Genomic DNA, 56093 nt, shown 5'->3' with positions numbered 1-56093 from the left:
TTTGTTCTTAAAGAACTTTTGCCTGCTAAAATGGGGCTAAAATCAAAAAGAAATTTTATATGGTTCTATTAGATACTTGAGGTAAAATATAAATTTTGCCTCGCGCTTAGTCAAAAAAACAAACAAAATGTCATAAGTTTTTTTTATTTATTATGCAATTTTTAATAAATAATTTGATAAAAACCTTTAAGTTGTGTTGAATGTTTTGAACTCTTTTCGTATTTAATTTTTTGACCGTCACTTGTGTACAAACGCATTTTTTACACTCGTATCCGCACCCCACGGCCCTGAGTTTGCAGTTCTTGAGAAAAGCCACCACATAAAAGAGGTATTTTCCACATGTCAAAACAAAGTTTATCATCATTACGAAAAAAGTCCGAACAGGGTTGTAGCACAAACTTGTTTTTCCCTGCTAATACTCCGTTAAATCACACTGCTAGCACAAATAGCAGGCCGTTATGACGTATACGCAAACTCAAGTATTTGACTTCAAGCTCAACAAACAATTAGAAAACAAACCATTAGAAAACAAACAATTAGATCAAAGCCATTAGATCAAGAGAACAATTATCACATTAACCTACATACACGCGCTGATGTAAAACAAAAAAAAACGATGTAAAACAAAATAAAACAAAAAAATCAAAATGTTGACGTTATTTGTGAATGTCGCCTATAGTGGTAGTGCCAGATAAACCATATGCGGTAGTGGTGTAGTAATAGAGCGCTCGCTTCATAAACGAGAGGTTTCGAGTTCGATTTCCGCTACGTCCCTGGTAGTACCGCGCTCAACTTGTTTCTCCGCGCAGCGGCCTTGTTCGTCAAGGTTTGTGTTTCGGAGATAGAGAGTTGAGAGAGGATTATAACCATAAGTAGCCTCCTCATCTGTAGAGGTCTTCTTGGCCTTGGGGAGGTGAATTATAAAAATAAAAAAAATATGTATATATATTACTTCTTCATTAGTCTCCGATGCAAGTACTCGCATTAAATTATTTTTTACATAATTTTTTATTTTGAATTTGTTAATTTCTCAATTGGTTGTTACCTTGTTGATAACTAGGTTGTATAAATACAATTAAATAAGAATTTGTAATCAAAATAATAAAATTATTTCATGTACAAAATGAGATAATAACAATTAAAAATTATTTGGTAATTTATAAATAATTATGTAGTATTTTAATTGTTTTGAGAAAGTTAAACAAAAAGACTTTTCAGTGGATCAACAAAAGAGTTCGTTATTTCTTGTAAAAGTTAAAGGCTTTTTTCTCTAGAAACCTAGAATCTAAAAGTCTAAATACTAGGGACAGGTAGGAAAAAGCAATATGCGATCGCGGCTCCAATATAAAAATGATTGTTTATGTATGATTGACCAAAGATACGGAATAAAAAATTCTTCAGCAGACTCTTCTTCCAAATAACGAAACATCAATGCAGGAAACTTCTATAAAAAAAAAAAAAGAAAAAGAAAATTTAATATGCCATGCAAATGTAATCTTATGTGAATAAAAAAACATTAAACGAACGATGTCAGGAAGCAGGAAAAGAAGGTTGATAGTCATAAAATTACATAAGTACTTTAAAAAATTATTTAATGTCATCCCCACAAGTCACAAGCCAGTGTAGGATCATAACAATAGTAAGTAATTTGTTTTTTTAAACTATTATCGGATTTTCGCTGAAAACCTAAACTTGGTTCACTGTAAAACAAAGAAAACCCAGAAAAAAAAAACTTGGCTTTTACATAAAACCTTTGACACTCACGTGCAGTTTTTATGCAGCTCAGATTTTAATGTTAGTTGAGTATTGTTGGGATTCGCGCATGTCCATGGGAGATATTAGGATTAATGTGTTTTTTGAACAAAAACGTTATTTTTGCAACATAATTCCTATTTACTTTACAAAGAAAATAGTCGTATGAAAAAAAAATTATTGTAAAAATTTTAGTCACGAGTAATTTAGTATTTTAAGTCGTTTTGTCGTTTTTCCGGATCTATAGACTGTTTATTGAAAAAAAGGCTTATGGGGTTAATTGGCAAAATTTTCACGGGGCTAGTTGGCTTATAGCATTTAATATGAAAAAAAAAAAAGTACAAAATTAATTTTTTTTTTTTTTAACTTTTAACAAAATTGAAAAAATTCGTTTTTTACAAAAAAGTATTATTTAACAGAGATAAAATGGCTACTGTTTTAGCTTGTTATAGGAACTAATATTTGGTACCAGCTAAATGGAATGTTAAACTTTTGGCCAAAAATTGTTTCCAAAATTATTAGTAAAAAAACTTTATAGACTTTGCACCTAATAGTACATTAATAATCATTTTTATGGTTTGAGCCAACTTACCCTGGGGTTGGGTAAGTTAACAAACTTTTTTTTGTTTGTTTAAAGCCCCCTAAGTGCCCTCAGAAATTTATTTTATCAATGAATGGAAGTTAAAAATATTATCTAAATTCTCTTAAACTAAACACTCTTTAAGACTGCGCTTTAATATTTACAAAAAATTTTACAGTTAGGGCGACAGAGCTCAAAGAGTAAAGCAGAGGTCCCCGGTCTCCCCTTTACAACCGTTTCAATAAAACTAGTTTTTATTTTTAATTCTAATAATCATACCACCATTTTTTGTATGGGAAAAGTTGATGAAGATTGTTTTATTGCTGATAAAATACTATCGGGACTATCACCATATATTTTGCTCGCTCATTCACATTTTTTGTGAATGAGCGAGCAGAATATATCTAATAACAAAAAAATATCTAATAACAAAAATAATAGTTATAAATTAAAAAAACAAACAATAAATTAAAATTCAAATAGCTTATTTTTGTAAAACAGCTTCATAAAAATAAATAACTTAAAAAAAATTTGAACTTTATAAACATCTTAAGTTTATTTAAGTCGAAGTATATTTAACCAAAAAAAACTCTTTCTAGATAACTTTTCTATTTTATTTTTTTTGGGGCAGGGGGAGGGGGTTCTATGTAACTAACCTGTACTTCTATGTACTAAACATGACGGTTTAGCAATTTAACATTGAAACAAAATCTAATTTTGTCACAAAATATAATTTAAAAATATAAAGTTTAAATTTTATAAAAATTAATTTTACTTTAATTTGATTATAACTGGGGGTAGCAACTTATTTTATTTCATCACAACTGGAGGTAGTAACTTATATTAGTCAAGTTAGAGAACAAAAAAAAAATTAAAAAAATACAAAATTACTAAGTCTTGGAAAAGTAAACATTTATGATTGTTTATAATAATTTTATTCAAAAAAAAAATTGTAAAACTTGATAAAAGTTCTAAAATTTAAGATTTGATTAAAAGTACTTCAGTGAATAAAACAGAATTTCCACAAATGAACTAGTAAGCATAAGTAAAACATTAAAAAGAAAAAGTTGGATTGGATAAATAATTAGATAAATAAAAAAAAAACTAAAGGTAGAGTACTCAAAATAAGCGTTTCCATTTTTCAATATGAGAAAATATGAAAACAACAAAACTTATTATATTAACAATTATAGAATAAATTTCCTTTAAACAAAAAGTTTTACAAAAAAACCCAAAGCTGCTCAAAAAGGAAAGATCAATTTCAAAACCAGCTGCCTGCTTTGAACAATTTAAATTTTTTTATTTTTATAAAGACTGAAATACATGATTGCATTGTCACCCAATATATCCACTATAAAAGTATTATTGTCAAAAAGAATAGTTTAGATGAGAAATAACCAAAGACCAGGTGACCTAAGAAGGCAACATTTTTATTATACTGTTAACAAAAATATTATTATAATATGGAAACAATATTGTGGCAGGAGAAACTGGGGCACCATAAAACATGGGGCCCCATAAAACAATGTAATTTTAGAGGCATATTAGGAGTTATGACAACCACTTTCAAATAGTGAGGTTACTATTAGAGCTAATGTTTTGAAAAAAAATTAATATCATTTGACATCATTAGTCCTGCGAGGGGTCGAAATTTGCGTTTTTTTGATGACAAAGTAATTTATTAGTTTTTAAAGTTCATAAGTTTTAAGGTACCTTATTCAATGTGTCAATCGGTAAGTAATATTATTTTGTGAGATGCAAATCCATAAGCTTATTACGTCATTAAACAAAATAATTGAAAAAACAAGTTAATACCAAAAATAAAACTGTTTTCTTTTAGCAAGTATAGGGAAACTTGATACAGCATTTATGAGGGCCCTAAAACTTTAGAATAGTACTCCATTGTGTGATAAACAATTCTAAAAATCATTTCTTTTAATATTTATAGTCAATTTAAAAAAAGATATACGTAATCCTATTTTGATACTATTTTGATATTATTTATTGATGCCTCAGAATGACACTTAAAACAATATATTATCTGGTCATATGAAATGTGATTTAAACCGCTGGATGTATTATTTGGGTTTAAAATATTAATTTATTTATGCTTATAGTGTGTATCAAGGTACCCCAGGGGTGGGATACCTTGAAACAAGTTCCTAATTTTACTTTAAATAGTCTCACAGGTTTAACCTGTTATAATTTGGTAATTTATAGATTTTATTTTGTAGATAGATATTTATTCTACAAATTAAACCAATTGCCTAAAAAAAAGAGAATTAAAAAAATTTTTACGAAGCAAAAACCAAAAATGTGTCATGGTGCCCCACACTCCCCAACCAAAGAGGAAATAAAGAAGAGTGTAGTATGGAATTTAATCTTCAAGAGAAACTTCAATATTGCAAAAAAAAAAAAAAAAAAACTATGTTAGTGCAACAACAAGGTTTGTTTTTTCTATATTTCATCTATATTTAAGCGTTTAAAAAAATCAGTTTAAATTTAAAATTAACCTTTTAATTATCCTTGTGAAGCAGCAGCACAATCGCAATCACTGTGTTAAAAGCTTTTGATATGTCAAGAGGATTAGACTTTTTCTCACAACATCCAATTCAAGCCCAATAAAATCTTTATGTTATCATGCTTATCAAATCAGCAGTAAAAACAGAAGATTGAAATCTATATCAATTGTCAAAAAGTTTTGAAAAAGTTAATAAAGTTAAAGTATTTAAAAGGTCTGAGTACTAAGTACTGAGCAGCAATAATGACATAGAGTCCTTGCTTCATAATCATGAGATCCAAGGTGCATTGCAAGACATATTTGCCCTAGACATATTTTTTACATTGGTAAAAAAAGAAGTCCTTATGGTCTTATCACAGAGCACAGAGGAAAGCGTTAAATGCTTTCCTCTGTGCTCTGTGATAGACCATAAGGATTTCTTAAAGTACTTTAATAACCATAAAAAACAAAATAAAAAAACTTAATAATAGTAGGATGATTAATTGAACAAAACATTGTTAAACATTGTTTCAAGAATTTTTAAAAAATGAAACAATGAATCAAATGAAACCATCTTGCTACTACACCAGATATTTCTGTATCTTACGATAGCCGTTGATAGAATCAACACCTATGAGAGTGATAACTCTCATAGGTGTTTAAAAATACCAGCAGATAACTTTACTCAAAAAAGTCAAAAAACAAAAAAAATTTTTTTTTTTTTCTTTTTTTTTATAATTCATCTCCCCAAGGCCGAAAAGGCCACTACAGATGAGGAGGCTACTTGTGGTTATAAACCTCTCTCAACTCTTTAACTCCGAAACACGAACCTTGACGAACAAGGCCGCTACGCGGAGAAACAAGTTGAGCGCGGTACTACCAGGGACATGGCAGGAATCGAACTCGGAACCTCTTGCTTATGAAGCGAGCGCTCTACCACTACACCACTACCACATTATAGACATAAAGAAAAGACAAAATACCGCAAATAGAGATAAAAAAAGACAAAAACTTCAAGACAAAAACCTTGCCTTGACATTCACGACAAAAACCTTGCCTTGAACTCCTTCAAGACAAAAATCTTGCCTTGAAGGCAATCTTTTCGCTCTTTAAAAGACAATAGCGAGATTTAGTTTACATTTGCTTAAAATCCATACTTTAATATTATACAATCTGGCACATATTGGTCTTCATATTTATATATTTATAATTCATATTTATAGTCCATATTTAGAAGTTGTAATAGTTGCTGATTAAAGATTTGAATTGATGATTTTTATCTGCTAATTTTAATTTTATCTTATACTCTAATTTTCTGGTTTTTCTTCTATTTAAAACAACCGATTGAAATTTATTTATGCTTGTTAGTTTTTTTAAATACACTAAAATTATGTAACCTGCTTAGACTTTTAAAAAAGTGTAAAAAAATGTTTGTGTAAAAAAATAAAAATAAACTTACAACAGCAATATTGGTGACAATATTTTTAAACTTTGGTTTTGTAGCTAACCCATCAAAAAGTTCTTTGTTACGAAGTAAAGAAAGTATGAGATTTGAACTTTCTTCTATATTTGCAAACAACGAAAAAATGTTACAACATAACTAAAAATTTTGTCAATACAAAAATGTAAGTATTTTACATAATAGTTTTATACCGTGGCGTAACTATGCAATCTTTAATTATAACTCCCATCTCCAATAAAAATTATCATGTTGTATTTTTAATTTTAATAAATCACTTAAGAAGTTATCCAACAGTATTACTATTTTTGTGCATTTTTTTAAAATAATTTTTTTCCCAACTTTTATAATGAAATAAAAATTTAAACCTCAAAAAAATAATAAATATAAATATTACCAATTATTAAAAAATTAACAAAAACTTGTTTCTTTAAACAGAACTAATTTGTATCATTTTTGTTTTAGCTAAGTCAATATGTCAATCTGACGTTAGCAATATGTCAATCTGACGTTAGCAATATGTCAATCTGACGTTAGCATTATGTCAATCTGGCGCTAGCATTATGTCAATCTGACGTTAGCATTATATCAATCTGACGTTAGCATTATGTCAATCTGACGTTAGCATTATGTCAATCTGACGTTAGCAATATATCAATCTGACGTTAGCATTATGTCAATCTGACGTTAGCATTATGTCAATCTGACGTTAGCAATATATCAATCTGACGTTAGCATTATGTCAATCTGACGTTAGCATTATGTCAATGTATGTAAGCATTCTATACTAGTGCTATTTTAGAAAAGTCACAATAAAAAGAAAAATTGACGCGCAATTAAAACAGCAGTTGGAGGATGAAAAGAGTTCTGATGAGATGTTCTGAGAAAAGTTGTTGAAAGAATTTTTTGTGCAATTGAGGTTGAGCCTTTAGAGGTGACTCAATAGAAATAGGTAACTTCAGTAATGGAAACTTTCTCTGAGCCTTTTGAGTTCCAAGAAACGAATCAAGTTAAAGTTTGACCCATTTCTTGCTAATCACTTAAAAAAATTGAGGAAATCAGGGCAGGGAAAATGTTTCATACATTTCTTTGACGATATATAAGGATTTTTCTTCTTAGCTTAAAAAAGTTCTGCAATTCTTTTATAGGAAAGTTTCCAGCGCTAAATACTTTTTACTGATTGTTGACACATCACCTGACACTGTGTGCTGTGACCAATTTGCAATAATCATTTGATATGTGAGCTAGGAAGCTAATGTAAAAGGAAGATTTACTGGATTTGAGTCTTCTTGTAAACGTAACGAAAAGGCTATGGCAGATGCAGCAAAAAATAAATAAATGAGCTAGGCTTGAATATTAACAATGCTCATGGTTAGTCAAATGACAACATCTGGAAATAGCCTGCAAACACATCTGAAAAATGAGAACCCAAACATTGAATTTATTCCTTGTGCATCACATTTATTAAATTTAATAGACAAATATTAATTGCAGCTGCAAGACTGTGGTGAGCAAGAGCCAATTTTAATAAAATTTTATATGCAAACTTTGAATGAATTGTTCTGGATAAAGATGAAAAACATGAAAAAACAAAATACAACCATTACATTTTGAAAGAAAATGAAAACTTTGGATGTTGCTTCATTTATGGAGCTATTGCACAGAGTAATGTTACAATTAGATGCTACTAGTATCAAACTTCAGGATAAAAGTGATTTAGCTCTTGGTGTGCGATTGTCATACAGTGGTAATCTTTCATACATAAGATAATCTTTCATACATAAAATGATAATCATTCATAAATATGATAATCTTTCATACATACAATGATAATCTTTCATAAATAAGATAATCTTTCATACATTCAATAACAATCTTTTATACATACAGTGATGAATCTTTCATGCATACAATTATGATCTTTCATACATAAAATAATAAACGGATACAAGTCTAACATTCAATTTTCATACTTAAGTCTGTTTTCATTACCTCTCTAAAGGATAAAGAAACAAAAAATGCTTAAAACATTTCTAATAAATCCACTTTTAAATCTAATAATCTTCCTGCCAAGATGGTATAGTACCAACCAAAGCCATTAACAATTGACTTGAATATGATTAAAATCAATGTTTGTTTTAGAATAAAAATTAACAAAAACTCGAAAAAAATTCAAAGACAATACAAACATATATATTTATTGCTCATTGCTAACATAAATTATACTGTAATATGACTTAGGGTGGATGAGGAAGGGGGGAACGGGTTAGCGAAGCATTGCAAAAACTTAACACAACTTACACAGTTAGCTTCTGTGTGACAACAGGATGCAGGTTTGTAAAGTTACTTGCCATATTTGCCAATGATGCTAAACAATTTGTATATAAATACTTATCCTAAATAGAATATAAAACTAAGAAATATATATATTTAATAATATACAAGTATATAATATGTAGGTTTCATTAAACTTTTTACAAAAAAAAACTTCAAAAATACTTTAGAAATTTAATAATTGAAATACAACATGTTCTCGTTTAAAATTCATTGTGAAAAATTTTTTTGTCCCTCAGTAAAATATATTATTCTTTGACACATACCTTTTATACCCCCTTCTTTAAACATTTTTAAATTTTAAAATTTATAATACCTCATACTTCAAATGTTTTGATACCCAATGCTTGATTTAAGTATTTTAATGTTTCAAATGTTAAAAAACTAGTTATAAAATAATAATAAAACAAAATCCAACTTATTTATTTATTACAAACTTATTATTTTGCCATATGAAATTGTATTAAAGCCCCTTTTTCAAATGCTCAAAATGCTTCAAAACAAAAAAATAAAAATTAAATAACAAAGAGCTTACTCTCATTTTTGCCATGTTAAACTGGATAGTACGTAGCAAAATAAGAACTAAAAAGCTGCCAAGACTAATACCGATTAATTTTTTTTCTTTATACCACGATATATCCAATCCTGTCTGAAAAAATACAAAGAATTAAAAAAAAAAACTAAAAAGAAAAGAAAGAAAACAAAATTTTGAAAAGTTTCTTTAAGCTTACCTTATGATGAATAATGTTATTAAAAGTGGAATCTTGAGTAAAAATTAAAATGCATATTAGAACCATGTAAATACTGTGCGGATTGCTTTTTTCAAGATCGTATAAAACTTTCAATAGTGGTAATAACTAAATAAATAATCTAATATAAAGTATAGCATAAAATATAATATATCTAATGATAAAATTAAACTAAATAAACTTAAAACCCGATAAAATATCTAATGATAAACTTTAACTTCAAAAATAAATTTAACAAAAAAAAATAAAAACATACAACATTCTCTAAATCTTTCTGACGTAGCAGATAATTTACAAAAGACTTGTTTTTATGCAACATGATGCACAGCAGCAAAATGGTTGTTCAATGTGAAGGTCACTGAAAAAAAATTAAAAACTATATTTATTAATAGCATAACATTGTTAAATAAATAAATAATCATATATATATATATATATATATATATATATATATATATATATATATATATATATATATATATATATATATATATATATATATATATATATATATATATATATATATCCATACAACCCTCGGAATTAGGAAAAATGAGGTCGGCAATAATTTGCTGACCTCAATCTTTCTGAGGTCGGTATTAGAGAGGGTATTAAGATACAATTTCCTGATCATAGATTTCTAGTTGTTTGATTGGTTGTTTTCTTATTGTTGTTATGTTAAGTCCTGTTTGATTAAAATGGTCAAAAATTGAAATATTCCAAATAATGTAGATCCATTGGTTTTTTATGTTTTATAATAATATAATCCGATGTTTATGATATTAATAATCAAAATTAAAACGCTGTTATTTAAAAGTTTATTTAAATTAAAATTTCTTTATTAATTGAATTTTTGAATTGTAAATAGTCCGATTGGATTATTTATAGTTAAAATAATCCAAGCTAATATTATAGTATTAGCATGGATTATTATTATTAGCTTGTTTACATCAACTTAAGATATTTGTTTATATCTATTTATATTAGCTTCATACTGTCTATCATATTAGTTTTACTTAAATCAGCCAATACAAACTAGGATTGTTTACACTATATATATATATATATATATATATATATATATATATATATATATATATATATATATATATATATATATATATATATATATATAATGAACACATTTATACACACACACACACACACATACACACACACACACATTTAAATATATATGTATATAACTAATGGTTCTCTTATTACAGATGATTGTAAAAAATTGCAACTTTTGAAATATTTATATATATATATATATATATATATATATATATATATATATATATATATATATATATATATATATATATATATATATATACATATATATATACATATATATATATATATATATATATATACATATATATATTTATATATATATATATACATATATATATACATATATATATATATATATATATATATATATATATATATATATATATATATATATATATATATATATATATATATATATATATATATATATATATATATTATATATATATATATCGTATATATATATATATATATATATATATATATATATATATATATATATATATATATATATATATATATATATATATATATATATATATATATATATATATATATATATAAATGAACACATTTATACACACACACACACACACACACACATACACACACACACACATTTAAATATATATGTATATAACTAATGGTTCTCTTATTATAGATGATTGTAAAAAATTGCAACTTTTGAAATATTTTTTTTTGGCTCTGTGTTTGTTACTGACAATGGTATTACACTAGTCTTAGAATTACCTCAACACAAAAATTCTGTTGTTTCTTATCTACAAAGGCTTTTATCCAAATCTTCCTAATCCCCTGATGGATATCCTGCCATATTTTTAAAGTCAATTACAAATGTTATTGTTATTCCTTTTTCTATTATGTTTGAAATGTCAATGCCCAAAAATATTATACCTAGGATCTGGAAAATTGCAATAATATGTCTGATATTTAAAAAAGGAAACTTGTCATTACCCACAAATTATAGACCTATCTCCATGACATATATTGTTTGTAAAATTATAGAATCAATTATTGCTGAAAGCGTTACAAGTAATTTACACCTGATTAATTTCATTTCTGTGCATTAGTGGGGTTTCTTAAAGCGTAGATCCATATGTACACAAATGTTGATAACATTAATTGAGTGGACCACTGCTGTTAATAATAAAAAGATAGTTGATATCATCTATATAGACTTTGAGAAAGAAAATTAGGTAACAAAAATCTTTAAAAATCGTTCTCAACATGTTATTAATGTGTATTAATGATTCATACTCAAACAACATTCATGTAAAAAGTGGAATACCTCATGGAACTATTTTGGGACCCATTTTATTTTTAATTTTCATAAATAGTATAACCTCATGTATTGAGGGGGATTGTGGAATCAAGCTTTTTGCAGACGATAGCAAGTTGTACCAAGCAAGAAAAGACGGAAATAGTATCAACCTTGTCAATACTTTAATGAGAATTTCACAATGGTCAAATAATTGTCAACTAAATATATATACCAAAAAATGCTTTCAACTACGGTACGGTAAGAATCTATTACCAGTACATTCATACTTTTTATATATTGATCCACCTATTGAATCAATTGATTCAATCCAAGACATTGAGATATTTATTTCTTCTAAAATGAAATTTTCCAATCACTGTTCTCATGTTGCTAGCAAAGCAAGTTCTTGTGCTTACTTACTCTTAAAGTCTTTCATCAGTAATGATTCTTAACTTTTGATAAGAGCTTATAAAATTTATATTCGATCAATTTTAGAGTCATGTACCCCTGTGTGGAATCTGTAACTCTTAAAAGAAAAACGTCGTATAGAAAAGAACCAGAAACATTATACAAGAATTGTTTGCAAACGGTGTTGTATTTTATATAAAGATTATGCTTCAAGACTTGGTATCTTCAATCTTGACTCTCTTGAATGCTGGAGAATAAAATTTGATCTTTTAATGACTTTTAAAATTTAACACAACTTGGTAAATTTGCCTTCTTCTGAGTTTTTAACTCTTGATCCCACTCGTTATTCAACTAGATGTCATTCCCAAAAATTAACATCACGTAACAAATACATCAATGTTATATTGACTTTTTTTTTCTGTGAAAGAGTTATTAAGATATGGAATTCTTTACCGGATTATATGGTGTATTCTACTTCATTGTCTCAATTCAAATCAAATTTAAAAACATACAATATTCGGAAACACTGTTTACTGTGAAATTTGGTGTTACATAAGAGTAATTTTCAAATTACCTGTATTACCTTTTTGTATTTTTATTTAAATGCAAATAAATTGAAATAATATTTATATATATATATATATATATATATATATATATATATAAATATATATATATAGTATATATATTATATATAATATACATACTTATATATATATATATATATATATATATATATATATATATATATATATATATATATATATATATATATATATATATATATATATATATATATATATATATATATATATATATATATATATATATATATATATATATGTATATATATAGTATATATATTATATATAATATACATACTTATATATATATATATATATATATATATATATATATATATATATATATATATATATATATATATATATATATATATATATATATATATATATATATATATATAGTATATATATTATATATAATATACATACTTATATATATATATATATATATATATATATATATATATATATATATATATATATATATATATATATATATATATATATATATATATATATATATATATATATATAGTATATATATTATATATAATATACATACTTATATATATATATATATATATATATATATATATATATATATATATATAATATATATATATATATATTAGGGTGACAAATAAATTTATTGAATTTTTATGCTCTCAACCTTTTATTTGGTTCCATTTAATGAAAAAATGATACTGGGAAATTTTGGACACAATTTGTTAAGGTTTAGGGGTTGCTCAATCTAATATTTTATTTTTACAAAGCTGCTCGAACCCACATTTTTCATATTTTATCATTTATCTTTTCTATTTTACTAATTAAGTTGACAATGCTATCAATATTTTATTATTTGTTAATCTAATGAGTCATGCATAATACACATTGTTTTTTTAGAAAATTAAAAAGTAAAAATAAAATAAGTTGGCTGGCATTTAAAACACCCATTGTAATATTTCATCATCCAGTTAAGTTACTGCATCAGTATTGCACTACTGCTAAAACTATTGCATTATCCTGTAAATACAAAATACATTTTTAAAACACATTATTAGAGAGATATTTTCAAAATTGATTTATTGTAAATGTAGACAAGAAGTCAAAATGAACTATGGTGTATTGGTCAAGCTACATCTGTGATCACAGGGCACAAGTTGCCATCTAGAAGACAAGTTTTAAAATCTTATTTTTTCTTCAAAAATAACAACAATGCAAAAGAAAGTGCAGGCCTTGTGACAGATCAGGTTCTAGACTTTTGGCAAAGAGCTAGAATTCCAACAAAACAACGTTATCATGTTATAACACATGTTGAAAAACTTGTTGAGAAATACAGAAGCTGAAAAAGAATAAAGGCAGAAAAACAGAAACTCAGCAAAGAAATGTGGAAATTTTTTCTCAAGAAATTGAAGAACTATTTGATATTGCTCATGAAGATGCTTTAAAATTAATGACAATAGAAGAAGACAAGACCTTTCTTACACTACAAAGAGACGGAAGAAAAGGCTATATGAGTTCAGTTGATTGTGAATTATTCAAACAAGAACAGCGTATTTTAAACAGAAAAAAAGCAAATGAAGAAAGAGAAACAAAAGAGTTAAAAAGAAAAAAAGAAGGAATGTGTTCAACAGTCACAGACCTAGTTTTGACAGAATCAGACTCCTCTCAGGGTACAGATAATGAAGTAGATGACTTTATTCCATCATCAGCAAAGAAACTGAAAAAGAGTGAAAAAACAGAAAAAAAGAAAGTGATTACTCCAGCATTTTGTTCAGCTCTTGATCGTTTGAAAATTCCCAATCGTTCTGGTTCCTTGGTTTTGTCTACAGTTTGTCAAGGGTTAGGTGCCAATATTGAACATTTATCTACATCATATGAATCTCTTCGATGTGCACGTATTGAAAATCGTAAAGAAGTTGCAAAAAGAATTATTTTAGAGTTCAAACCGCAGATTCCATTAACTGTACATTGGGATGGAAAATTGTTATCAGATTTGACAAGCAGAAATGAAGTGGATCGACTGCCCATATTAGTGACAGGATATGATGTAGATAAACTGTTGTCAGTCCCAAAACTGGATAGAGGCACTGGTGAACAAATGAGTTATGCAACAGAACAAGCTTTAAAAGATTGGAACATTTCATATGACAGGATTGTGGCGCTCTGTTTTGATACTACTTCAAGCAACACAGGTATACATTCAGGTGCTTGTACCTTGCTGGAAAAATTAATTGGAAAGTCTTTATTATACACAGCCTGTCGACACCATATTCATGAAGTGATTTTATCCCATGTTTACAAAACTTGTTTTGGAACATTTTCTGGTCCAGAGGTTAAGTTGTTTCAACGATTTCGTGATCAGTGGAGTAAACTTAATTCTAAATCATGGCTCTTAACTGATGCAGATCTCAAAGTATATGGTTCACTTGTACCATCAGCTATAGAATTTGCTGTAATTATGATGCAAGGATCAAAACAACCTTGCAACGATTACAATGAATTTTTGCAACTAGCAATAATTTTTTTAGGAAAAACTCCTCCAGGCCAAAAGGGAATAACTTTTCGTTCTCCTGGTGCTATGCACCAAGCACGATGGATGGCAAAAGCACTGTACTCTATTAAAATCTACTTGTTTCAACATCAATTTTATTTAACAAAAAATGAAGAGAAAAATCTTCTACGATTTTCGATTTTTTCAATATTGATTTACATGGAACATTGGTTTTGGGCTCCCATTTCTTCATCTGCTCCTCACAATGACCTGACACTGATTAGGAAATTGAATAAATTCAAAATATTTCACAAAGAAGTAGCTGAATCTGCCATAAAAGCCATTGCAGGACATTTATGGTATTTAACTGAAGACCTTGTGAGTCTCTCTTTTTTCAGTAATGATGTTGATAACCAAACTAAAGAAAAAATGTTGATTGCGCTTGAAAAGCCAGCCAATAAAACCAAGATAAAAAGGGTTGAAGGTAAAGGATTAATGGATAAAATTGAAAGCATGAACTTAGATGACTTTGTAACAAATAGATCAAAATGTCTATTTGAATTGCTTGGAATAAATTGGGCATTTATGAAGGAACATTGCCCAGACAAGTGGAGTACAATAACGGAATACCAGGATGCACATAAAATTGTTAATTCTATGAAAGTTGTGAATGACACAGCTGAACGAGCAGTGAAACTGGTTTCAGATTACACAAAAATCTTGACAAAAGATGAAACTCAATTGCAATATATTTTACAAATTGTGGAAGAACATCGACGTCAAATTCCAGATATGCGAAAGTCTACAATTGTTAACGCATTAATAAAAACAAGTAAACAACCTGAATCAAACATTGATTAAAATCATAAAAATAACACTAAACTTGAATAAAATAATTAAAATTTTGTAGTAATGAAAAAAATAAAAAAGTATATTCATTTTTACTTTACGTTGACCCTTAAATCTGATAATATCAAGCTCATTGAGCAACCTCAAGATATGGAAATATCCTAATAATATTTTGCACAGTATATTTTTTAGTTAAAAGGAACACAAGAAAGGGTTGAGAGTTCAATTTCGAGCACTTTGATTATTTTTTGTCGCCCTAATATATATATATATAAACATTATTTATACACTATTTATAATAAATAGTGTATAAATAATATATATATCTATATGTAAATATATATATATTATATATATATATAATATATATATATATATTTATATATATATATATATATATATATATATAATATATATATATTTATACATATATATATATATATATACATATATATATATATATATGTATAATATATATATATATATATATATATATATATATATATATATGTATGTATATATATATATATATATATATATATATATATATATATATATATATATATATATATATATATATATATATATATATATATATAAATATATATATATATATACACACACACACACAATATAAAGCACATATATATATATATATATATATATATATATGAATATATGAATATATATATGAATATATATATATTATATATATATATATATATATATATATATATATATATATATATGAATATATATATTTAAATATATATATATATGTATATATTTATATATATATATAGTCATATATATATATATATATATATATATATATATATTTATATATATATATATATATATATATATATATAACCCTTAGATTTTCTCAGAAAGTTTTTTCGATATTGTGTTGACAAAAAGTAAAAATTAAAATGCAAGACCGGAATTTTTTTTTTTTAATAATGATAGACTGCCTGCCCCAACCAAACCCTCAGTCGATGTAGCAGCACTCCCTTGCGGGTCAGGCTATTTGTCAGTCGATGTAGCAGCACTCCCTTGCGAGTCAGGCTATTTGTCAGTCGATGTAGCAGCACTCCCTTGCGAGTCAGGCTATTTGTCAGTCGATGTAGCAGCACTCCCTTGCGAGTCAGGCTATAAGATAGTCGATGTAGCAACACTCCGCGCATGATTTACAGTAAAAAAAATAAAAATAAAAACATTTTATTAAAAAAAATAAAAATAAAAACATTTTATTAAAAAAAATAAAAATAAAAACATTGTTTATATTGTTAAAAACATTCAAAATGTTATAAAAACATTCAGAATGTTTTTAAAAACATTCTGGTCAATTAAATTTGCGTTTTTGTGGTTTTTTTAAAAAAACGATTAATTTGTAATTAAATTAATGGTTTTTACTTTCGTCCAACACGGAAATGTTGGACGAAAGTCAAAAGTAATTAAAAGTGACGTATGTGTTGGCGTAAGAATCACTTTTTTCCTTCCGCTCTTCCTAAAGCCAACAAACTATAGAACTATATATATATAATTATATATGTATATATATATATATATATATATATATATATAATATATATATATATATATATATATATATATATATATATATATATATATATATATATATATATATATATATATATATATATATATATATATGTTTATGTATATATGTATGTTTATATATATATATATATATATATATATATATATGAATATATGAATATATATATATATATAAATATATATATATATATATATATATATATATATATATATATATATATATATATATATATATATATATATATATATATATATATATATATATGTATATATATATATATATGAATATATATATATATATATATATAATGTTATATATATGTTATATATAATACATATATATAACATTAGGTGTTTCGTTAATATTGTTAATTTACTATTTGTAAATAACCTTGAATCTATATTTTAAAGTATATTATTTATTGATTGATTATTTTAAAAAAATATTTTAATTACATTATTTTACAGTATACAATATATTTGATAAGATCTTTATTATAATATTTATGTTCTACATTGATAATGTAGTATAATATTTATTTAATAGCCTATTTAATGTAACCAGCCTCACTAAGGCCCTAAATGTTTTTAAAGGTAGATTTTTAAAGGTGTTTTAGCGGTAGTGGTGTAGTGGTAAAGTGCTCGCTTCATAAGCGAGAGGTTCCGAGTTCGATGCCCACCACGTCCCTGGTAGTACCGCGCTTAACTTGTTTCTCCGCGCAGCGGCCTTGTTCGTCAAGGTTCGTGTTTCGGAGTTATAGAGTTGAGAGAGGGTTATAACCACTATTAAGAAGCCTCCTCATCTGTAGTGGCCTTCTAAGCCTTAAGGAGGTGAATAACAAAAAAAAAAAAAAAAAAAGGTGAAAATAATATATACATTGATCTTGTGATTATCAGGTTGATCTTGTGATCTTAGCCCAGAGTTCAATCACCTAATGCCTACTCTACGATGGTTAGCCCAGCGAAAACTAATTAAAAACAGTTTGTATTGCAACCATTGTAACAGACCTTTTGGATTAAATGCTTGTCAAAACACACAGGATGGCTACCGCTGGTACTGTAAAGAATGCAAGCAGCGCCAAAGTGTACGCAACTGCTCATTCTTTACCAGAAGTAAGTTATCTTTGAAGCAGATTGTAATCTTTATTTACTGCTGGAGTAGAGATATGTCACTAAAAGACATTCAGCATGAAGCCTTTATGAGTAGTTTAAACCACACCCTTGTAGATTGGGGTAATTTCTGTCGAGATATATGTGAAGAAGAGATCGAAACTAACCCTAATGTTGTTGGCGGTATAAATCATGATGGTACTCCAGTTATTGTCGAAATAGATGAATCAAAGTTTTTTCATTGCAAGTATCACCGTGGTCAGTGGTGTTCTGGTCATTGGGTGTTCGGTGGAGTTGAAAGAAATTCAGGTAAATGCTTTTTGGTTGAAGTTCCAGACCGCTCTGCGGAAACACTTCAAGAAATGATTTTACGCTATATTTTACCAGGAACTCATATCGTTTCCGACGGTTGGGCATCATATGGTGGAATTGAAAACATCCAAGATGGAATCTACTCCCACGCAGTTATAGTACATGAGCGTCATTTTGTTGATCCCTTGGATGAGGAAGTTCATACCCAAAATGTAGAAAATCTTTGGATGCGTGTCAGGCGTAAATTGCAACGGCAGTTTGGTACATCAGAAGATCTTTTTACATCTTATCTTTATGAGTTTATTTGGCGTCAACGTTTTAAAAACTTTTCTTTATTTTCAGCATTTATTTCCTGCCTTTCACGTCAGTATCCTGTTTAAAGTAAAACATAAACGGCTATTTTCATAGCCACATACGTTTTAAAAACATATTAGCATGAACCTTAGTTTCGATAATATTCGATAATTATAATGATTATATACCATCAAAATTTTGTATATAAATATATTTATATAATAAAAATCATAAAGTATAACATATTAAGTAACAAAAATAATAAAAAAAATTGAACGTACAAAAATATTTAATAATTTAAAAATAAAATATTAATTTTTTTAATATCTACTTAGATTTTTATCTACTTTGCTATTTATAAAGATTTTTCAATTTTAATCTCTACGGACGAGAGTGCATAAAGCAAAAAGATAGTTTTATTTTACGCTACTATTCTGCAACATTACCTATATATATATATATATATATATATATATATATATATATATATATATATATATATATATATATATATATATATATATATATATATATATATATATATATATATATATATATATATATATATATATATATATATATATATATATATATATATATATATATATATATATATATATATATATATATATATATATATATATATTTATACTATATACACACTATAATATTCTATACGCTTTTACCACGTATTGAATATTATTATTTTGTAAATCTTAAACTATAGGTGATCTGCATTTACATAAATTTCAAAAGAAAAATTTAAAGAAATATATTTTTTGGAAGTTTGCTCTGATTGGCAATATTATGTATTTTTGATCGACTTTAAAAATAAATAAAATGTCATTAGAAAAACTTCATAACTTTAAAAGAACAAACTAAAAACACATTATATATGCATAACCTATATATATACCCACTTTATTCAAGCAAAAATAATATATTGTATTGACAATACACGATCCCTACCTAGATATACATATACCGCTATTTAAAAAACCGAATAGTTTTGACTTTTTAAAACATTCCGCGTTTTCAAAACATTACGTATTTTTAAAACCATCCAATCATAGAAATATATTTATGATCATGAAAGTGTATATTAACTGTATGTAGGTCAGCAAAAATTATTTGATACAATGGTCTAACCATAAAACACAGAAATGAGGTCGGCAATTTTTTGCCGATCTCAAATACTTTCAGGTCGGCAGTTAGGTCGGCATTGCCAAATGCCGACCCTAATTCCGAGGGTTGTATATATATGTATATATATATATATATATATATATTTATATATATATATATATATATATATATATATATATATGTATATATATATATATATAAATTATAAATATAAATATATATATATATATATATATAAATATGTATAATATATATATATATATATATATTTATACATATTTATATATATATATATATATATATATATATTTATATATACATATATATATATATATATTAATATATATATATATATATATATATATATATATACACATATATATATATATATATATATATTATATATATATATATATATATATATATATATATATATATATATATATATATGTATATATATATATATATATATATATATATATATATATATATATATATATATATATATATATATATATATATATATATATATATATATATATATATTATAGGGAATTTTAGGGTGTTTAATGTGTATTAATTCTTTAAACCCTATTCATTCTGTTTTTTGACTAGTAGCTGTATTTTTTTTTTTCTTTTGCTTTATTAATTAATTTGAATTTAGAATTTTTATCATTATTACTAATAATAATATATGTAGGAGCTTTAGTAGATTTATTTTTATTTGTAATAATGATGTTAGATATTATTCAAATAAAAAAAAATTCTAATATTAATAATATAATTCCTATAGTTTTAATTGTTTTAGCTTCATTAATCATAAAAGTTATTAACAAAAATGTGTTTTTACCTTATTATTTAGATAATAATTTTCTAAACTTTAATCTAATAAATTATCATAATTTTCATAATTTAGTTTTATTCTTTTATTCTAAATATTATATAAATTTTATGTTGATAAGCATTATTCTGTCAATAGGGATGATAGGGGTAATTGTTTTAACTATTACTCATAATTTTAACTTAAAGAAGCAAAAAATATTTATACAACACTTAAGAAACAATTAATGAAATTAAATTTATTTATTTATTTATTTATTAGTTTTTTACTTAGTTCTGTTATTTTGTTTTTTTCAATTTTTCTCTCTTTTAAATCACCAGATAAGGAAAAAGTTTCTATTTATGAATGTGGGTTTAATCCTTTTCATTCAACTGGTCAACCATTTTCTATAAGATTTTTTCTAATTGCTATTTTGTTTTTAGTATTTGACTTAGAAATATTTTATTTATTTCCATGATCTGCAAATTCAAATTTAGTAGATTATTATTCACAATTTATTATTTATCTATTTATAATTGTATTTGTTATAGGACTAATTTATGAGTGATTAAGGGGGGGGGGGGGGTTAGAATGAGAATAATGCTATTTGATTTCAATTTATTAGTAATAATTTTGTTTTGTATTAGTATTATAGGAATAATTATTAATAGAAGCAATATAATATTAATTCTAGTTAGTATAGAAATTTTATTATTATCTATTTCAATGAATTTTATATTAAGTTCATTAACTAATTTTTCACTAGAAGGACAAATAATAGCAATATACATAATAACTATTGCTGCTATTGAATCAGCTATTGGATTATCGATAATAGTGGCTGTTTATAAAATAAAAGGATCTATTTCTTTAAAATTGTTAAATTTACTAAAAGGATAATGAAAGATATATATTTAATTATACTAGAAATTATAAAGTTTTTGATAATTATTGTTCCAGTTTTAATTTCTGTAGCTTATTTGACTTTAGCAGAAAGAAAAATTTTAGGTTATAGTCAAAAAAGAAAAGGTCCTAATGTGGTAGGAATATATGGGTTATTACAACCCTTAGCTGATGGTGTAAAATTATTTTCAAAGGAGTTAATTATTCCTAATCATGTTAACATATTTCTTTATCTATTTTCTCCTATTTTAGCTTTAACTCTATCTTTACTTATTTGGATAATAATTCCATTAGGGATAAATAACTTAATCTTTGATTTTAATTTGGGGGTGATGTTTATTTTTGCCATTTCTTCAATAAACATATAATCTATACTTTTATCTGGGTGATCAAGTAACTCTAAATACGCCTTTTTGGGTTCATTGAGGGCTGCTGCTCAAATGATAAGTTATGAAGTATGTATTAGCTTAGTTGTTTTCTCTTGTATTCTATGTGCTGGAACTTTAAATATCTATTCTTTGATAAACTCACAAAGTCAAAGCATTTCTTATATTTTTCCCTTATGACCTATAGCTATAATGTTTTTTATATGTTCACTAGCAGAAACTAATAGAGCTCCTTTTGATTTAACTGAGGGTGAATCAGAATTAGTTTCTGGTTATAATGTAGAATATTCTTCGATGTCTTTTGCTTTGTTCTTTTTGGCAGAATATTCTCATATAATATTTACTAGTGCTTTTTTTGTAATTTTATTTTTAGGAAGTTGAAATAATTATTTCCTTAATAATAATTTTTTTTTTTTTTTAAAAATGATTGTATTTGTTTTTTTGTTTATTTGAGAACTTCTTTTCCTCAATTAAGATATGATCAGTTAATGGGTTTATTATGAAAATCTTATCTACCTTTAAGTCTATCATTTATTATTATTACTAATTCTTTATTATGAGCTTTTTGAGGTTATCTAATAAGTGATGTATTTAATCTTTTTTTTATTAATTCCGTTTTTAAGCATAATAAACATTTTATTAGTTCAAAGAAATAATAAAAATATTTATAATATTTCTTTGTTTTGATCTTTAATATTGTTATTTTATTTTATACTATTTTTTATTTTAAATCATAAAATTTTAAATTTTCAATTTAATTTAAACTTCAGTTGATTACTAATAAATTCAATATTTATTAATTGAAATAATTTTATCTTTTCTGTTGATGGTTTGTCTATATTTTTTATAGGCTTAAGTATTTTATTAATTCCTATATGTATACTAATAAGCTTAAAATCTATAAAATATTTTAAAAAAGAATTTAATATATTGCTATTTGTGTCAGTTATTCTATTAATTACAGTATTTTCTATTTTAGATATCTTATGGTTTTATATTTTGTTTGAAAGTATATTAATACCTGTATTTATTATGATTGGTATATGAGGTTATAGAGAAGAAAAAATTAAAGCTGCTTTTTATTTCTTTTTTTACACCTTAATAGGGTCTTTATTAACGTTAATAAGTATATTTAAAATATATTCATTAACTGGAACTACTAACTATGAAAATTTATTAATCATAAAAATTCCATATAATATTCAATTTTGATTATTTATAGGGTTTTTTATAGGCTTAGCTGTAAAAATACCAATGGTACCGTTCCATATCTGACTTCCTCAAGCTCATGTAGAAGCACCAATAGCAGGTTCAATTCTATTAGCAGGAATACTTTTAAAATTGGGGGGTTATGGTTTGATTAGGTTTTGTTATCCAATTTTTCCATTGGCTTCTCAATTTTATTATCCATTGATTATTATAATGAGTATTATAGCCATAGTTTATGGTGCTTTAACTACATGTCGTCAAATAGATATAAAACGTTTAATTGCTTATTCTTCAGTTTCTCATATGGGTCTAGTGACTATAGGTATTTTTTCACATTCTATTGAAGGATTAGTCGGGTCAATGTTAATGATGATTGCTCATGGTTTATCTAGCTCAGGTTTGTTCATTATCACTTCAATTGTGTATTTTAGATTTCATTCTAGAATTATAAAATATTTTAGAGGTTTAACTATCACTATGCCGATTTTAAGTATAATTACATTTACTCTAATTTTAGCTAATGTTTCATTTCCTTTAACATTAAATTTTATAGCTGAATTATTCTTAATAATTTCAGCTTTTAAGTTTTCTTTGTTTATAATTTTATTAATCTTACTAGGGGTTTTTATAAATTTAATTTATTCTTTATGGGTTTACAATAGAATGTTTTTTGGTTCTAGTTCGCCTTATCTAAAATTTTCAAGAGATATAATAAGTTTTGAATTTCAAAGTTTATTACCATTAATAGTGTTTATTATTGTATTAGGGGTTTATCCTAATATACTTATTGATTCCATAATATTTAGCTCTTATACTAACATTTCTATTTAATGAGGATTAGAAAAAACAATCATCTTATAAAACATATTAATTCTACTTTAATTGATCTTCCTTCTCCATCAAATATAAATTATTTATGAAATTTCGGATCTTTGTTAGGATTGTGTTTTGCAATTCAATTAATTACTGGAATTTTTTTAGCTATGCATTATTGTGGAGATATAATTCTAGCTTTTAAATCAATAATTCATATATGCAGAGATGTAAATTATGGATTTTTATTAAAATCAATCCACGCTAATGGAGCTTCTTTATTTTTTATTTGTGTTTATATTCATATAGGCATAAGTTTATACTATGGGGGTTATCAAAAAAAACCTATTTGATTTTCAGGTATAACTATATTTATAGTAATGATGATTACTGCAATTATAGGTTATGTATTACCTTGAGGACAAATGTCCTTTTGGGGGGCTACTATAATTACAAATTTTTTATCTGCAATTCCTTATATAGGAGATGACATAGTTCAATGAATTTGAGGTGGATTTAGTGTAAATAATGCCACTTTAGGTAGATTTTTCAGTTTACATTATCTGTTCCCATTTGTATTAGCATCTTTAATTTTAATTCACATAGTACTAATCCATAGCGTTGGGTCTAGTAACCCATTAGGAATTAATAATAACTTTGATAAGGTTCCATTTCATTGATATTTTGCAATAAAAGATATTTATGGGTTTTTTATATTAATATTTATTCTATTATTTATAGTATTTTTTTATACTAATACTTTAGGTGATCCAGAAAATTTTATTAACGCTAATTCATTAGTAACTCCTGTTCATATAATGCCAGAATGATATTTTTTATTTGCTTATGCTATATTAAGATCAATTCCTAATAAATTAGGAGGAGTTTTAGCTTTAATTTTAAGTATAATAATTTTATTTGCTATTCCATTTTTACATACTAATAAATTTTTTTCATTGACTTTTAGACCTATAGGAAGATTACTATATTGAGTGTTTATAGCAAATTTCATTTTATTAACTTGATTAGGTTCTAAATCTATAGAAAACCCTTATATAATAATCAGTATAATTTCTAGTTTATTTTATTTTTTCTATTTTTTATTAATAATTCCAATAGTAGGAAAATTAGAAAATTATTTGTTTTTTCAAAAGATAAAGGTATAATTGAATCACACGTTGAATGTTTTCAACTAATCATAAAGATATAGGAACTTTATATATAATTTTTGGGGCATTTTCTGGAATGATAGGAACTGCTTTAAGTATGTTAATTAGAATAGAACTTTCAGCACCACGAAGAGTAATAGGAGATGATCATTTATATAATGTAATAGTAACAGCTCATGCTTTTGTAATGATATTCTTTTTAGTTATGCCAGTCTTAATAGGAGGTTATGGAAATTGATTTGTGCCTATATATATAGGAGCACCAGACATGGCTTTTCCTAGGCTAAATAATTTAAGTTTTTGATTACTCCCTCCTGCATTAATTCTACTTTTAACTTCATCTTTAGTAGAACAAGGAGCAGGGACAGGTTGAACAGTTTATCCCCCTTTATCTGGGCCTTTAGCTCATTCAGGAGGGTCTGTAGATCTAGCAATTTTTAGTTTACATTGTGCCGGATTTTCTTCAATTGCTGGAGCAATTAATTTTATTACAACCATCTTCAATATGAGAACACCAGGTTTAACATTTGATAAACTTCCTTTATTCGTATGATCTGTTTTAATAACAGCATTCTTATTACTTCTTTCTCTTCCTGTTTTAGCAGGAGCAATAACTATGTTATTGACTGATAGAAATTTTAATACTACTTTTTTTGATCCAGCTGGAGGAGGAGATCCCGTTTTATATCAGCTTTTATTTTGATTTTTTGGTCATCCAGAAGTATATATTTTAATAATTCCAGGATTTGGAATTATTTCACAAATTATTCCTATTTTCAGTTCAAAAAACCAAGTTTTTGGGTATTTAGGTATGATATATGCTCAATTAGCTATAGCCTTTTTAGGTTTTATTGTTTGAGCTCATCATATGTTTACTGTAGGTATGGATGTTGATACTAGAGCTTATTTTACAGCAGCTACTATGATTATTGCTGTTCCTACAGGAATTAAAACTTTCAGTTGATTAGCAACAATGTATGGAGGAAAAATTAATTTATCTACACCTATGTTATGAGCTACCGGCTTTATATTTTTATTTACCTTAGGTGGTTTAACTGGTGTAATTTTAGCTAATGGATCACTAGATATCTTATTACATGACACATATTATGTAGTAGCTCATTTCCATTATGTTTTATCACTAGGTGCAGTATTTGCTATGTTTGGGGGATTTTACTTTTGATTTGGAAAAATTTCTGGATTTGCCATTAATGAAACTTTTGGTAAAATTCATTTTTGAATTACTTTTATAGGAGTAAATTTAACTTTCTTTCCACAACATTTCTTAGGACTAGCAGGAATGCCTAGAAGATACGCAGACTTTCCAGATAGCCTACTCACTTGAAACACCATTAGTTCTTTAGGCTCGATTATTTCTATTATAGGAGTGGTTTGATTTATTTATGTAATTTTTGATGCTCTTTATTCAGAAGAAAAATTCATTTCTTGAAATAATTGAGACATACAAAAAACTAATACTTTAGAATGATCACTAAATTGTCCTCCTAACCATCATACTTTTAACGAACTACCTTTTATAAATCACTCAACCCATTAAAAACAGGGAATAAAAAAAATTCTTCGGTTTTCTTCTCTCCTAAAAAAGGATCACCCCTACCCCCCCTCCCCCCCCAGCCCTAGCTTCGCACTGGCGCACCCCCTGCTTGAATTCAACCCCTGCAAAATTCAACGGGGCCCCCTGCGTTAGCCACAGCAGGGGGTGCGCCAGTGCGGCGCTAGGGCTGGGGGGTAGGGGTGATCCTCTTTTAGGAGAGAAGAAAACCGAAGAATTTTTTTTATTCCCTGTTTTTAATGGGTTGAGTGATTTATAAAAGGTAGTTCGTTAAAAGTATGATGGTTAGGAAAATTTTTAAAAATTTTAATTATTTGATCCTCTAAAAGAAGAAGAGTAAACTAATGGAAAGTTATTTGGCTCATGACCAGAATATAAGGGTTCGATTCCTTTCTCTTTATTTTTAAATTAAATACTTAAATTATAAAAATAGAATAATCAATAAGAATAATATTAATAATATTATTATAATCTTTTCATAAATGATTAAATTTAAAATGAACTGAAACATCTTAGTTATTATAAAATAACATTATGAAAGTAAAGGCGATTGAAATCATAATTTTTTCTTTGAATTTACAAAATAAAACAATTGATTATATCTATAGAACTAGTACTGTGAAGGAAATTAATAAATAGTTTATATTAAAAAATGAAAATCATTTACCTTTTGTATAATGGGCTTATAAAAATATAATTAGCAAGCTATAAGGCTAAATAATTTATAAAGTTAATTATTCCCGAAACTTAACGATCTAATTGTGAATAATTTATAGAATGAACCAATAAATGATAAAAATTTTTGGATAATTTGCAATTGGCAGTGAAAAACTAATCGAGTTAAGAAATAGCTGGTTTTTCATGAAATTTATATAAGTAATTTTTTTTTAAAAAAAGCAGTTATTTAATGCAAAGATTATTTAACGAGTAAAAAACAATTTATATCCAACATCAATGAACCTTATAAACATTTAGAAATAAATTTATGATTTAGACAAAAAGCAAATAAGCTTAGAATCAGCTATATTTTAAAAATTACGTAAAACTTTACTTTAGAAAAATTATAATTTTATAATACAGTCAATTATTATCATTTTTGTGGAAAATAGTAATGAAATTTCTTTTAATACATTATGAAAATTTTAAAAGAGTAATAATATAAGCATTAGTAAAATTAAATTTATCCTATTTTTTTCTTAATTTAATAAATTGATTAAGGTAATTCAATTTCTCAATTTATAAGGAATATATTAATATATTTTTCAAGAAAATTTTAGTTCACATTTTGTAAAAATCTAAATCAAGTTGGGATAAATAATAAATTAATTTTTTCTTAAGGAACTCGGCAAAATAAAATATCGACTGTTTACCAAAAACATAGCCCTCTAAAATATTGAAGGTGAAACCTGCCCAATGATATAAAAATAATTATAATCTAATTTAAATAATATTAAATGGATGCAGTAACTCTGACTGTAATAAAGTAGCATAATTAGCTGTCATTTAATTGATGGAGAGAATGAATGGTTACACGAATTTTTCACTGTCTTAAGAAAAAATTTTTAAAATTGAAATAATAGTTAAGATGCTATTTAAAATTGTAAGACGAAGAGACCCTATAGAGCTTTACTATAAACTTTTTTTTTAAATAGTAATAAAAAATTATTAAAATTAGAAAGTTTGGTAGTTTAGTTGGGGCGACTGTTTTTTAAAAATAACAAAAATAAGCAATATAATAAATTTATTTATTGTATAATTAAACAATTTAACAATTACTATAGTAGGCTATAATGACCCGTTATTATAACAAACAATAAATTACGATTAATTAATAAAAGCTACCTTAGGGATAACAGGATAATTTTGTTTTAGAGTCCTTATCAAAAACAAAGTTTGTCACCTCTATGTTGAATTAAGATATCCTAATAATGCAGTAGTTATTAAAGGTGGGTCTGTTCGACCTTTAAAATCTTACATGATTTGAGTTCATTCCGTCGCAAGACAGGAAGGTTTCTATCTACAATTATAAAATTACTTTAGACTTTTAGTACGAAAGGAATAAAGCTTCATCTAGTTAATTAAAAAAACTAATAAAAAAATTTTGAAAGAATCTAAAAATTTAAAGTAATTATTTAATAAAGAGGGTTGATTAAGTAGATCAAATAGTCTTCAAAATTATTAGTATTGGTTCAAATCCAATACCCTCTGTTTATGAAAAATTTAACATTTTTAATAAGTTTTTTCACTTGTTTATTGTTTAATAATTTTATTTATAAAGACATTCCTGAAATAAATCAACTTTCTTTTCAGGAAAGTGCCTCATCTTGTAGTAATAATTTAATATTTTTTCATGATGATACTATGTTTTACATGGTAATTATTCTTGTATTGGTAGGATGATTATTATTTTCTGTAATTATTAACAAAAATTATAATAAACTTTTATTAGAAAATAATTTTATTGAAATTGTGTGAACATTAATACCTGCTATCATATTGATTATTATAGCTATACCCTCTTTATTTTTATTGTATTCTATTGATGAAAATGTTGAACCTTCTTTGACTGTAAAAATAGTTGGTCATCAATGATATTGATCATACGAATATTCTAATTTTTCACCAAACATAGAATTTGATTCTTATATGATTCCTACTGCAGATTTAAGTCAAGGTGATTTTAGATTACTTGAAACTGATAATGATCTTGTTTTACCAGTCAATACAAAAATTAAATTGATTGTTTCAAGTGCTGATGTTATTCATTGTTGAACTGTTCCTTCTTTAGGTGTAAAAGTAGATGCTATTCCAGGTCGTTTGAATCAATTAAATTTTATTATTAATAGACCTGGTAAATTTTTTGGTCAATGTTCAGAATTATGTGGTCTTAATCATTCTTTTATGCCTATTTCTATTTACTCTGTTTCTCAAGAAAAATTTATAAATTGATCAATTAACAAAACTTAAAATGTCTCAATTAGATTTATCTTTATATTTCAATCACTATCTTGTTTTACTATTATTATTATTTTTATTAATAATTTTATTAAGTTTAAGATTTTATAATTTTTTTTTGATTTTTAATATAAGAAATAATTTTATTTCAAATAATTTAGAGTCAAATAAAAATAATTTCAAACAATTTTCTATATTATGTAATATATTAAAACTATAATGTCTTCTTATTTTGATCACTTTTTAATTATTAAAATTTTTGGGTTTTTATTTGACTCTCATCTAGTATTAGTATTATCTGTATTTATAATTTTTATAGCTTTAAATTTTAGTTTTATAATTCCTTCAAGGATTCAATTGTTTTTTGAAATGATTATTAATCATTTTTTTCAAATTGTAAAAGAAAATTTAGGAAATAATTCTCAAATATTTGTATTATTTTTATCAACTTTATTTTTTTATCTTTTATCAATTAATCTGCTAGGATTTTTTATTTTTACTTTACCCTCTACTACTCATATTTCATTAACTTTTGGATTGTCGTTTTTCATATGATTATCAATAATAATATTTGGATTTTTTAATTTTAAAAGCTCTTATCTAAGTATGTTTATGCCAACAGGAGCTCCTTTAGGTCTTTCTCCTTTATTAGTATTTATAGAATTAGCTAGTCATGTTTCTAGACCTATAGCTTTAGGAATGCGTTTAGCAGCTAATTTAACAGCTGGTCATATCTTATTAGCTATTCTTTCTGATTTCATATTTAAAATGATATGTTTTTCTTCTTCTTTTTTAAATCTATTTCCATTAATGATTATAATATTTATGATTATATTAGAAATAGGTGTTTTAATTATTCAAGCTTATGTTTTTACTCTCTTGTGTTTAATTTATTTAAAAGATAGTTTAATCTTACATTAATGGAAAAACATTATCATCCTTTTCATTTAGTAAATCCTAATCCTTGGCCATTTTGTATATCAATGGGTGTATTATACTTAACCTTAAACACTGTTGCCTTTTTTTCATAAAGGATTTTATTATCCTTTATTATTAAGTTTTATTCTAATAATTTTATTTATGGTTTTATGATTTACAGACATATTTATAGAATCTAGTTTAGAAGGGGCTCATACTAAGTTAGTTTTAACAGGTTTAAAATTAGGTTTTATATTATTTATAATTTCAGAAATATTATTTTTCTTTTCCTTTTTTTGAGCATTTTTTCATTCTAGTCTTTCTCCCTCTATAGAAATAGGAATAAATTGACCTCCTTTAGGGATAATAACCTTAAATCCGTTTTCTATTCCATTATTAAATACTATTATTCTTTTATCATCAGGAATAAGTGTTACTTGATGTCATCATAGTCTAATTCAAAAAAACAGAAATCAAACTTTAATTAGTTTAATAATTACAATTACTTTAGGCTTATTATTTACATTTTTACAAGCTTTAGAATATTTAGAATCTAATTTTTGTATATCTGATTCAGTTTATGGTTCCATTTTTTTCGTAGCCACAGGGTTTCACGGAATTCATGTCATTATTGGTACAATATTTCTATCAGTCTGTTTGCTTAAAATTTATTATTCTCATTTTACTAACTCTCGTCATTTTACTTTTGAAGCTGCATCATGATATTGACATTTTGTTGATGTTGTATGATTGTTTTTATACATATTTATTTATTGATGGGGTTCCTAAATCTTTCAGATTGGTATAATTAAAGTTCGATTCTTTAACTGTAATAATTTTCATGATCTTTGATTATAATAATTTATTAATATTTTCACTTGTAGTTTTTGTTATATTAAATTTATATTTAAATAAATATAGTTTTTTTTGTTTAATACCATTAATAATTTCGTTTATTATAATCACACAATTTGTTAAAACAAATTCTTTTTTGTGAATTAGTATAATAATATTTATCATTATTTTAAATAACTTGCATTTAAAATTAGAAAATCTAATCTAATACGGTTTTATTTTGTTGTCAGTAATAATAATAATACTGTCTAATAATTTAATAATACTATATTTATCTGTAGAGATTCAAACTTTTTCTTTATTAATTCTTATTAGTTTAAATAGAAATAATATAAAAAGTCTTGAAGCAAGTTTAAAATATTTTATTTTAAGCAGCATTTCATCTGGATTTTTTCTCTTGGGTCTTGCTTATTTATTTAAAATTTCAATCTTATTGGATTTAAATTTATTTAATTTCGTATTTAATAACACATCTTCTTTTCATTCTTTTGGCAACTCTATATTAATTCTTTCTCTTCTATTCAAATTAGGTTTAGCCCCTTTTTATTACTGAATTGCTGACATTTATGAAGGATCAGATCTTGTATTAATATTATTATTATCCTCTTTATGTAAATTATCTATATTCATTATTTTATTAAAATTTAATAATAATTTTGAAATGCTTATGCTTTTAGGGACATTATCAATAATCATAGGAACTATTGCTGGATTTAATCAAACTAAAATAAAAAGGTTAATAGCTTATAGTGGTGTTTCTAATTTTGGGTTTATCATTATAGCATTAAGCTTAAATAATATAATAGGCATCGAAATTTGTTTATTATGTCTTTTTATTTATTTATTTACAAACTTATTTATAATTATGATATTAGTATTATATAAAAATAATATAGAATTTATTATAGAATTAAGCGGATACCTAATGAATAATAAAATTTTAACAATTGCTTTAGTTATAATAATTTTTTCTATAGCAGGAATCCCTCCTTTTTTAGGGTTCCTAAATAAATTCATTCTTATTTCTACTTTAATAAATTATAACTATATTATAGCAGGATGTTTATGTTTATTAATTACCTGTATTGGAATAGGTTTTTATTTCAGAATAGTAAAAATACTTTTATTTCAAAATAATAACTTTTATGTCTTTTGAAATAATATTATTTCTTTAGATAAAAATAGTTTATATCTGAATTTTATTTATTTAGGTTTTATTTTATATTATACATTGTTTTATTTATTAAACCCTAAATTTTTTATTTCTTTCTTAATTTATATATTAAATTTATAACATGATTTTAATTATAATTCTTTTACCTTTATTTAGTAGCATATTATGTGGATTATTTGGTAGATTTTTTGGTAATAAAGGAGCTAAATTGATTTCTTTTGTTATTATCATTATAACACTTATAAACTCTTGAGTTGTTTTTTATGAAATTAATTTTAATAACAACTTTTTATACTATGATTTATTAAATTGATTTAACTTAGGGTTATTAAGTAATTCAATTAATCTAAAATTCGATTTAATAACCATTAATATGCTAGTTTTAGTTATCACTGTTTCATTTTTTGTTCATCTATTTTCTTATTCTTATATGGAAAACGACCCTCATTTATTAAGATTTATTTCTTATTTATCGTTATTTACTTTTTTTATGATTATATTAATATCAAGCTCAAACTTAATTCAACTTTTTATAGGATGAGAGGGGGTTGGGTTATGCTCATATTTATTAATTAATTTTTGATATACTAGAATACAAGCTAATAAATCAGCAATTAAAGCAATGATTATAAATAAATTAGGAGATATTGGATTGCTAATTGGAATAATATATCTATGAATCTTTACAGGATCATTTGAATTCAATGATATTTTTATAATTTCTACTACTAATAATATTTCTATACTTTATATTCCACTATTCTTCATTTTAATAGGAGTCATAGGAAAGTCTGCCCAATTAGGGTTTCATATGTGATTACCTGATGCAATGGAGGGGCCTACACCAGTTTCGGCTTTAATTCATGCAGCTACAATGGTTACAGCCGGAGTATTTTTAATTATCAGAATGTCACCTGTATTTGAACTTTCATCTACTGTGTTAATCTTAATCATTATCATAGGAAGTTTACCTTTTTTTTTCTCGGCAACTATAGGAATGGTTCAAAATGATTTGAAAAAAGTGATAGCATATTCTACTTGCAGTCAACTAGGTTACATGATAATGATTTGTGGTTTTTCTTTTTATGATCTAAGTTTATTTCACTTAATAAATCATGGGTTTTTTAAAGCATTATTATTCCTTAGTGCAGGATCCATTATACATGCTATAAATGATGAACAAGACATGAGAAAGTACGGTGCTTTAAAAAATTTTCTACCTTTAGTGTTCGTTTTTATAATCATAGGATCTATAGCATTACTAGGGTTACCGTTTTTATCAGGATTTTATTCTAAAGATTTAATTGTTGAAGTAGCATTGTTTTCAAATTTTTTATCTTTTTCTGTTTGAATTAGCATCAGTGCTGTGTTTATTACAGCCTTTTATTCTTTAAGATTAATTTATTATACATTTATTAACAACCCACAGCAAAGTAAAAATAATTTTTCTAATATTCATGAAAGTGATTATAAAATTATTATTTCATTAACCTTATTAACATTATTTTCTATTTTTTCTGGTTACATGTTTTAATTTATAATTATAAAAGATAATTTTCCTAATATGATTTATAATATTAGTAAGTTACTACCTCTTTTTTTTAGTATATTAGGAATTATCATAGCTACAATAATATTTACTAATTTAAATAAGACTTGAAACGTTATTTTTATCAATTATTTTAAAAGTATTTACTTACTTTTTATAAATAATTGATATTTCGATATTTTAATAAATTACATTTTTTCTAAAAAATTAAGTCCTTTAGGGTATAAAGTTACTTATAAACTCATAGATAATCAAATTTTAGAAAGTTTAGGACCGTCTTATTTTAATAAAATTATAGGTATAATTTCAAACAAATCAAGTAAAATTTATTTAAATTCTATTTATTCTTATATTTTAATTACATGTTTTTTTTTTATATTCTGCATTTTAATTAATATCAAAAGTTAAAGTCTATTTCTTAGGACTAGCAGGAATGCCTAGAAGATACGCAGACTTTCCAGATAGCCTACTCACTTGAAACACCATTAGTTCTTTAGGCTCGATTATTTCTATTATAGGAGTGGTTTGATTTATTTATGTAATTTTTGATGCTCTTTATTCAGAAGAAAAATTCATTTCTTGAAATAATTTAGACATTGAAAAAACTAATACTTTAGAATGATCACTAAATTGTCCTCCTAACCATCATACTTTTAACGAACTACCTTTTATAAATCACTCAACCCATTAAAAACAGGGAATAAAAAAAATTCTTCGGTTTTCTTCTCTCCTAAAAGAGGATCACCCCTCCCCCCCCAGCCCTAGCGCCGCACTGGCGCACCCCCTGCTGTGGCTAACGCAGGGGGCCCCGCGCCGCACCAACCTTGAATGTTTCCCCCCCCCCCCGTTGAAGGGGGGAAAAAAACAGGGGGGTTGGTGCGACGCGGGGCCCCCTGCGTTAGCCACAGCAGGGGGTACGCCAGTGCGGCGCTAGGGCTGGGGGGGTAGGGGTGATCCCTATATATATATATATATATATATATATATATATATATATATATATATATATATAAATAAATATATTCCCATATATTTATTTATATATATATATATATATATATATATATATATATATATATATATATATATATATATATTTATATATACGCCGTGTCTGCATGCCCGGCAGCCGGGTAGTAAAAACGTAAAGCCTACATGCCCGGCAGTTCAAGTACGCATGCGCTTCATTTTATAATTGAAAAAGCCGGGCAGATTTAAATATCTGCTCTGCATTAGAATATTCTATCTGCCCGATAGTAGAATAAACTAATATATGTTCTTATGTTAAAAGTGCCGGGTGGATTATATATGCAGAAACTGCATGCCCGGCATTTATGTTAACTTTATATTTTTTCTTTTTTAAAAAATGCCTTGTATATAAAATATGAAAAACTAAAAACCGGTGGATTATATAAGTGGTGGATTATAAGTAGAAGCTGCATGGTTAGTCTTTATTATTTATCCAAAGTATGCGGTGTTTATAATTTATAAAAAAGCAAAACTTTATCTTTGATATTACTTATGCAAAAAGGGCCGGGTGGATTTTATAAGTAGAAGCTGCATTCCCGGCATTTATATGAACTTAATATTAAATATAAAAAAACTAAAAACCGGGCAGTAATTTTAGTCTTTAGTTTTTCTTATAAATACAGTGTCGGATTGATGAAATTTGAAAAAACTACACACCATGCAGTAGCCTTAGTCTTTATTATTTATCCAAAAAATGCGGGGTTTATAATTTATAAAAAAGCAAAACTTTATCTTTGATATTACTTATGCAAAAAGGGCCGGGTGGATTTTATAAGTAGAAGCTGCATTCCCGGCATTTATATGAACTTAATATTAAATATAAAAAAACTAAAAACCGGGCAGTAATTTTAGTCTTTAGTTTTTCTTATAAATACAGTGTCGGATTGATGAAATTTGAAAAAACTACACACCATGCAGTAGCCTTAGTCTTTATTATTTATCCAAAAAATGCGGGGTTTATAATTTATAAAAAAGCAAAACTTTATCTTTGATATTTCTAAAAATGTAAAAAGTGCCGGGTGGATTTTATAAGTAGACGCTACATGCCCGGCATTTATATGAACTTAATATTAAATATGAAAAAACTAAAAACCGGGCAGTAATTTTAGTTTTAAGTCCATAGTCACAAGAATAAATAGTCTGGAAACAAACAATAGCTCTTTGTTTAATTTTATTGTTCAAAAAACTACTCGTTCTAATTCTTCTGAAGGTGCACAGTAACTTAATTAAATAAACAAATCTCGTAGCGAAAGTATTTATCTTGTATTTTTTTTAAGTAAAATACATTTTGTTAATATTTATTCATTTAAGCTTTCGACTATTTTTGCTAACCAGTTTATATATATATATATATATATATATATATATATATATATATATATATATATATATATATATATATATAAAGTAATATATTAATTTATAATAATTTCTCTGATTATATTTACAATTTATTGAAAAAATAAGGTTCTGTGTTTAATGTGATTGTTTTCTCCTTAATTCTCCTTACTTTTTCTTTCAAAAAGTTGTCGTTTGCGACCAAATCTCCTTAAATATTAGGAAAATATCTCCTTATAATCCTGTCTTTTAGCCTCAGTTTTAATAGTAGGAACCCTGTAATACCACAAATGATAATTACCATTTATAAAAAATATCTTATAAGTTCTTTGCCATATTATGATATAATTGTTCAAACTAATAACTATAATTGTCCCTTGATTGTTCAAATACTGTAACAAATAAAAAAAATTTTTTCAAAGTTATTTAAGTATTTTAGTTAATAAAATATGTTTTTAAGTTGTGGTGTTATTACCTCTTTTCTATTTTAATTATTCTGGAGATATATAGTAATGTGTGCTTATAAATATCTTATGCAATGCGCTATTTTTACTGTTTTGATAGAACTAGGCTGTTATAGCTATTTTTTTGTTCTTTATATTTTCTGTAATATTATCCTAATTCTACTAACAATAAAATGCAAATAATACTTATCTAATAAAAATTTTTACCTTGCTTAAAATATAAATTTCCAGCATTTCTTAATTAAGTTCCGGCTTCTTTCTAACTGTTGACCAATGATTAATAGAGTAAACTTAACATCATATTAAATTTACAAAATTAAAACCATGTTTCAACAGTAAGCAAAATCAAGTGATGACAAAGGCAACTAAAAAAGAAAAAAAGAACGTAATTATGTTTGAAATTGTAAAAAAATTTAAAATCATTTGTTATTAATTGTTTGTTTATAAATTGTTGTTATAAACTGTTATTAATCTAAATATTATTATATTAATAATAATATTTAGATTAATAATATTATATTAACATATACTATAAATCACTCAATATATTACTATAATTATATAAATAGAAAAATTCATAATTTACTTTGTTTTCAAGTGCTTAAAGTAAAATCGAATTAACAGACATTAACACTGCTTGACACTGAATTCTTGCAAGTAAGTTATCTGCTCGCTGAGCAGCATTTCTCACATTTCAACAACGATTAATTTTATCTTACCTAGACCTATCTCTTTTATTTAACAACAACTATTTTTAAGTCGCCTATTATCATTTACGCTATAATAACTTTGAGACTAATATTATCAATTTCAATTTCACTATTATCATTAAACATATTACCAATAATATTAATATTGTTTCAACTGAATAATAAATAAACGCAAAAGAATCATACTAATTGTGATCTTTTCTAATCGAAGACTATATTTCAACTTTAAAACTTATTGTAAAACACATTTTCTAACCAATGTTGCATGTTCAGGATTGCGTACCAATTATGCCATCTTTTGGAAAAAAAAAAGTGAATAAACCATAAGATTTAAGTTAGCTGACATTCTCAATAAAATTCCTAAATTACATTTTGGGTAAATAACTTCCCTGGAAGCAGGTGCAGCACTCCAACAAATACAACAGCAACTTCACTAACTTTAGTTTGCAAATGAAATAGTAAACTATTTAAGCAAAGTTGATTGTGATGTTATTGCTTTCTAAAATTTACTGCTGTTAGTGAGTCAGAGATATACATTTGATAATGTTGGGGGAATATCTTGATCTGGCCTAAGATTACCCACATAATGAAAAACTTGACCACATAATTTAAAACATGGCGGCCTATGATTCATAGGTTAAACCACATTATCAGTAAATAAAGCAAAATAAAGACAGGCCTACTAAATTCTAATGTATTTTAAAAACTACCTTTCTATAATGGCAACATAAAAAATGTGTTTCATCAAGAAATGTTTTAGCACAGCAATGCTGATAAATCTGGCTCATTTCTCCTAAATAATTATAATCTAGAATAGTATCACTTCTTGCTATACAATATATTCTGATTGTCTAGCAGTATTTTGCACATTTTGAGAATGATTAATCTCATCTCTTATGGTAAGACCTTTGTATCAAATAATTTTTGCCGACCTGATGCCGACCTCAAAAAGATCGAGGTTGACAAATTATTACCAACCTCATTTTTCCTAATTCAGTGGGTTTATATATATATATATATATATATATATATATATATATATATATATATATATATATATATATATATATATATATATATATATATATATATATATATATATATATATATATATATAAATATATATATATATATATATATATTTATATTATATATATATATATATATATATATATATATATATATATATATATATATATATATATATATATATATGTATATATTTATATATATATATATATATATATATATATATATATATATATATATATATATATATATATATATATATATAAATATATATATATATATATATAAATATATATATATATATATATATATATATATATATATATATATATATATATATGTATATATATATATATATATATATATATATATATATATATGTATGAGCCCATGAGATAGAGAGTGGTATAAGTTACTTTTTTCTATATTTTGAGTTATTGCCACCAATGGTTAGCATTTTGTTTATTCTAGTACATGGCAGAGTGGTATAAGTCTAATGATATCGATAATGATGCTGGAACTGTTTTTTCTTAAGCTCCTTACTAAACAGCTGTTTTTGTTCACAGCCATAGTGATATTAGTCAGACTTATTTCAAACTAGATATGAGGGACTTATACCACTATGCATCTCAGGGGCTCATATATATATATACATATATATATGTAGAGTTCTATGGTCAGCTATGCAACGAGCGCAACATGTTTTTAAAAATTTAACTGACTCATTATATTATAATTTTTAATTTTTTTTTACGTTTACACTCAAATTATCCTTTTTTATTATTATTCACAAAAAAAAAAGGATAAGAAGACAATTTGAGTAAAGTAGAAATAAAAGACAGCAGTCAGCTACGCAACGCGCAAAAAAGCTTGTTTTTTTAATTTAAAGTTTGAATTATTTTTTCTCCGAATCTATAATTTATTTTTTTATAAAAAAGTTTTTTTCTTCAAAAACAATTATTTCATTGAAAATATATTTATAAAAAATTTTTAATATAATATTAATTACACGTCAAATAAAAAGTTTTCAAAAAACTATGCGGTCAGCTACGCAACAATCAGCCACGCAACATGCGATTTTTTATTATAATTCAAATTAAAACCCAAAACAAATCTAAAACTATATTTATAGCTTGTATTTAGAAACAATAAAATTTATTTATAAAGTTTATAAAGATAATTTTACATTAAAAGAAACCTGGACCCCAGGGTGGAAAAGGGGGAGGGGGCTTTAGAAGCTTCAGTACTCTCACTTTTTTAAATAATGGGGCTAGGGGGTAGGTAATACAATTTCCTTTTAAATGTACTCTTGATTCTTTTATCTGTTCACAACCTTATTATATAAACGTTTTTAACTCAAAGATGCATATAAATACATTCATTTTACTTGCATTTACTTTGGAACTTTGATTTTCAGAGCTTTAAAAGCATCAAGTATTTGGACAATAATTGAACAACTAAAATAATTTAAAAAGCAACAACTAGAAGTTCTTTAAACGTGTAAGCTGTTATTGTTGATCGAAATGTATTAGGCAGAGTTGTTACGACATAATATGTCTGGCAGATCTGTCGACATATTTTCAGACATATTTTCTGCCGACATAAAATATGTCCCACATATTTTCGATTGACATATTTTGACATAGTTTTATGTCTGAATTATTTTCTGCTGACATAAAATATGTCAGACATATTTTCCATTGACATATTTTGACATAATTTTATGTCTGAATTATTTTCTGCTGACATAAAATATGTCAGACATATTTTCTATCGACATATTTTGTCATAATTTTATGTCTGAATTATTTTCTGCTGACATAAAATATGTCAGACATATTTTCTGTCGACATATTTTGAAATAATTTTATGCCTGAATTATTTTCTGCTGACATAAAATATGTCAGACATATTTTCTATTGACATATTTTGACATAATTTTATGTCTGAATTGTTTTCTGCTGACATAAAATATGTCAGACATATTTCCTGTCGACATATTTTGACATAATTTTATGTCTGAATTATTTTCTGCTGACATAAAATATGTCAGACATATTTTTTGTCGACATATTTTGACATCAAATACTATCAAATACTATTAAAATTAGGGGTATTTGGGGTAAAGTCCCTAATATTGTCGAAAAAAAAGTTGTTCAAAAGTATGTCAACTTGGGTCTCAAAAAAAGCGTATTTTAGAAGATAGTATAGAGATTTTAGAAAATATAAAAATTTTTCCTTAAAATTTTTTGGCAAATAAATTATTTGAAAAAATGCTAAAGACTCTTAAAAAAATGTCAACAAAATGTTTTTCAGCAATAATACAAAAAATACTTATTTTTATTACAAACGAATAACATCTTTAAAATCTCTAGGAAAATACGCTTCTTTTGAGACTCAGGTTGACATACTTTTGAACAACTTTTTTTTCGACAATATTAGGGACTTTACCCCAAATACCCCTAATTTTAATAGTATTTGATAGTATTTGATAGTATTAATTAGTATGGATTAGTATTGGCGATTTCCCTTATTAGAATGTAAAAACCATCTCAAGCTGAGTTTTTATTACTGAAAATGGTTTTTATTAATATGACTAAACTTAAAATTATTCTCTTGATTAAAATAATATTTAAAAAAAAACATTTTTAGTTATTTTTAACTAATAGTTGATTCATTCAATAAATTATTCGCCATTTTTGACTTTAAATCCTAAGGAAAACGAAAAAAAATAATTATTCCAATATATATTTCACTCAAAACATTATATGCAAGTTTATGGCAGTTAATTATGCTGTTATAATGCAATTGTCAATTATTTTTTTGTTAAATAAATCATAACTACTATAACTAAAAGTATATTATTCGTAATTAGTTATAAATTATTACCGGTTAGTCTTCTTAATATGAATTTAATGAGCTGAATATAACTTATGTGAAACATTTCAAATTCTTCAGCTTAAATGAATTTAATTTGGCACGAATTTTTTGAAATTCTGTGAACCATTTTTTTGAAATCTTTTGAATTCAGTTTTTCATAATGAAATCTATTACAGGATCAACTAATAATTAAAAATAACTGTAAAAGTTTTTTTTTTATTATTATTTTAATCAAAAAAATATTTTAAGTTTAGTCATACTAATTAAAACCACTTTCAGTAATAAAAACTCAGCTTGAGATGGTTTTTACATTCTAATAAGGGAAAGCGCCAATACTAATCAATACTATCAAATACTATCAAATGATGCCTCAATACTAATCAATATTAGTCAATCCTATCAATGTCAATATTAGTCATAATCAATAAATAAGTCATAATCAATAAATAAGTCAATAAATGCCAATATTAGTCAATACTATCAAATGATACATCGCTAAAAAGGGCAGAAAAAGACCTTTATGAAACATCGGATGTTTGCTTATTGGGTTTAAAGTAATAGTTTTATGAAGCATAATTGATTGCAAAGACATAAAATTATGTCAAAATATGTCGACAGAAAATATGTCTGACATATTTTATGTCAGCATAAAATAATTCAGACATAAAATTATGTCAAAATATGTCGATAGAAAATATGTCTGACATATTTTATGTCAGCAGAAAATAATTCAAACATAAAATTATGTTAAAATATGTTGACAGAAAATATGTCTGACATATTTTATGTCAGCAGAAAATAATTCAGACATAAAATTATGTCAAAATATGTTGATAGAAAATATGTGGGACATATTTTATGTCGGCAGAAAATATGTCTCAGACGTATTTGACAGATAACAACCCTGGTATTAGGGATAAACTGAATAAACCTTCCGAGCTTAGTTGCGCAAAAAATGTCACCCCAAGAAAACTTGAAAAGTATTGAAAAAAATAAGTAAGACTTTCAATAGAATAACAATAACAGGTAAAAAAAAAACGTTTTAAGAAATCATGCAGTCAGCTACGCAACAATCAGCTACGCAAAACAAATCTAATATTTATTTATGGCTTTTATTAAGAAATTTTTACAGCTTTTTAAGCTGATTTTTAAATTACTTGATCACTGCTAAATGTCTAGACGCTTCTATCGCTTTGATATTATGCAATATTTGGCGAAAGCTGCTCACCTACAACGTTACCGTCTAAAACCTGAAAGTAATGGCATTTATGCAATTCTTTAATTTTTTTTGTTTTCTTAAAAAAGGTGCTCAAACCAAGAGAGTTGTTTATCTCTAGCTTTTCTTTATCAGTCAGTAATATAACGGTAATTTTTAAATTGTTTGTTGCGGCTGCCAAATCGCTAGCACTAGAAATTATATATTTTTCAGTTAAAACATTTTTTCTGGCAACACGTTTTACAGTGGCTCCAATTCCATCCACAACTCCTTTTCCATGCATTGCAGCAAAAAAATGCCAGTGCATTTTAATTGTATGCTTTTTTTCTAAAATTTTCATTGATGCCAAAATATATTTATTTTTAAATTGTGATGTTGCGTTGTCACTGAAAATATGAACTTCTGTAATATCGTCTGATAAAAGCTCGATAATTTTATTTATGTTTGGAACAACAGATAATTTTGTATGATCGCTTGAATCACAAACTAGCGCAAAAGATTAAATTTGATGATGCCAAACTGCACATGTAAATATAGAAATGTGATTTGACCAAAATGAGCTGCTTGCCTTTCGTTTTGGTAAATACAAGTATAATTTTCTGCCCAGTCAACTTGAATAACAGCCTTATTTGAGTCTTTTTGAATCGCTGATTCTATATTAAATTTAAATACGGACGATTGACTGCTCTTGACATTACAATGAATAATAAACTTTGCACGCATTTCTTTAATATGTGATAAAAAAACTGCAATTGTTCCTTCTTTTTTAACCTTTTCTATTTTGATATACGATTTTGCTTGAGGTTTCTGCCACTGATTCCATGAAACATCTAACTCAAATTGTTCGAACTGAAGTAATAATTTATCAAACATATTACAAACAGTACATTCTTTGCAAACGGCATTGAAGCATTGTTTTGTTGGTTTTTCACAAATAAAGTTTAGAATCATAGAGTTTCCCGTTTTAATTGTAGTGAATATATCTGAACCCCGCGAAAGTGATTCAAGAGCATAACGCATATTTTCATGTTACATGCAAACGCACACGTTATAAGGAATTGATGATACACATCGAACATAAATTGGTCTCAACTGACAAAATTTTGACAGGCTTAATTTAATATCTGCATTGTTTAGCTTAAACTCTTCGAAAGCTTCTTTTAGCGTATATAACATGTGTCGAATTTGAACACGCATCTTTTTTTCTCCTATCACTACAGAAGTATAATCTGCTGTTCTTGGGGATATTCGACTTATTTCATCGTCGCAATAAAAATTTTGTATAACCACTAAGTCTTTTTCTCGGAGACTGTTTGGAATTGAGTAAGTTAATGGTTGAGTTTCATTTAGTAAACAACACAACAGTTCCTTTTTCTGAACAAGACTTTTGGGAAGAGAGCGATTCAATTTTTTTATATACTTTCCTTTAACTTGTACATTTGCAAATGATGAGTGATTTGATTCGAGAGATAAAGATGCGTCTTTTTGCCGCAGTCGAAATTTTCTCATTCTTTCTAAACTTTTTAATCTTTCAGCTGCAATTTTTCGAAAATCTTTTTTCCATCTTTGTCTTCGAAGTCTAGCATTTTCTTTAGCTTTGAATTTCTTTTCTTCATGATTTCTACTCATGTAATTCTTTTGATTCATTGCTTTTCTATTTTTTATCTTTATAGCTGTAATAAAAAAAGTAAACATTCAAATAAATGTAAAAATTACTTAAAAACTCTATAAAAACACAATGCTCACCTTTTTTATTTTCATTGGATGCGCAAGCAACTGGTTCCTGCAGTGATTCCATATATTTATATTGACTATAAAGTCTTTTGGAGATTTAAATAATTTCTAATTGACTATAAATGTTTTGAAGTTCAAAATAGTTTGGGCAAAACTATTTGTTGCATTTAAAAAAATTGACAAAATTTGCGACATTTAAATGTTTAGTTTTGGCAGTCAGCTACGCAACAGGAAGTTGAGTGGGTTTTTTTTAACTATTTGATGCCAATTTTTTTAAATTATTGCAAAACCTTAATATGGCTAATTAGTTGACGTAAATAATCGACAAGGATTTAAAAACAAATTTAAATTGATGAAAAAAGACAACTTTTCCTTCCCAGCGGTCAGCTACGCATCATGATTGTGTAAGAAACTATTTTGCTTATATCGCGTGAAACAACTAAAAATTAAATCTTAGTGCTTTAACATATTAAACCAGCTTTGCAGCCGACCAATTTAAAACTAATTGGAAAAAATAATGATCACTACAAGAATTTAAAAAAATAATGAAAGTTAAACACTTTTTCTTAAATGAAACTATACTTTTTCCGTTTACTTTAAAATCTATAAATAGCTTGTTCAATTTTTTTTTTTTTTTCTTTAATTATTTTTTTTTAACATTTAAGACTATATACTTATAGTAATGGAAAAAAAAATTCATTATTTTTATTTTTTAAAACGAGATTTGTTTTAATAACCGCGTGGAACTCTACATATATATATATATATATATATATATATATATATATATATATATATATATATATATATATATATATATATATATATATATATATACATATATACATATATATATATATATGTATATATATATATACATATATATATATATATATATATATATATATATATATATATATATATATATATATATATATGTATATATACATATATACATATATATATATATATATATATATATATATATATATATATACATATATACATATATATATATATATATGTATATATATATATATACATATATATATATATATATATATATATATATATATATTCATATAGACATATATATATATATATATATATATTATATATATATATATATATATATATATATATATATATATATATATATATATATATATATATATATGTATGTATATATATTACAGGCCTTGTTAAGAAGCGTTACGCAGCTCGCATTTTGCTTGCAAAAAGGCGATTTGCCTACGCGCTCAGCAGTTTTGCGCTACGCAAAAACTTATATCTTTTAGAATATTATCTTTTGATTATAGTTAACGTGACGTTTATTCAGAAGAAATAAAGTCGTAAGTAACCGCAATTGTAAACTAATAGATTTTTTTGTTAAAGAAACAGTTTGTTTCATTTTTTTTTTTATTAAAAATTAGTTAAAAACAATAAAGTGTTTAAGTTTTATCTTAAGGAATTAAATATATAAATTGCTTTAAAATATAAAAATTTTTTTAGTCATAATAGTTTAAAAAATACACGATTTATTTTGATGTAAAAATTTTATTAATAACATTTGATTTGTTCATTCAATAACGTAAAGTTTTAATGACGTTCATTTAATTTATGAAAATAAATTATGATCACGAATATGTTATCGGTAACTGATAAATAACAAAAAATAACTAATAAATAACAAAAAAACTGATAAATAACAAAAAAAAAAGAGTTCACAAATTAAATAAGAAAAAATTTATTAACAATTGATAAAATAACCAAAAACCAAATATAAAACCATAAGAAAATAAACAAATATTTTACGTTTCATGAAAAAAATATTTTTTTCTAAATAAAATTTAGTTTATATTTGAAAAAAATAATAAAAATGATTTTTTTAATAAGAACTTTGATTTTATTTGTAACTTTACAATGCGGTACTTGTAATTACAATGCGGTACTTGTAAAGACGCTAGTGACGCAATATAACTTCTAACGATGCAAAATATATTTGCTGAGTTGAGTTACTTAAAAATGCGTTACGCGTTTTCGCTACGCAGCGAAATCTCGTAACAAGGCCTGATATTATATATATAAATACATAATATATATATATATGTATATAATAATAATAATAATAATAATGATAAGCTGCAGCGAACAATAAAATGTCGCTTGAAAGGGGTAGCAACCCTTTAGCTCTTTGCCAGTAGACAATGAGCTGTAGCAGCAATTCGGTACATTAACTGTAATACTAGTGTTGGCTACAGTGTTTGTCTAAACGATTTTTAAATTCATTGAGATGGCGAGAGTCAATCACAGTTTGTGGGAGTGAATTCCATCGGTTTACTACTCTGTTAGGGAAGAAATTGAGTCTAGTAGAAATAGCAGCCATGTTGTTATTGAGGTCAGAAGCATTAAAGAACTCTTTGTATTGATGATAAGAGCGTCCTCTAGTTATTCGCACAGATGGATAGCCAATTTGTGTGTTAATCCAATAAATATTTTTTAAATTATTTATAAATTTGAAGTTGTAGATTAAATCACCTCGATTGCGTCTTTCATTTAGTAAGGTAAGATGAAGGTGTGCTAATCTGGCTTTACTGGATAAGGCTTTGAGAGATGGAGTTGCTTTGGTGGCACGGTTTTGGACTTTTTCAATTTTTTCAACGTTGTGTGCAGAAAGATAATTCCACACAGGAGCAGCATACTCAAGGTGAGGTCTGACCAGCGATGTGTAGAGACTCTTCCAAACTTGTGCATTTTTATAAATAAATGATTTCTTTAGTTGACCGAGGACAGAGTTAGCTTTTGATGATATTATTTCAACGTGTGTATCCCATTTGAGGTTGTGTGAAATGTAAATCCCAAGATCTCTTTCACTGTACGAGGAATCAAGAAGCTGCTTCCCTTGCTGAGTCAAGATATAGTATTGGTGGTTAGGATTTTTGCTTTTGTTAAAGTGTAAGATAAGGCACTTTTTGTAATTAAGTCGTAAGCGCCAGGTTAGAGTCCAAGACACAATGTGATTTATATCTGTCTGGAGCAGAGCTGGGCTCTCAGTTGTAGAATTTGTGGAAATAACTTTACTGTCATCAGCGTATAACTTTATTGGATTGCTAACTAGGTCTGTTATGTCACTAATGTATAAGATGAATAGAAGTGGTCCTAGAACAGATCCTTGAGGGACACCACTGGTGACTGGTAACGAATCTGAAATGGTGGAACCCATGACAACTCGTTGTGTTCTTTTAGCAGGAAAAGAATTTATCCAATTAAGAAGCATTTAGAGATACCATAACCAGAAAGTTTGTGGAGCATAAGATCATGAGGAGGTGTGTCAAATGCTTTTTTATAATCTAGATATGAAGCACCTACTCTATAGCCTTTTGCCATTGAGTGTGAGATCTGATCGACAGTTTCCAATAAATTGGTAATGCATGATTTTTTTGGAACAAACCTGTGCTGATTTTGAGATAAAAGATTATTTGCACTTAGATACTCGGTTAAACAATCTTTTACAATACGCTCTAGGATTTTGCAGCAGGCAGAAGTTAGGGAAATCGGTCTGTAGTTTGATGCATCAAGTTTAGATCCTTTCTTGTGAAGCGGTGTTATGTTAGCTTCCAGCCACGTGGCTGGGACTCGACCTTCACAAATAGATTTTATAAATATGTAGGTAATGGGCACGTTCAGAGATGAAGAACATTTGTTAAGGACGTGTGGGTGAATGCCGTCTATGCCTGCTGGTTTATGCAAGTTTATGTTTGAAAGTAACACTTGTATGTAGTTCTGATTAAGTCTATTCAAGTCTGACGTCTCATCAATCACAGAAAATATGCGCTTTTTGAATGTTGGCAGTGATAGACTTAAATTTAAAGGAGTAAAAACAGATGAAAAGTAATTGTTAAGGATTGTAGCTATATGGCTTTCATTAGAAGTAATGTTTCCATTTGACTCTTTCATAGACCTTATTTGATTTTTAACTTTAAGTTTCATGTTTATATACCTATATATAAGTTTTGGATTTGTCTTGGCTTTTTCGAATATCGATTTTTCATATTGAGCAATAGAATGAGTTAGAGTTTGTTTTACTTTATTGCAGCAATTATTGTATAGCTTAGTGTCCAGACGCCAGTTTGGGTTTTTGATTCTATAATAAAGTTTTTTTTAATTTTTTATAGCAGAGATTACTTCTTTTGTGATCCAAGGTGTGTGTAAAGCAGAATATTTTGATTTGATTGCTGGTATTTGAAGATTACACCCTTCAATATAGATAGATTGGAATACATTATAACATTCATAATTATTTAAATTTTGAAAACGATTAACCCAGTCAATATCTTTGAAATACATGTTTACTTTATTGAAATTGCCATTTTCAAAACCTTGTCGAGATGAAGAAAACCGATTTCTAGGAGGGTTTGAAGATTTTACAGCAAAATTCCAAGTTAGAATTAAATGAGCTCGTCCTTTTTTAGTGCAACCCAGTTGAGAATGTCTTTCAAGAGAAAATATACGTTGAGATGACTCAGTTAAAATAAGATCTAGAGTGCTGGATGGACCTGATATAGAGTTCAATTGAAAAGTATAAAAATTGACATGCTGTGTTAAATGATTGGAATCAAATGTTTCAATAAAGTCTTCAGCTAGTGAGTTTGTGGTAATTGCTGTGTTGTTATGCCATGTGGTATGGTCAAGGTTAAAATCTCCTGCGATAAGAAGACCAGAGTAGTGTTTTTTTTCAACTAAATTAGATGCAAAATTTAAAGAGGCTTTAATTTGATTATTTACAAAGTAAATGGACGGTATATACAACCAACTAGAATTTTTTCAGTTCCAAGATTAACTGAACACAAAACTTGTTCAGAGTCATTGTTAAGTTCAAGATGTGTTACTTCATGGCTTATTAGTGTATCAGATATATAGATGCAGACTCCAATATGAAGATTAATTGTGCAATCACGCCTATATGTGATATAATTATTGAGGTTAAAAATAGAGTTTTCATTAAACCATGTTTCTGTTATAAAGACAAGACTCGGTGGTGCTTTTGAAGCTTGAATAAAGTTTTGCAGGCTGGCAAGCTTCTCTGCCTTTAACGAGGTCGCATTTGTATAAAAACAACTAAAATTGTTAAGATGAATTGTTGTGTTTTTTTTATTATTGATAATCATTTTTATATTATTATTGATTATGTTGTGGACTGATTTAAGTTTTAATTCTGTTTTAACGTATCTAAGATCATAACTTTTTTCCAAGGGTTGAGTCCCAAACTCCATCAACGCGTGTGACTCTACCACTATGGATGGCAAAACGAAAGGGCTGATCCTTTTGCTGACTTTCAGGTTTTTCTTTGTTGAGCCTGTTACATCCTATACGTAGTAGTTTAGATTGCCTTTGTTGAGCAGGAGTTTCATCTGGATTGATGTAGATTCCATTTCGAGCATTGTTGAGTCTAAGTTTATGGGCAACTTTGAGAATTGTATTTCTGTCATCTACGTTATTAAAAACTACTTGTAATGGACACGTTTGTGTTGAGGTGCTTTTGCCACCTCTAAATCGTCTAATAGTAACATGCTTACATTCAACATTTCTTCGTTCTTACTTATTGCAAAAGCAACTGAATTCGCCTTGAGTTGTGTGGCTGACATTTTCAACTTCTGACTTTATGAAGTTTGTTATTTCTTATCTTGCAAGGAGGGCTACCACGCCTAATAACAGTGGATTACCTCCTGGTCGTGAAATATTTTATATATTAGTTATCCTTATTACACAGGGACTAAAAAGTTTCAGTATGTGTTTTTTTCCGTATATTTTATATATATATATATATATATATATATATATATATATATATTATATATATATATATACATGAATATATATATATATATATATATATATATATATATATATATACACATATATATATATATATATATATATATATATGAATATATATATATATATATATATACATATATATATATATATATATATATATATATATATATATATATATATATATATATATATATATATATGTATATATATATATATATATATATATATATATATATATATATATATATATATATATAAAATAACCTTTAGTCAATAGCAACAATTACTGTTTACAATAGTATTAAATAGCTTTATTTTTTTTAAACACACAGACAATACAGTAATTCATGTTACTAGTCAAAATTGAGCTAACTGTTATAAGTGTAATGTAAACAGTTATTGTTGTTATTTAAGCAGAAATGTCATATTTTATATAAAATTTATTAATAAAATAAAAGCATGATCATATTGAAAAAATTTCTTCTTATGTTTGCTCATTCAAGGACCTCTTTTTACAATTGGATTAACATAGCAAAATATGTTAATCCAATATAACTTTTTTTGTCGGGTAAGCTCTAGTAGTTCTAAAACCCCTACTAGTGTTTTAGAACTAATAGAGCTAAATAGAATATATAGCTATATAGAGCTAGTTCTATAGTTCAATAGAAATATTTATATAGAAATAGTTAACTATATAGAAATAATAGCAATATATAAACAATATATAGCTAGTATATACTATACTAGCAAAATATAGCAATATATAGTATACTAGCAATATATAGCTAGTAGCAATATATTGTTAGTAGCAACACACAGCTAGCAATATATAGCAATATATAGCTAGTATATATAGCAATATAGAGCAATATATAGCTAGTAGCAATATATTGCAAGTATAGTATATTGCTAGCTATATTTTACTACTTGCAATATATTGCTAGTAGCAATATATTGCTACTAGAAATATATAGCAAGTAGTAATATATAGCTAGCAATATATACTATACTAGCAATATATAGCTAGTATAACCTATACTAGCAATATATAGCAATATATACTATACTAGCAATATATAGACAATGATAGCAATAATAGCAATATATAGACTATACTAGCAATATATAGACAATTAACATATATATTAATTTTAATGACTATATATTATAGAATATATATATTAATGTACTGTAGTATATAAATATATAAAACAAAATAAATTAATAAAATAATTTTCTTAATAATAGTTCTTTGTAAATTTCCATGACAGTAAACACGAGGAAAATCGAGAACAGTAAAACACGAGGAAAATACAAATTTATAAATACAAAGTTATATATTATATATATTATTATTATATATATATATATAGTTAATATATATTAAATATACAATTATTTATTTTATAAATAAATGTAAAATCAAATGAAATAAACGACGAGAGAAAAAATCAAAAGAAGAGAAAGTAGCGAAAATGCGCGCATGCGCACTTGAACTGCCGGGCATCTAGGCTTTACGTTTTTACTACCCCTCTGCCGTGCATGCAGACACTGGTTTATATATATATATATATATATATATATATATATATATATATATATATATATATATATATATATATATATATATATATATATATATATATATATATTTTATATATATATATATATATATATATATATATATATATATATATATATATATATATATATATATATATTTATATACATATGTGTATATATATATATATATATATATATATATATATGTATATATATATATCTTTATATTAGGTACGTGACAATTGCGTTTTACGGAACCGAATTTTGTGCTAAAATTTTGTGCCACGATTTTCGCAGTCTCTTCAAAGTTAGCGTGCTTGAGGAAGGCTTTCTGAAATAACTTTTTAGTATTCGTTATCAACATAGAGTATTTTTAGAAAGAAGAATAGTTGAAGCTTATTATTAATTTGGTTTTAATTATACTCAATTGATATATTACCGAGTTTATTGATGTCAAAGTTTTAGTTGTACTTCTGTGGTGAAATTAATGTCCAGGATATAGTCTATATTTTATCTATTCAATTTTTATTTTTAAGTTATTCATTTATCTATGCACCTGCCAAATTTCGTTGAAAAATATTATGTAGCAGTCACCCTATTTCTTGCTGCACTTTTGTTACCTAATTTACATTTTCCCTGTTGTTAGCGCGGGAGACAGAGGGGTCCATTGATTATTTGTATATATATATATTTTTTTAAATATAACATTCATATTAATAATATTATTAGCAATATTTAACTTATTTCATAAATTGATATTATAAACCTAGATACTTTATAGTGAAAATATGATTTAAAAATATGTAAATTTAAACGAAATTGTTTTATTAAAAGGATTTTTAGTAAATAATAAAATAAGACTTAAATTTCATATTTCATTTAGAAACAAAAAGGAGAAAGAAAATAAAGGTTTCACATAGTATTTCGTATCATATTCATAATATAATTTATATATGAATCAAATTAGTTATGAATCATATCTAATTTGAAGTTTGAACGTTGTCTTTATTTAACAAGGAAAGCCTTTAGATTATAATTTATAACTAATTAATAAGTTATTTTTATATAAATTTATTAAACTATTTTTAAATTATTATTTGGCCACTATCTAAACCTTTATGTATAACTTAAATATTTCTTTCGCTGTTTTAGATGCTCTAAGTTGTGAAATGGCGTCAGCCAACAACATCAGTTAGTTACTTTCTTTTTTCGATAGCTCAGTAGTTATTTTTATTATATATAATATATATAATAAAAATAACTACTGAGCTATCGATATATATATATATATAATATATATATATATATATATATATATATATATATATATATATATATATATATATATATATATATATACATATATATATATATATATATATATATATATATATATATATATATATATATATATATATATATATATACATATATATATACATATATATATACATATATATATATACATACATATATATATATATATATATATATATATATATATATATATATATATATATATATATATATATATATATATATATATATATGCACACACAAATGACTTACTATATGCAAATTTTTATATTACTTTGTAAAAATAAAGTTAATTTAATTTGTTTAGATGAACTTGCTTTAGAGAGGATCAGTCAGTTATATCCCTATTATATGAATTAATTAAGTATTTAGTCATTTACTATTAGTTTTCAAATACAGTTCTTTATTATGCCTATGTAGATTGTTGTTATTTGTATTTTTGTATACCTAATTCTTACATTTTATCAAGTCACTTTTTTTTTCTGTAGACAAATTAGAACAAACAATCAGTAAGTTTAGTTTAAATTGCTTTAGTTACTATATCATTTAAAAGTATTTGTATGCTGTGTTAGTATTCCTTGTTAGCTTTGAATAAACACTTTGATTTAAAATTGGTATTTAGGTGAATATGGCAAACAATTATGTAAGTTTTGTAGGTTTCAATATTTTTAAGTGTATACTTTGTTAATACATCATTATAGAGATATTATAACTCGAAACAAGTGTATTTTAAAGTTGAAAAATATTCCATTCACATTCCAACAATTTTAACTTATTTTCTTTATCTTTAGCAACCCTTACTTCGATAATTGGTGAGAGATTTTTTATATATATAAAATTTTTATATATATATATATATATATATATATATATATATATATATATATATATATATTAATGGAAGGAGACTTGCATTATGCCATTTAATTCATATTTAGTGTCACTGTCATCTATTCCTGCTGGTAAGGTTTATATATTCTTACTTTTCAATATGATTATATTTGCTAAATAATCGCAAGGTTATGTTGTGTATTGTTTTTTTATTTTTTAGTATCATCATCGTCCATTACTGTTGGCAAGTTTTATATATTATTATTTTTCAGTATAGTTTTAATTATAAAATAATTGTAAGGTTGTTTTGTGTATTGTCTTTTTATTTTTTAGTATCATCTTCATCCGTTACTGTTGGTAAGGTTTATATATATATAAATATATATATATATATATATATATATATATATATATATATATATATATATATATATATATATATATATATATATATATATATATATATATATATATATATATATATATATGTATGTATGTATGTATGTATGTATGTATGTATGTATATATATTGTTAATTACAAAAAATTTTAAGTATGGTTTCAATTATTAAATAATTGCACATTTATGTTGTGTATTGCATTTTTTTTTTTTTAGTATCAATGTATTTTAGTATGGTGAAACTGATAATGAAGCTGTTGACTTGCATGAAAAAGATCCAGCTTGCTGCTGATGTTGTTTCCAGTGAGTTACAATTTAATTAATTTAATAACACTGCAAGTGTTGTGACTTTCCAAAAATGTATTGTAAATGTTGTGACTTGCAAAAATAATACAGCAAGTGTTGTGACTTGCCTAAATAATACAACAAATGTTGTGACTTGCCTAAATAACACAGCAAGTGTTGTGACTTGCCTAAATAATACAGCAAGTGTTGTGACTTTTTAAATTTTTTGATAGGCGGCTCTGGCTTACCTTCACGTGGTGTCTATCGTTAAAAATGATTAAAACATAGTTTCATTTTTGGAATTAATTATTTTAATCATTCACTAAAAGCCAAGACAAAAATATAATATATTATCTTTAAAATAGTTATATATTATTATTATTTTTTAATATTTTATTTATTATTTATTTTGAAACAGGAAATTTGTTTGTTAACCAAACAAAATGGCTAGCTCATTAACTATACTGTATGGTCCTTACTTCTGTTAATGTAATAATCACATGAAAGACTTTAGTATAGGTTTTTGCTATACTTGGTTAGAAAGATGACATGTTTTTTACAGCCAATTGACTTATAGCCCCACATTAGTAGTTGTATAATTTTTTTTTGTAATATATATCTA

At 25.4% G+C, this 56093-nt stretch overlaps 3 protein-coding genes and 2 pseudogenes across 3 annotated transcripts; 4 read left to right on the top strand and 1 right to left on the bottom strand.

Annotated features, from left to right (window-relative positions):
• Positions 1-8556: 8556 nt before the first annotated feature.
• LOC136074729 (dymeclin-like) lies at positions 8557-9709 on the bottom strand. The gene is made up of 4 exons (XM_065787061.1): positions 9631-9709; positions 9357-9482; positions 9161-9274; positions 8557-8687 (listed from the first exon to the last, which is right to left on the bottom strand). The coding sequence occupies exons 1-4, from the start codon at positions 9691-9693 to the stop codon at positions 8589-8591; spliced, it is 402 nt and encodes a 133-aa protein (XP_065643133.1). The 5' UTR covers positions 9694-9709; the 3' UTR covers positions 8557-8588.
• Positions 9710-18587: 8878 nt separating this feature from the next.
• Positions 18588-19454, top strand: LOC136073956 (uncharacterized). The gene has a single exon (XM_065786255.1). It carries the CDS (start codon positions 18588-18590, stop codon positions 19452-19454), a length of 867 nt encoding a protein of 288 aa, XP_065642327.1.
• Positions 19455-23208: 3754 nt separating this feature from the next.
• On the top strand, positions 23209-24837 carry LOC136074728 (NADH-ubiquinone oxidoreductase chain 4-like; annotated as a pseudogene).
• Positions 24838-30521: 5684 nt separating this feature from the next.
• On the top strand, positions 30522-31263 carry LOC136074727 (ATP synthase subunit a-like). The gene is given in 1 exon segment (XM_065787060.1): positions 30522-31263. A coding segment is annotated over 1 exon segment (702 nt). The 5' UTR covers positions 30522-30561.
• A 2147-nt stretch (positions 31264-33410) lies between these two features.
• On the top strand, positions 33411-35583 carry LOC136074726 (NADH-ubiquinone oxidoreductase chain 5-like; annotated as a pseudogene).
• Positions 35584-56093: the final 20510 nt, after the last annotated feature.

Source organism: Hydra vulgaris, chromosome 01 (genome assembly GCF_038396675.1).
Source record: "Hydra vulgaris chromosome 01, alternate assembly HydraT2T_AEP".
NCBI classification, from domain to species: Eukaryota; Metazoa; Cnidaria; class Hydrozoa; order Anthoathecata; family Hydridae; genus Hydra; species Hydra vulgaris.
Note: the sequence above shows the minus strand (reverse complement) of the source record. Positions and strands in the feature narration are given on the sequence as shown.

Excerpts from the sequence above, each read along its gene's own strand:
- LOC136074729 (XM_065787061.1), bottom strand. The coding sequence starts at position 9,693 with ATGTTGCATAAAAACAAGTCTTTTGTAAATTATCTGCTACGTCAGAAA. Across the intron at positions 9,483-9,630 it reads AGAAAGATTTAGAGAATGTT|TTATTACCACTATTGAAAGT; the intron begins GTATGTTTTTAT and ends TTATTTATTTAG. Across the intron at positions 8,688-9,160 it reads TTAACATGGCAAAAATGAGA|GATAAGTATTTATATACAAA; the intron begins GTAAGCTCTTTG and ends TATTCTATTTAG.
- LOC136073956 (XM_065786255.1), top strand. The coding sequence starts at position 18,588 with ATGCCTACTCTACGATGGTTAGCCCAGCGAAAACTAATTAAAAACAGT.